General features: G+C 46.4%; 2 protein-coding genes across 2 annotated transcripts in view; one reads left to right on the top strand and one right to left on the bottom strand.

Moving 5' to 3' along the window:
- The first annotated feature begins 794 nt into the window (after positions 1-794).
- Positions 795-45,955, top strand: LOC139056051 (uncharacterized). Its single transcript, XM_070533871.1, has 14 exons — positions 795-925; positions 3,611-3,688; positions 10,251-10,334; positions 15,370-15,382; positions 16,760-16,813; positions 17,780-17,868; positions 19,089-19,544; positions 22,611-22,845; positions 26,660-26,831; positions 35,236-35,375; positions 37,367-37,505; positions 43,304-43,477; positions 44,238-44,369; positions 44,974-45,955. Exons 1-14 carry the CDS (start codon positions 814-816, stop codon positions 45,166-45,168), a joined length of 2,073 nt encoding a protein of 690 aa, XP_070389972.1. The 5' UTR covers positions 795-813; the 3' UTR covers positions 45,169-45,955.
- A 5,948-nt stretch (positions 45,956-51,903) lies between these two features.
- Positions 51,904-60,948, bottom strand: part of LOC139055509 (uncharacterized) — a 12,755-nt gene continuing 3,710 nt past the window's right edge. The window contains exons 5-9 of the mRNA XM_070533016.1: positions 58,966-59,050; positions 54,376-54,613; positions 53,953-54,171; positions 53,600-53,638; positions 51,904-52,294 (exon numbers count right to left, since the gene is read on the bottom strand). Of these exons, the coding sequence (XP_070389117.1) occupies positions 51,926-52,294; positions 53,600-53,638; positions 53,953-54,171; positions 54,376-54,613; positions 58,966-59,050 (950 nt within the window). The 3' untranslated portion in view covers positions 51,904-51,925. The remainder of the gene's footprint in view (positions 52,295-53,599; positions 53,639-53,952; positions 54,172-54,375; positions 54,614-58,965; positions 59,051-60,948) is intronic.

Here is a 60,948-nt window from a genome sequence, read left to right as displayed (position 1 = left end):
GATACTAAAAGAAGTTCATATCCGCCATGACGTCTCACAAGGGATTGAGCTTAACTCTCTGGCACATTTAGGAAAATTTTATTTGATTTGGGCAGCAGTGAGTTTGCAACTGCAATCTTAGGTTGCCATTGCCTATACAGAGCACACACACATATACGCACATGCGCACAGCTTTTAGTTACATAATGGCAAAGAGTCACGACAAAGGACTGGAGCATCTCAGACGAAAAGCTACAGACGCATCGCAAATGTGACCCGTTTTCATTCTACGTGAGCATCTCAGTTCACGTAAACTTGAACCAATTTGACTATAAAAATAACCTTACTTCAACGTGGCCCCATTTTCAAACACCAGATGGCCAATGAGCTGCTACAGTCAACGGTGGTATGGTGCATCTGTGCGTGAAGCCCACTGGTTGTTTTTTTTCCATTGTTTCTTTATTTGTACTCTTATCAGATGTCAAGGAATCTACAGTTGTGCTTTTGATTTTGCTTAGAACTAAACAATCTGTGCTTTGTTTTTTGTTTTGTTTTCTTTCTACCTGTGATCAAAATTTTGTTTGCACACTTGCGGTGTTTGCTTACCATAAACACAATTGAAACACAGACAGAGGGCAAGCTCGTTATAACCCAAAAAATACAACAGCAAGCATGGTCAGCCCACAAGCGAAGGTGTACATTAGTGCACCTTAGAAAAAACAAATAGGGGAAAGAAAAACGAAATGAATTCAGCCAAAGCGGCGCTCATTCTGTCAGTCCTGCTCGAAGCCGTGGAAGACAAGGTAGAAGAAGAATTCTCCTTGAGTCGTGCGGATGTCGCACTGCAGCTTCTTGGATTTCGACCAAGCTTTCTCCTTGCTTTGCCTGATTCTGCCCAGACGGCACCGTGTTCTACGCTCGTCGCCGTCTGTCTGCGTCACAATGGGTAATTATCCACCAAAATTTCGATCGGTAGATTTCATTATCTACACACTAGTTTCACTGCAGCGCGAACAGTTCCTCTGCGCAGGAGTAGCAGCTTGTCTCATGTTTCATTGTATTACAGAAGACCTTATACCGAAAAGACCAACAGTGGTCAAATGGAAAACGTTTTATGCAGTCACGTAGCCAGCGTTTCTTCAAGGGGTGTTTTCTTTGTCAAGACATCCGCTTTTCTTGGCTACGTTTATAAAGCTCGCTCTCCCGTATTTTTCTTTTTGCTAACGGGGAAAGAGGATAAGCGGGTGAGTAGCGTAGGAAGAGGAAAGACCAAATGTGCAAAAAGCGGGTGTCGTTATAGTGAGAGAACGATGGAAGGAAGCGGAGGCCTACGCTGCCGGTTCAAGAAGAAAAGGCACAAACGAGACAGACATTCGCAGGAAGACGGGAGGCTTGAAGCGAATAACCGTGGGGAATGAGAAGTGCTCTCGTCAAAACGTTCACTTCAGCGGCATTCCCCGTTCAGCCACTCATTTCGAGAAATAAGGGTGACCAATACGGAAAGCAAGTTTCACGAGCAAGCAAAGTTATCAAACCTGGCGGACTTAGTATTGAGCCCATAAGACAGAAAGTCTATCTAAATGTCTTCGACAAACTGAAGACGTTTGCATAGAAACTGTACAACGTGCGCACCTTGCGCCTCATTGTCGTACTTCTCTCTATATGAATTTTGTGCTAGTGTATGTTCTGCACACTTGTCAGACAACTAGCCCGACAGAGTTCCTTCAAGAAACCTTCGATATATGTCGTATTCCGCTAAGAAGTGCAATGACTCGGTTTGTTCTAATGAAACTAAACTTTGCTGCTTCGAAGAATGTGACACGGGGAAATGTTTCTTGTGAGGAAAGCTGGGTAGGAGATCGAATCTGTCGGCACGGGACTTCGCTGGCAGGTTTGTTCATCTCGGCGCTAATGAAAACCGCAAGGTAGCTTTGGCGTTGGCCTCATGAAAGCGGCTGTAATAAACCGCTCCGCTGTTGTTTGGTTTTATAGTAAGAGAGATTGGTAGTGATCGGATCACGGAAATGGAGCCAAATATGTAACAAGCGTTTCCAACGCTCAGGTTGTTTTTGGTTTTTTTTTTTTTATCGTGAAGTCAGGTGCTCGCTGTGGAGCTTACACGCAAGCAGGGATGTTGTTGGTACTGTTAACAGCGCGTTTTTTCTTACAGATGACGCAGTAATCTTCAACTCATGACTCGTTTGTTCAGCTTTTGAGAACCCATACAAGCAAACCTAAATAATTTTCGTTAGTAAGAGATTTTTCTCTCTGACTGGCAGCCTCTGCTAATGTCATGTTCGCTACCAGGTTCGTTCTGCTCCTGTTGACTGTCTGGCGTGTTGAGTGCGTCGTGAGTTAGGTTTTTGTACTCCACCACAACGCGAGATCCAAAGTGGAATTGTCTTACCTAACTAAACGTCAATTATACGAAGGGATTCGGATTCTGTTACATTCAGTAACGTCTCAGAACTTTTTCCCACAGAAAGCAAAACTGAGGAAAACCTGAATGACCGAAACTGCAATGAAATTATTGGCGACACACTGTCGTCAAGGCAGCCGCACTTGGGCCGCGAAGTACATAACCGGAGTGCAATGAAGAATGTGCCGAGTTTCTCGTTCGCACCAGTTCTACCCGAGCTTGGTCGACGGCAGTCGGCTAACGGAGATAGCATGGAACGAGAAAAAACAGCAAGCGAAAAAAAAAGAAAAGAGCAGCATATAACAATATCAGCGCACCCTGCGCGGCACACAGCTTCCACGTTTCAAGCACAGAATGCTGCGCAACGAAACACGCCAGCGCCGCGTATTGTCATCGTATTATCGCAACTCAGCAATACCGTGATTTCCCGGCTGTCTATCGGCACACTTGCCGTGAGTCACTATAGGCACGCCTTTCTCGTGCGCGTCATGGGCGCGTCTCATCTTTCAGGCCTTACCTTTCAGTCTTCCGTCGAATGCGAACAGAACACTTGTGTTGCATTCTTGCCCCTACATTTTCCGTCAAATCAATTGCATTAAATGCAACGAATTGGCCAGGTTAGACCATTACTGCTGGTGGCAGCGCCACTACAAACGTTTTGCGATAACGATCGCCACGTCTAATAATTTTATTGCGAAATGGTCTCGACGATTTCAACCCAGTCTTTTGTAACGATTCTCCTTTTTTGCAAGCTGATCTCGAAGGCATTGCATTCTTAAAACCTAAAGTATTCCGCAGTTATGAGCCGCCAGATACGTGCTATTGGGCATGTACTTGTCTTCAATGAATCTCTGTGACGCCAACTTGGGTCACTGGATATACCAAGAACAACAAACAAAACTATGCGCTCAACTACGAATCAGTTTGCAACTTGTTCCAAAAGCTATAACTGTTCGCTGCAAAACATTTGTATAGCATTGCATTCTCTGCCAAACCGTCAATGCTTGTATTTCCGTCGGTGTCAACTGTAGTTCACGCTTCCTGAGCTCTTCCGAGTTTTTTTCTTGGTGTCCCTCTATATGAGACAGCTTTTGTCAGAATAACTTTACGTGGTACTCATATGGGGTGATATTCATGAAGCGCACATTTCTCCTTTATCCCCATGTCACGTTGAACTTATTCAAATTTCTGCACGCATTTCTTTCGTCACAGAAGCGTCATCGGCGACGATGAATTCACTCGGGTCGTCGGCGAGTCTCGTGACGACTACGGAGAACACAGACACGTCACGTGAGTGGAGCACGGAGGCTGTTTCTTTCGCACATTAGATGCTCACAATTCGACGCGTTTTAGACATTGCTTATTCTGCCGCGCACAGCCGCGCACTTTACTTCTGTATACAGCTACAACTAATGCAGCGTCTTCCCATAGAAAGCAACTTTCTTTGCGTGTCCTCCATGACCACGGAAATTACTCGGACGGGGGGTGGAGCTGAAGGTAAGGCCTGTCCGTTCGTATAGTTGTAACCCACATCACACTGCACACAGCATCGCAAATTTTCCCTGCCGCTACCATATTACAGAGCTTTAGCTTTGCTTGATACGATAACGTGATACACGATATGTACAGCCAACTGCGCATGCGTGTCTCATCCCTGCTGACTACTGCAGCAGGTGCCATTGCTGTCTGTCGTGATAGCGACAAACGAATGGCAAAATCGGCCATCGCTTATTCCCATATCTTACACTGTCGGCAATGCATTAGAGAAGTTTCATCATTATTATGGAGATTTAGAGATAAGCTGTTTTTATGACGCTACTGAACCCCGACATACGGCACCGAACCGAGAAAGTTTTTAGATGCACACCTAGAAGATGGTGTCGCAGCATTATCGCTGGTGCTGCGGAACGCTTTAGAAGCGTTTTGAATATCGCAAGTGAGAAGAATACAAGGAAAGGCAGAGCACTCTGTCTTTCCATGCACTATTCTCACGTACTTGGGATATTCAAAATATTTTACCATAGTATAGCGAAAGGCCCGAATTGCTGCGGTTGCGAGCTTTTGAAGCCTTTTTTTTTTTTAGTGCATCAATAATTCGATCCCAAGCAAATGTTAAAGCAAGCATTTTATTAAAGGCGCCGACAGCCAATATTTTTGCCACCTCTTTTTTTTTCTGCAACGAAAAGCTTATTGATCAGGGCTTCCAATGGTGCAGTTGTAACGCGCAAAATGCTATCGAACGTATTTAACAGAATTTTTTTTCAATCAGAAGTTGCAATCGTGTTTACAGACTTATATATAGGGAACATTCTAAGAACAGTTTACACCCTTTGGCGTGCTCCTTCTGCCTCACAACGATAATCGTCATCTGCCTTGATGCGTTTCCTTTCTTTAACGCTGCGAGCCCGGAACTTTCCAGTAACGAACGGCACGCGCGTTATCACCATAGAACAGTTTACACCCTTTGGAGTGCCCCTTCTGATAACGCACGTGCCGTTCGTTACTGGAAAGTTCCGGGCTCGCAGCGTTAAAGAAAAGAAACGCATCAAGGCAGATGACGATGATCGTTGTGTGGCAGAAGCGGCACGCCAAAGGGTGTAAACTGTTCTTAGAGTGAACAAAGAGAGGTGAGCGCGATAGCGATTGTACGCCGGCTATAATGTGACGCAGTCCACAAGTGTGGCGCCATGCGCACGAAAAGGATCTCATGTTTGTCAAGGGGTGGTTCATACAGTTCACGCTTCGGCAACCGCCCAATTATTTCCGCAGTAACTGCTACGTGCTCTGGTGGTTTCTCCTCCAACTTCTTTGGTGGTATACAAGTCAAGTCAAGTTATAGCTTTTTAACCAAGCCGAGCTTTCGAACGCAAAGCGGCACTTCCATTACTGTGAACTGTACCTTTACAAACGATGCCCAGTTGAACGTGTTGTCGCCCGGAAACGCATCATCTCTTCAAAATATCTGAACCAGTTGACGCGAAGAACTTTAATTCCAATGCGCGATCAAAACTTACAGATGTACGAACTAGCATGTGTAGCAGCGTCATGTGCGACCCCATAAATAAGACCCGTCATGGTTCTGGTGAATGGATGCCGCCTAAGTTGCATCGCTTGTAAGCGTGAGTTCTCGTTAAAGCCTGGTACGCATAGAATAAAGAACAAATGCGTGCACTGTACAAAGAGTGCAATTTTAAACAAAACGTATGGGTCACGTCATAACGACTGTCTTATGTGCAGTAATCTCCGGTCGCACGGTAATATTATATAGCGTTAGTACCACCGTTCGACCGCGAAGCATTGCGACGTACCATTTTTCGCTACTTCTTGCGTCACATTCCAGGTGAGGCTCCTACTTAAACCCCAAACAGCATGTTCGATTCCATCGCTTCAAAGCATGACTTCGTGACTCGTGACATTTTCTGGGCAGTTCACGCTTCTTATTATGTTGGCTCGGTACTGACAGGTTTTGTGGGATGCATACGGACTCTGCTAGCAATAATTTAGCTATACACTCGCAGGCAACACATAATTTTGATATCATTTATTTTTCCAGTGAGTATTGTTGCCGATTTGAGCTGCTTCAGGAACTTCACTGAATAATCTTGGTCGAAGCAAGTACTTCACTAGTGTGTAGCATCTGGAGGTTGCCCTGCTCCCTTTAATCCAAGTGCTGGGATAATCCAAGCGTCACGGATATAATACAAGCGCCAGACTACCGTATATACTGGTGTAAGGGCCTCACTTTTCTTTTTCGTGAATCTTGGCTGAGTGCGGCCCTTTCACAAATCTGGCCGATTTGACAAATCTGACAAAACTGTTTCCGCGAATGTGGCAGAGGGTAAGATAGACGCATATGACACAACGCTGCAGTAACCGACCTTAGGTGCCGGCCAATCCTCCTTGACCAGCGCTGACCCAAACAGGGCCGCCCTTATCTAGAGCCGAAGTGGCACCGATCCGGCTGGAAACACTGCCAACACAGTCGAGACGACAAGCCACACAAAGTAATAATGGCACTGTTTAGACTGTGCACGCCTCTGACAGCTTCTATGGAAACTTAATTCGAGCGTTCCAGAGTGCCACACCGCCGTTAACAGCAACGTCAGCGGCATCGATTGAAAAGCAGCTAGCGTCATCTAGCGGGAACGGAACTAACTTCGCTTTTTGGCGGGACGTCTTGAATATTATTTTTTCCCGAAATTTCCAAAGTGGGGGTGTGGCCCTTACTCGAGGGTGGGCCTTACAGGAGTTTACGCGATATTTACTCCAACTGCCCAACATTTATACCCTAGCGCCAACCTATTTAATCTCAGCGCCAGTACAATTAAGCCGTGTGCCAGTGAACCTATTCCAAGTGCTATACCATTTAATCATCAGCATCATCAGCATCATCAGCATCATCATCATCAGCCTAGTTACACCCACTGCAGGGCAAAGGCCTCTCCCGTACTTCTCCAACTACCCCGGTCATGTACTAATTGTGGCCATGTTGTCCCTGCAAACGTCTTAATGTCATCCGCCGACCTTACTTTCTGCCGCCCCCTGCTACGCTTCCCTTCCCTTGGAATCCAGTCCGTAACCCTTAATGACCATCGGTTATCTTCCCTCCTCATTACATGTCCTGCCCATGCCCATTTCTTTTTCTTGATTTCAACTAAGATGTCATTAACTCGCGTTTGTTCCCTCACCCAATCTGCTCTTTTCTTATCCTTTAACGTTACACCTATCATTCTTCTTTCCATAGCTCGTTGCGTCGTCCTCAATTTCAGCAGAACCCTTTTCGTAAGCCTCCACGTTTCTGCCCCGTATGTGAGTACTGGTAACACCCAGCTGTTGTACACTTTCCTCTTGAGGGATAGTGGCAACCTGCTGTTCATGATTTGAGAATGCCTGCCAAACGCACCCCAGCCCATTCTTATTCTTCTGGTTATTTCAGTCTCATGATCCGGATCCGTGGTCACTACCTGCCCTAAGTAGATGTATTCTCTTACCAATTCCAGTGCCTCGCTACCTATCGTAAACTGCTGTTCTCTTCCGAGACTGTTAAACATTAGTTTTCTGCAGATTAATTTTCAGACCCACCCTTCTGCTTTGCCTTTCCAGGTCAGTGAGCATGCATTGCAATTGGTCTCCTGAGTTACTAAGCAAGGCAATATCATCAGCGTATTGCAAGTTGCTAAGGTATTCTCCATCAACTTTTATCCCGAATTCTTCCCACTCCAGGTCTCTGAATACCTCCTGTAAACATGCTGTGAATAGCATTGGAGAGATCGTATCTCCCTGTCTGACACCTTTCTTTATTGGGATTTTGTTGTTTTCTTTGTGGAGGAATACGGTGGCTGTGGAGCCGCTATAGATATCTTCCAGTATCTTTACATATGGCTCATCTACACCCTGGTTCCGTAATGCCTTCATGACTGCTGAGGTTTTGACTGAATCAAACGCTTTTTCGTAATCAATGAAGGCTATATATAAGGGTTGGTTATATTCCGCACATTTCTCTATCACCTGATTGATAATGTGAATATGGTCTATTGTTGAGTAGCCTTTACGGAATCCTGCCTGGTCGTTCGGTTGACAGAAGTCTAAGGTATTCCTGATTCTATTCGCGATTACCTTAGTAAATACTTTGTAGGCAACGGACAGTAAGCTGATCGGTCTATAATTTTTCAAGTCTTTGGCGTCCCCTTTCTTATGGATTAGGATTGTGTTAGCGTTCTTCGAAGATTCCGGTGCGTTCGAGGTCATGAGGCATTCTGTATATAGGGCGGCCAGTTTTTCTAGGAAAGTGTTCCCACCATCCTTCAACAAATCTGCTGTTACCTGATCCTCCCCAGCTGCCTTTCCCCTTTGCATAGCTCCCAAGGCGTTCTTTACCTCTTCCGGCGTTACTTGTGGGATTTCAAGTTCCTCTAGACTATTCTCTCTCACCTTATCGTCGTGGGTGTTACTGGTACTGTATAAATCTCTACAGAACTCCTCAGCCACTTGAACTATCTCATCCATATTAGTAACGATATTGCGGGCTTTGCCTCTTAACGCACACATCTGATTCTTCCCTATTCCTAGTTTCTTCTTCCCTGCTTTTCGGCTTTCTCCGTTCCTGAGAGCCTGTTCAATTCTATACATGCAAGAAAAAAACAGCAAAATTGCGAATCGAAATGGCTCAAACGCATAAAGCAGTTACTGGGAGTTGCTGACATTTGGATTCAACAGACTGGCACGCGCTATATTTGTGCTGGCGCTTTTATTGAAACCGTTGGAGCTATTATTAAATAGACTGGCGCTCAGGTAATTTCCATGGAACTTGGACTATTTCACCTGGTGCTTGGATGAAAGTGAGCAGGAAGACCTATAGCGTGGTTACCAAACGGTCCCACAGGTGTCACAATTACTTCTCCCGGTGCAGCTTTTCTTTTTGTCATCTGGCACTGCCTGATGTTTCAGCACCTTTAGAGCTCTTCGCGAACTCGACCTATTTGTGTAAACCTCGATGCAAGATCCCTCAAATCCTAAAACGAGCTCTACTTCCTGAACATTACGAAACACGTGGGAGAGTTGACAGGTATGCTTTCATTACCCGAGGCGTCTTCGAGGTCGTGCAGCCACAAGCTTTATCACAGGAAACTCGGGAGCGCATACTACCCGGAACAGGCAGAGCGCCCTGGAGTCTGGCGCACTCTCGCAGTCTGTAGGTTTGAATAACGCACTCCCTAATCACGCGAGCGCGTCGTCTGCTGTCGCCACTGCACCTGCAAATGGCGGGACGTGTCTCCTGCGCATGCGTATTGACTTAGGCCGGATACACTCAGCCGTCAAACGCCCTGTCCCGTCACCTTCATGGCACCGGCGTCCGTCATGAAACAGCGCTTACTTCACAATGTCTCCTCAAAAATAGTACACCGGCGACCTTGCTTGATGCTCTTAATGTCGTCGATGTCGTAGTTATTAACAAAAAGCGGCGAGAAAACACTGTTTCCTCACGGAGGCCGGTGCAGTGAAGGTGACGGGATGGGGCGTTTGACCGCTAAGTAAATCCCGCCTAAGCCTGGTCGATATGTGGAGGATGGAAACAAACTATAGGATGGAGCATTTACTTACGCAACCAGCTTTCGCCGGCCAACATTACCTGGAGGCATCCCCTGCGCCTTTTCTCTTTGAAAAAAAATATCCACCCAACACGCAACCCTGAGCTTCGCGGACTCGGTCTAGTGTGCCTTGCATGGTTCGCGGTAGGTTTTATTTATTTTACTCATTTTAATCGACGGGCAACCCGTTCGGGTACCTCACCAAGTGCTCTGCAGACAGCTTCTCCTGAAATGTTTAAGCACGGTCGGTCGTTTATTGAAAAGCGCGCATTTATCGTCTTCTCTGCAGTTTGCGAGTTCGGCAGCCGCACTTTGCGATGATACCCGTTGTCCTTTCGGGAGTACCTGCGCCAAGCGCGGCGCGTGGCGGTGGAAGACACTAAAGCTTTCCGTGACATGATCACGTCTCGGGCCAACGTTTCATGCGTTCAATTGTGTTGCGTAATGCTCCTTCCTGGTTATTTGCTTCGTACGCACAGTAGACTGGTGCTGCACAACGTCCCCGCACGATTAGGGAATGCATACGCTGCACCCGCGGACTTCGAGGGTCACGCGCCACAACAGGCTAACGCCTGCGCGAACAGTGCACGTGGCGATGAGCAGGTAGCCGTAAGATTTTGTCCCATTTGGTGCACGAGCAAAGTAAGTGAATGCTTCAACTTTTATCACTTTACACAGTCGTTCCTGCTCATTCAACATGACTAGGCGTCGACGCGACTAATCCTTAAGCGAAATAATTAAGCTGGCCTTCTCTTCCTCAACAGGGGGACAGGCAGCGCTTCCCAGCGTATACTTCCATCAATCATCCGGGACCTTGGCGACTTCGGGCGTTCGGCCATCAAGCACCGGTACGTACGCGTCTTTTATCCGTCACATGGCCTTTGCATCATACACTTTCTCACAAAAATTACCAGTGAACACAATGGCGCTACTTGTCTATACGTGAGCTTCAAGTATATGCCGTTTCAGCCAGCATGATGGTGATGGGGAAGTGCGCTGACATTTGCCTAAGCTCCGTTCTTCTTGCTTCATACGGCTTTGCGAGTTTGCATGTAAATTGGTCATTTTTCAACAAGGCATTGTTTCCTGAACGCAACAATGCGAAATGATTACGCGCGTTTGCGGAGATTATCACTGGATTGCTGTTGTGCTTACAAGAACTACGAACGTTCGGAGGCTCAGCACAATGTTGCCTAACAGATGACTCCACAGGAACGTTAGAATCCGAGAGTCCGAATATCAGAGAAACCCGGGCGCTAACAACCGCCAGTCCCATGATAGCTGAATAGCTGAACAATCGCGGAGCGAGAGTCTCCCGTGGGAATTTTTTTATAGGAAACTCTACATGATTTGCACCGCCTCACGCGTGCCGCAGGGGGCGGCAGAAAGTTAGGTGGGCGGATGAGATCAAGAAGTTTGCAGGGATGGCATGGCCACAATTAGTACATGACTGGGGTTGTTGGAGAAATATGGGAGAAGCCTTTGCCCTGCAGTGGGCGTAACCAGGCTGATGATGATGATGATAATGATGACGCGTGCCTTCGCATCTTTGCACTCTGGCTGTAGGGATACTATGTGCACGTGGTAAAGCGAAACGACAGCAGGATTAGTTCAGACGCAGTCACAAAGAACGCTGTAATCTCGTTGGTCGATCACGTGCACTGGTTAAACTACACGCGTGTGATTCATCACACGGTGACTTCTCTAGGGAAACGCACTAATGCGTGCACTATATGAAGCCCGATTAGTTTACTGCTCTGAGCTAACGCAAATATTCTGGTTTTCAATTTATTTGTGCAAAATATTTCGTGTAATATATAAGGCTGTTTCCGTCCTGTAGCGCATACAAAGTGAAGGACTTCAATCTTACGAGTATCCCTTCACCTTTCTAATCCACTGACCGCACATCTGCGTCTTGCGACCAATATTCAAGTATCTTCTGCCTCATTCTGCAAACCACATTTACGCCCCGTCATGTCTCTCTGGTGCAGAAGATGGCTACGTCATAATTAGGGCAGCGCTTTAAAATAATAATATCAAAATATACTGTGTACGCTGAAATGTCATCCGCAGAACTCCGGCAGCTTGCCTATTGTGATAGTTGTGTTCTCAAAGCTTTTATACGCTTCCTCAGTGAAAACACGCAATTTCCGAGATCAAACATTGTTGCAGGCAATAGCGTACAGTATAATGATGTTCAAGTCATTTTATGTTAACATGTTGAATATGCTGTTTTTCTTAATATAAATGCTATGCTACTTCTTTCTAGAAGCGCAACACGATGCTCAAAGTATTAAACCCATATTCCCGGATGGTCCTCGACTTCAAACTGTTCGTCCCCTCCATGATGATGGTGATGACGCTTATTTGCATCCTTTTCGAAACAGCGCGGAAACAAATACTCACCTAGCCTGCTTAATTTATTCAAGTTTTACTACGTTTATCGCCATCTAGCGTTTTTCCTATGTGATTTCGATCCGACTTTTCATATTTCAAACCTCCATCACTACATTATGCCATGACCTGCGCTCGCAATGACTCCGGTTCTGTCAATCTGTGCTGTTCTTCCGCCAATATTCTAATCGTCTCTTTTACGTGCGTCAATCCTATCGCTTGTCAAGGACGAACGGCGCTTCCTTTCCGCGTGCCTCCGCCAAACATGCTGACTCACTGCCAAGCCGATGCCTAGAGCCGCGGCCACTCAGTTAGCCACGGGCCGCAAGCGCGGTTTCTTCGCACGAAGCGCAGTTGAGAGCGCTGCAATATGATAGCGCACAAGCGCAGTCACATGGTTTTATTTCATAGTTCGCGGGCTTTCTTCAAACGCCGAAAGAAGATCACGCAGCACGTACGTTGCCACAAAAAATTGGATTGGTCGTTTCTGAATCACCACTACAGCGCAAAGAAACGTACTCGGCCCTGAAGTGAATATTAAAAAAGTTTGCATAAGTAATCTGAGTTAATGAACTAATTAGACGGGATATAAAAAAGTAGTCTAAGGAGCGCCACATTTATTTATTTATTTATTTATTTATTTGAACATACTAACAGCCCTTTGCAGGGCCAAGATAGGAATGAGTACAATAACGTATTACATGCTATACAACAATAAACACTAAACACGCAGCAGTGCATATGATCAGGTATACACATACAATATTAAGAACAATTCATGGCACTTAGCACATCAGCTTGTGGCACTTAGTACAGCACTATAGGGTAACAAAAACGGAAATCACGCGCCACTAAGAAGAGTATTGTTGAAGTTGGGTCCGAAACTGCTTGCAGTCTGTCGCGCTTACCACTCTCTCCGGCAGTTTATTCCATTCTCTCGCAGTTTGCAAAAAGAAAGAATATTTAAAACAAACCTTAGAAAATCTACCCTCTTTCACGTGTTTATTCCTTACTACCCGCGACGTTATCTCGGTTATGTAGCGTTCCTTGTTTACCAGCAACATGTGATTCATAATGCTCTAAATGACATGACGGCAAATCATGTGACGTTGGTTTCATTCAGCTGCGGCTAACCACTTTTTTTTTTCAAATGCTTGGTTCACGTTACATGAAACACCCTGTATATACACATTGTGACAAACTGAGGGATCCAATTTGTTCCAACAGTTGGTTTCGAACCGGTGTTCCCGTCAGCACAGCAGCCCGATGGGCAACACATTCGACAATGAACTACACACTCAACCATGTAAGCGGGGAAACGGCCAGATAAAAACATGCATCGATACAAACACAGATACAAACATACGTACATTTACACTTGGTGCCTGTCAATTGAGTCAAGAATTCTAACGCCGTTAAAGGATCCCTTAAGTATATCGGATGTCCAGCCGGTTCAAACACACGGCACAAAGGGTCATCGAGGAAAGCAACCTGACACATTAGAAGGCAGCGCCGGAAATGCACTCTCTATGTGTGTATTTTTATGAACGTCCGTCAAGCCAACGATCTAGTGTGCTGCGCCATGCATGCACTCGGCACGTGCTACTCTTTTTATGAAACTCGCACCAACTGCTGTCACGATGTGCCACCGAGCGTGTAGCAAGCGAGGGAACAATTTTCAGCGTTTGCAGACACCAGTTCACCGCGCTTCTCGTCTCGGAGGCGAGGTGCGGAACCACTCGGCAGCGCCACTATATATAGATGCCGCACCATGTGCAGGAAGTAGCGTGAGAGAAGCGCCCAGTTGCGGCATGACACGTTTCTCAGCCTTGGCACGCGTCGGCGCGTCACAGATTTTGGAGGCCACGCGCAGGCTTTGAGAGCACGGGGCCAGATGGCGCCTAGTGTTCTTAGGGAAGTGCCAAAGAGGAGTACCGCTGCCGTACGCGCCTCATACGTAAATCGTTTTGACGGTGGCCATGCGTTGCGTCACTACATTTATTGAACGCTAAGCGTAATATACCGTCGGCAGACAACATGACATGGGTACTGCTACACTAAATTTCGATACCTCAGGCTTCTTTGGTTGCTTGTTTTTTTTTTAAGTTCTGCAACAACTTACTTCGAGTTGAGCACAGCGCCGGCCCTCGGCCAAAGAAGAGGCTATGCTTTTCAATAATTGCCGTGCGGTGACAACGAAGCGCATATGACCACTTCTGTCAATTTGTGGCGCTCTCAACTGCTTCCTCGAGCCAAATATGGGAGTAGAATCACGTCTTGCTTCCAGCTGACCTCGATATTGAGCAGTTCCTGCAGCGGCCGCCAATTTTGCGCCGCTTGCGTTTTTCTTGCACAATACTACATTATCGCGAGGGCCACGCCTGCTCGCACCTCTTTTTCGAATGACGAAGAAAAAAATGAGGTATGAAGCCGAACACAAGTGCTCTACCACATATAGGTTCCTGCAGAAGTTACTAGAGGGAGTCTGAACGAGAACGAAAGGAACTGACAGGCCCGATTATTTATTAATTATATAATAACAAGCCAACAAGCAAATACACCAAGGACAGCATAGGGGAAGTTACTTCTACTTACTATTCCAAAACAAAGGATGACTTAACGGAAAAGAAAATCAATGAAAAAAACAACTGTTTGCGGGTGGGGAACGATCCCACATGTTCATATTACGTGTGCGATGCTCTCACTAAAGGAACTACAACGGCACCGTTTTCTCATCCACTTTCTGGGGTATTTATGTTTTACTACTAGAACTAACCCTGGGAGTGTTAGCCAGCGCCACCAGTCACAAACCTTGGCGGCAGATGTGGAACGTCTTTTCTGTCGCAGGCGTCACGAGTGCGGGATTTTTTTGGGTTAAGGCAACTGATCAACAAATCCACAAATGCTACCTGAAGGCATCAATGTTGCCAGATTCGAGGTTCTCGTTATGTAATGAGGGGGAGTGTGGCGCATATGTCTACTAGAAAAACCGGTCTTATGGAGGTTCGGACAGCACTGCATGGAATGATCGGGAGTAAATTAATTTGTCTCTAATTCTCATTTCCCGCTTCAAACGGCTTTGTGACTTTGCGAATCGATCACTTTCGGAAAAATACTGCGTTATATGTAGACGGGTTCGCAATGATTACTCATGTGTGAAGGAAGTGACCGCCTTGATGCGCCTAGGTCGCCTTCAGGCGTGGTCGCACACAAGATCGGCTTTCCGCCATCTGCAGAGACAGCTGAATTTGTACAACTCTGGCCCGTGGAGGCCTTCGTTTTGAAAAAACACGCATTGTAAGGAAAAAATAACTCGAGTGGAATTACAGCTATGCGACATCGCTCATTAAATAAACAGAGGTGTTTTCTTTTTGTTCAAATGAATAGAACGCTCCGGAGTGCATTCACGTGCCCTGTGGCCACATTTTGCTTTTTCAATGCTACTTGCCAGATGGAATCGCTTTTGACCAACAATCTTTCTCATTGCAGTGGACCCGGATTTGTAAGTATTGAGTTTTCGTCATTAATTGACGCTTACATTCAAAGGTGATAGCGTAATTTAAGCACCGGCATTCTTTTGATCTTTAATAAAACGAAGGGATGTTTACGCCTGCCGAAAGTGACAGCAGCGTAGTTGATCGTGTGCTTTGTGTAAATCAGTGCGAGGACAACTTCTCAGCTCCGTCCAGGCCCCTTGCATTTCTGTTAGACAGATATATATATATATATATATATATATAAATGTGTGTGTGTGTGTGTGTGTGTGTGTGTGTGTGTGTGTGTGTGTGTGTGTGTGTGTGTGTGTGTGTGTGTGTGTGTGTGTGTGTGTGTGTGTGTGTGTGTATGACATGCTCATCGTACTACAATTTACCAAGAATGTATCACGTGGAAACTGTCTATACCAACCAATATGTCCTAAAATACACGCGTACTAGTGCGAGGAAGCTTAGTCACCACCGGAGAGGTTAGCCGAACGAAAAGCTTGGAGTGCTGCTGTATGTTCAATATGTGATAAGGAATGAAAGAACACGAGCAAAAAGATAAAATACACAGACACACACATGGATTGGCACACAAACTCGGAAATGTGGCCAAAAGGGGGCACAATGAAATTAACAAAGTCAGGAGTGGAGTTATGGTCATGGGCTTTATCCCGGCCCCGTCAGCCACATTTCGATGGCGGCGAAATTCAAAACACGCTAGTATACTTTAATTTAGGTGGCAGTTACAGAACCGCAGGTGGTAAAATTATCCCGATGTTCCCCGCTACAATGGGCCTGAAAATGAGATCGGGGTTGGACACGTAACACCTCAGAATTCAGTGGAGCAATATTGGAAGCTATGCACATCCTGTTTGACGATGTCGAAAAAAGAAACAGCAACTGATAATTTCCAAACGAAGTTAATTAATTTTTTTCCACGCACGCACACACACGCGCACACACACACACACACACACACACACACACACGCACGCACGCACGCACACGCATGCACACACGCACGCACACACACGCACGTGTGTGTGTGTGTAATGAGTGAAGGAATTTTGTCTTCACAAAGGGCAAAGGGACGGCAGGCGAGAAGTGCATATTAAGTATCTGTGAACTCATAGATAAATATGGCACGACAGCACGCAAACACAAGGATGCCCAGTTTCAACCATGAATTACGCAGCTATACATTCCCATATAATAACACAAACCTGTTTACTTACACTACAACTATTGCAAGCATACTACCTGCTTTATTTGTGCGCCATTTTTAAAGCCCTCACTGTGTCATCGCAGTCCGTGTCCCCATCGTGAACCCCTTCCTCGTCCAACCGTAGCGCAACTGTGCGTTGTGAACACACAGCACCTTCGTTCATGTATTTCAGCCCTCCCCGTTGGTCGCTGCTCTCAGACTGGAATGAACGGCTTTCTGACGACCAGTGAGTGCACTTCTTTCATTTTCATTTTCTGTTTCTTTTTTTTTGAAGGTCATTATCTTGTCGCTCGTAACGCAAACATACTTACAGGCGAATTGGTTGTTGTTGTTTTTTTTGCACCCTCTAAGACAGCTGAACGGCGCTTTCTGAGGGCTGTATGTTCAATCGCTTTCTGGTGGTGCTACTTGAACAAGCTACGATCGCATAACCAGCCTGACCAAATTCCTATAGGCAATGTACTGAAAGATAGTTTCTTTGATGTTGTTTTAAGGCTGCGCAGAAAAAAAAAGTAATAAGTGCTTGTAAACACTATCTGAAGCGTTTACTTGAAGCTACGGGAAGCTGCGTGTGGCTCGTAAAAATCGAAAATTGCGTTGCTCGGGTTACTGCAGGGAAGTGGGCAGCACGGGCAATTGGAGTTGCGCACTTTAGCCATGCAGCAAAATACAGCGGCCGCATCTCGAACTCTGGGGTATTTTCAATAGCCTTGCTGTTTTCATATTTATTTATTTATTTATTTATTTATTTATTTATTTACAGAGTGCCTACATCGCCATAAAGGCATTACGTAGGGGGGAACAAAATATAACCAGTAATACAGAAAAGCTTTTGGACAGATATACTCACAAACAGAAGCACGTCACAGCATAGAAAAGAATAGTTCATTATTTGACACATTTACTATATTATTTAATAAACTGTTCCATTGCCTAATTGATTTGCGGAAAAAGCAGTAGTAAAAAGTGTTTGTTCTGCAGGTATAAGCTGAGATCTTTTTGTTGTTATCACAGCGAGTCGATATGTAATCAGGTTCCAGGAGATAGTTATAGCGATTAATACCGGTCTGACTATTATATTCATCGGCGATTCGTCAGTAACTGTGTTTTCGCAACGTGTGTTCTCTTTTTTCTTGTCTTTCTTCGTTCCTTTCTTTACTCCTTCCTTCCTTCTTTCTTCTTATCCTTACAGGGAAGGCAGAGGCCTCTTCGTGCTTCTGTTCTGCTTCCTGTTCTTCCTGGTTGCTGGGTTATTATACATCGCATTCTTGCTCCTACAAGGCAAGTTCGTCTCCGCCTTCTGAAGATCAGGAGACCTCGATAAGTCCTCAAGCTCTGAGCTCACCGCGAGAAGCAACCGACTCTTGTAGCGAACAGCGCCAGCTTCTCAATAATGCGTTATTTCTTTTTTTTTTACGTTTCGAACACCGTCGTCTTCGTTAGCTACAATAGTGCCTGCCCCAGTTCCTTGAGCCCAACACGCACAGCACAAAGGAGACCGATACTGTCTTCCAGGAAGCGTATGTAGCTTGGCCTGCTCTGATAGGCATGCCGAAGCGTGAAAAGGGCACCGCAAGAAACAACACACGGTACTTACCAGTGAATAGCACAAAATTATATGTTAAGCACCATAGGCACATATCCTGCTGTGGAAGAATCCAAGGTTTTCGTCACAACGTATTTTTTTTTTAAATTTACGTTATGAATTGGAGGCTTTTGTCGTCTGTCGGGTTTTCAAAGCGTCCGCGGCATTGATGTCGCATAACGCATTCACCCATTGGGCTTGCCTAAGTGTCACGTGACTTGTCTACATAATCTCTCTCTCCCATAGGTATAGCCCTTGTTCTCCAAGACTACGTGCGTCTACGGACAAGTCGTAATCAGCAATGAAACTTTATTTGAAAACTTAAGTTTTTTAGTGTTAACACTTCTAGACAGGAAACGAAGGGCGCATATCACATGGCAAAGCGTGACATACCATTTGGGACTTTCAAGCTTGTGTTGCAGGCTGTTGTGCTGTTATGGTTCCTCTGTCAGTGTCTCTCTACATATAGGCATTGACGCGCCGCGGTTGCTTAGTGGCTATGGGATTGGGCTGCTAAGCGCGAGGTCGCGGGATTGAATCCCGGCCACGGCGGCCGTGTTTCGATGGGGGCGAAATGCGAAAACACTCGTGTACTTAGATTAGGCACACGTTAAAGAACCCCAGGTGGTCCGTATTTCCGAAGTCCCCCACTACGGCGTGCCTCATAATGAGATCGTGGTTTTGGCACGCAAAACCCCGTAATTTGATTTTTTTAACGTATATAGGCACTTATGTGAAGCACTCCAATAAAGCGCAGCCGTTAGTCGGCGTTAGCGTGCGTGCCTGTTGTTTACGGCGTCCACCTTTGGCGTTGCTATTTTTGTGTTTTCGAGATAGGACGCTTTCGTAAGGAATCAACGTGCGCGTTTTAATCTCAGGCAGTAATATGGCTGGTAATGTCTGTTTGCATTTACAGGACGCCCAACGCCGCCTACCACCACTACGGAGCGCACTATGACGGTTGTGAGGACTCCCAGGACAACCACCCCAACGACCACCCCAATCACCACTACCACACCCACCACCACTACTACTACAACTACAACCACGACAACTACAACCACAACTACCACCACAACCACCACTACTACCACAACCACCACTACTACTACAACTACCACAACCACGACCACTACAACCACTACTACCACAACCACCACTACTACAACAACGACTACCACCACTACCACAACTACAACCACCACGACTACTACCACTACAACCACTACCACCACTACAACTACTACTACCACGACTACCACCACCACGACAACAACCACGACAACCACCACCACTACCACAACTACAACCACCACCACTACAACTACCACCACCACCACTACGACAACGACGACGACCAGTACCACAACAGGTAACGCGGCACGTGAACCACTAGTTTTTTTTCAGCTTTAAAATATAAGACTCTTAGTTACCCAATCATAGACTAGCTTTACCTGCTGATATGTTGAATAGCATGCCGTTTATCAGCGAGATAAGAGAGCTCTAGCTTGTCCATTGTCCCTGGTATCGTTTGCGGGTTCGCGGGTTAGCAGAGGCCTAAACGTTAGCCGCGGGATTGGTGGCGCCACCTGCTCAGCCAGAAGACAGAGCACATTGTCGCAGCTACCAAGGGTGCTCTAACTGGCTGCTAGTGTAAATTTTCGGCAGCAGCATAATTCTGAGCACGTTGTCTTCTTACATGTCTTTTTATTTTCGCAAGAAAACTCGGGGAACATGAAAACGTGTCTGTAAGGCAGTGTGTTAAGACGAAGTGTCGCAACATTGTCCGCTAACACGGTACCACGCAAGCGCCATTACATACACAGGAATACCGGGCACGCTAACATTTAATATATGGGGTTTTACGTGCCAAAACCACTTTCTGATTATGAGGCACGCCGTAGTGGGGGACTCCGGAAATTTCGACCACCTGGGGTTCTTTAACGTGCACCTAAATCTAAGTACACGGGTGTTTTCGCATTTCGCCCCCATCGAAATGCGGCCGCCGTGGCCGGGATTCGATCCCGCGGCCTCGTGCTCAGCAGCCTAACACCATAGCCACTGAGCAACCACGGCGGGTGCGCTAACATTTTCTACTGTTAGTTTAATGGCTATGACGACTCACATAATAATGCTTAGTTTAATACACAAGGTGCCAAAGAAATTAGCCCGGCTGTCGGTAGTACGTTCATTTTGCGAGGGTTAGTTTTACTTAGTCTTAGTTTGATGATCATCCGCGGGGGCGATGCTATTGCTTTTTTGTTTACCATATATTCACGTGCGTAACACCTGCGTGCTGCCAATGATTGACATCTGTACTTGTTTGCGCTCCAGATGTCATCAAGCTAATTTATTGCAGCTGCTTGCCCGGGATAGATTTCTGAACTTACTGAGACAAATAAAATCATTCATTCATTCACTTTTATTCACGCTGCATCAACTCATGGGCAAGTAGAGCAATATTGTAAACCTAGACTGGCCATTAGCGAAACTGTTCAAGTAGATGAAGTAGACGAAGTAGCGGAAGTCCCAAGTTGGCAAACGCTACCACGTCACTCAAACAGCGCGAACGAAATCGCACTTCGGCAACGTGAAAGGGATCACTGAATGCAGAAAACTGGGCTAGTTGTAGCTTACTCAGCAGAAATATATCTAGTGCTTAAAAAAAAAACATTCCACAAAACACTGAAAGACGACCGGAAGGGCACCGGTCAATGCCTGAATTGGTATAAATGTCCTAGTCAAACAGGTAGATTCGAACAAACAAATTTAATTAAATTGGGGCGTTTTACGCGCCAAAACCAATATCTGATTATGAGGCATGCCGTAGTAACGGACTCCGGATTAATTTTAACCACTTGGGGTTCTTTAACGCGCATATAATGCACGGTACACGGACGTTCTTGCATTTCGCCCCCATCGAAGTGCGGCCGCAGTGTCCAGGATTTCATCCCGGGAGCTCTTCCTTAGCAGCGCAGCACCATACCACTAAGCAATCACGGCGAGTGAAGTAGATGTTGAGTCCATCATCATTCTCCCATTATGTTCGGCGTTTGGCTCATTCGCGGAGCTGTCGGTTCGTAGTCTGAACTGAAGACTTGATGCTGGATAATAAGGTAAACGGCATGACGACGCGTTGTGCAGGCATAGAGAAAAGACGACTAAGATATATATATATATCGTATATATATATATATATATATATATATATATACGAGAAGGAAGGTGGTTAACCGAGGGGTTCGATTTTTAATAGTCTCATAATAAGAAGCCAACAAACACTGACACCATGCAAGGACAACATAGGGGAAATTACTTCTGCTTAATAAATGAAATGAAGAAACGATAAATTAATGGAGATTAAAGTGGATGTAAAAAACAACTTGCCGCAGGTGGGAACCGAACCCGCATTCACGTTCTCGTGATCATGTTCTCGTGACGCCTGCGGCAACAAGGACGTTCCACGTCCGCCGCCAAGGTCTGTGAGTGGTGGCGCTGGCTAGCACTACCAGGGTTGGACTAGGACACATAAATATCCAAGAAAGTGGATGGGGAAATGGTGCCGCGGTAGCTCAACTGGTAGAGCATCCACGCGAAATGCGAAGGTTGTGGGTTCGGTTCCCACCTGCGGCAAGTTGTTTCTTCATCCACTTTAATTTATCGTTTCTTTATTTCTTTTCTTAAGCACAAGTAATTTCCCCTATGTTGTCGTTGGTGTCAGTGTTTGTTGGCTTCTTACAATATGACTATATATATATATATATATATATATATATATATATATATATAGAGAGAGAGAGAGAGAGAGAGATAATATTTGTTTCACGATAGGGGTAATAGGGGGTATTATTTGCTACCCTTATGGGAGAACGGCTCTGCGCCTTTGGAGGAAGGCGAGCAAAGAGCGAATGATTAGTAGAGTGACACCTCCTTTCTGGACTGTTCGCGACTTTGAGCACTATCACCCTTGCCAAGAAACTCACGAGTACTTCGCCGCTCGATTCCTTTAATATTGCCTTTCGAGAAGAGGTGCCTGCTGGCAGAAAAAAAAATGAACATTGCGTGAGTTGGTACTACTTCATAACGTGGGGAACGCGAGGAACACAGGGCATGAACCTGCTAGTGTAGCAATTCCTTCGTTGTTTATCTTGCCTGCACTCATTGCCAAGGTGGTGTCATCCCGTCTGTAAGACTTCAAGGTCCTGTATGTCACTGCTTCAATTATGGTGGAAATTTCTTATTTCAAAAAGCGTGGGTGACAGAGGACTCGCGTTACTCGATCATAGTCCCGAGTTGCGCGAGCATGTACGTGTTGCACCCAGCTGAAGCGAACTGTATATTGTCGCAGCGAAGTGTGCTGTCCCGGTAAATGTGGCTCACACATATATAGTGACGCGCTCAGAGCGAACAGTCCATGAACGGTGCCTGCGCCGTCCAGGCATACCGACGTCACAACCCATGGGCAAGTTCCCGGTGTACTGCGTGCTGACCACCATCCAGGCCAACTACGACCGAATCACGCTGGACAGCATCTGCGACTACGTGCTCATGCCGTTCTACACGAGGGTCAACGACACTTTCGTCGACGACAGCAACCCAGTGTTCCAGAAGCTGCTCGCCAAGGCGCTCAACAGCACGGGCCGGGCCTCCTACTGCATCTACGTGCCGTGGACGTGAGTCACGTGACTGTCGCAACTGCCATCAATGTCCTCGTCATCACCGAGAGCGATTTTTTTTTTTTGTCCACTGCAGAACGTAGCCCGTTATTTTGTCGCGGCTACATAGGTCTCTCGGGACGCGACATAACCAGACCAGTTGCTATTGCGAGATGTTCCACTTGAAAGAACATTTGTAGTAGCATATGCACGTAAAACCAAACATTAGTTTCAGCACAAATATTACAGTAACTGGGTTCCAGGGTATCTAAGACGCCGCCTTTACCGATACCACTTTCATAAGCGACAAAATGAAGGCAATGTCGGACAGGATTAGGTTCATTTCTGCGAGTGACGGCTAGAAACAAACCTAACCCTCTAAAGAAGCGTCGTTTTATAGATTCAAGCACAAAAGTAAATGGAACGCTAACGCATTTTTCCAGTTCGAGAGTTCACGTGTCGTGAGAATTCGTTCCAAGTGGATCCGCCTTGCGAACTCAACGGCTAGAATTTGTAAATTGCAGTATGGTCATAATGTGTTAGTTAGAACTTAATTAGTGATTATTGTTAGTTCGTAAATTATAAATTTATATTTTTTGAGCAGGTACTTTCCTCAGCTTTGACTAGACCACCTCATGAACGAGAATCGTCCTATCTGCCAAAGGCAACCTTTCAGAATATTTGTAAGTGTTCGCTGAAACACCCTTTATAAGCACAGCATCAAAGCTTATATGTAGGTCTGTTGGTGTGTCATTAGCACATATTACGAAACACATTACGGATTACGTCGAGAAAAACAAAATACACAATTTGCGGCAACTCACGACACAAGTAATATTGAAATATTGCGACCTTTAGTACATAGCGAAGCAAGCTCTGCGCATGTTGCAAGGTAGTTAAATTCGTAGCGCATCCTCTTTCCAGAGGATGCCGCTGTGATAATTGTTTTGTATAGCACATGCCTCCAGGCCCTTGTGTCTCAAGGGCTCTTACGAGGCAGTGTTGCTCTAGTCAATTTTAGCATCTTACATTTTTTGTATATCGTATCGTTATTTCGCAATGCACCTTAATGCTCATAGTACACGTCACTTGTCATCACCATAACCTTATTACATATAGACTTTATGCACTTTAGAGCGAGAATTTTTAAGGCCCCTTTACAGCCACGTCACATCAACTTCATAGCAGTTGCAAACTCATCAACACTGACTTCGCGCTCTTTGGCCATACCTGGCCCTTGCGCCACTAAACACTACACATTCATTCATGTTGCAAGGTAGGAAACCAATATCACACCGTATGAATAATCTACTTCACACAAGGTATTTTCCCACGAACGCAACTTATTTGACTAACAAGAGTAACTGATGCCGAAATAAATCATCCGTTCTTTAGCATCCGAGCCCATCTTTCCCAGCAGCGCTACTGGTTGGCTTGACGACCGGGAATACCTTTTATTCATAGCTCCAACGAAAGTAAATGATCGTCCTATAGCGGCTTCGCTAGAGCAATTTCTTTATATTCTGAACCGATTCCTGGAATTTCCTATGGTCGCCCAGAAATCCCCGTTTCATTGCGACATCAACTACACGGACACTCCAGGCGCATTTCTGCCGTTCGCGTTGGCGTCGCCGTGAGGTTCCGTGTAAAATCCAAGAGTGAGTGAGTGAGTGAGTGAGTGAGTGAGTGAGTGAGTGAGTGAGTGAGTGAGTGAGTGAGTGAGTGAGTGAGTGAGTGAGTGAGTGAGTGAGTGAGTGAGTGAGTGAGTGAGTGAGTGAGTGAGTGAGTGAGTGAGTGAGTGAGTGAGTGAGTGAGTGAGTGAGTGAGTGAGTGAGTGAGTGAGTGAGTGAGTGAGTGAGTGAGTGAGTGAGTGAGTGAGTGAGTGAGTGAGTGAGTGAGTGAGTGAGTGAGTGAGTGAGTGAGTGAGTGAGTGAGTGAGTGAGTGAGTGAGTGAGTGAGTGAGTGAGTGAGACAACTTTATTTTGTCCACTATAGACGTAAGCAAACGCCACGCCACCTGGCTAGGCCCACTCGGGGACCATCAGGTGGAACCTGACGGCCCTGTCGCGAGCCCTCTGGACTGCCAGGGTTTGAGAGGTCTGATCGTGGGCCCTAATCAGCTTCTTCATTTCCAAGGGTGATAAAATTGTCGCCTCGGGCCGTGTGCTGTGTATGCGTGCGAAAGCGTGCGAATGGGAGCCGGCGCACGTGGCTCACGTTCCACGCCCGCGTGCGAGCGAGCAAGGGAGGCCGGAAGCCCGCCCCCTCCTGTCACGCACGAGTCAAGCGGGTGAGGCGAGGGAGTCGGGGGTTTCGTTCTTCGCTAGCGGCTCGTGCTTACGGTGTGGCCTTGCGGGCCTCATCTACGAAGCGATCTGCGAAGTTTGCAGAGTACGCAGTAGTGCCGGTAGCTTCGCATGGGGCTGTGCTTTCGGGGTTTCGTTCGCGTTGAAGCGAGAGGGATACACGAAGTTCAATTCGATCGCTGCTGCTGCCGCCATTGCTCACTCCAGCATTTTTACAGCCAAGTTCGGCGCTCATCGAGCGATGTGTGTTCATGTGTACCTGTGCGCACGTGACCCCGTTCCTGTTAGTTTAGTTAAAGATGTTGGTGGGCTAGTTGGTTTGAATTTGTGATAAAATGTGTAAACGTGACTGAACAGGGACGTATAAGTAGAGACACAGAGGCGACACTGTTTCCGTGTGTCTGATTCTTTCCACGTCCTCGTTAAGTCGCGCTTACGCATTATATCATTGTTAATTTAGTTACCAAACCAATGTTTACAAGTTCATACGGCCGATAAAACTAATATCCCTTCTTCACATAGATATACGTATACTAATTTGCTATCGCAATCGGTGCTTCGCCTTTCGGGCGAAACTGCGACTTTCTTGCCAGTATTCACGCAAACATCTGCAGAAACACGGCAAATTTTCTGCGTGTGATATCGCTGACCTCGAAAGCACCTGAAAGCCTTGTATGCAGAACTGGGGATACACATTCACGCGACAAAGCCACCGATGCTCGAAACACTAGAACACATAGCGCGCACGGCAACGAATTCACTTCGATTAAGTATAACTTCCAAGTGGCCAGTTTGACGAATTTTATAGGGTTAACATCATTGAAATCAAGCATCGCGAAATGAACGCAGCGCAAGAGACTCGGGCAACAAGGGCACTTACTCGCAGATAAATAATTACACACACAGCGAGAGGCACATGGAACGTGAAATATTTGCATCGCGCGAAATTTTGTGTGCACCAGCTGTCTTTGTACGCGTGTATGTGTCTCGTCAGTGTCACAAAAGACGTATAGTTGTGAGTGAGCGCCAGCGTTGTCCGAGTCTATTGTCTTCAATTCGTTTCAGGCTATTCGATTGCTGCGAATCATAAATAGCTTGGATGTAGTGTCGCAGACGCAGCTTGCTGCCGTATCGAACGACTGCAAGTTGGGAAAATCGGAACGAATTAATTATAAAAAATGCCGAAAAGAACGTGAGGACAAGTCTTCCCCGCCATGCTTCTCAACGTGCGACCTTCTGATCTTGCCAGTACACATACGTCGCGGCCACGATCATGTCATTGCACCATATTATCACCCGTCATCGTTTTTCTTTTTGACGGTGACGATTTTTTCACAGGATTAACATTGTTTTCGATTTGTCGCTCTGCGCGCGCCTGTCGGAGCTGTCCCCTTCCTTGATTTCGGAGCTTCTCGACGCGCCAATAGCCTCCGATAGCGACCACAACGACGTCCACGCGAACCACCGCGGTGTAGTTCAATTCCGAGACAGATATGGCTAACTTTTGACACTGTACGACGCTGCAGGAAGTGGTTGGATATTCAGCATCACCTGGCCACCCCGAAGGGCATGCAGCAAATGCAGAAGTACTGGACCATGTACAGAGTGTTCCACTACGCCATTCTCAACGTCGAAGTGTCGCCGGACGTCCAAGGCCTAAGAGGGTACATATTGCCAAAGACCTACGACACCCTCAAGGTGGGCGTATACCTCTGCTCTGCCAATCACTTGTCTCCGCTTTCTCGCAGGTTGCTGATACCATATACCGATCGATTCTTACAAAGATTATTACAGCGGGAACTGTGGTACTAGTTTATATGGGAGCTGAACGCATGGCAGTTTCACTCGGCATGGGAATGATGGTTAGCCCCCCTGGATTTACCTACTTTAACCATTCTGGCTTCACCCGGATTTGTAATTTTGCAGATGGGTCATTTTCAACAAAGTATTCCTTTATAGATGTCATATTTCGCAGTGCTTGCACACGCGCGCAGGTTCTCAATGACTTCTAGTATCGTAAAAGTGGGATCGCTTCGAAATTTCGTGGCGCGGTAAATAATATACAGCGAAGTAAATAATGTCGGAAGGATGTCTCAAGCCACATCCACGAAGACCAGGCAAATCCATGTACCAGCCATCATTATCATGGCAGCTGAGCTTCCTCTCGTAACTTTAGTACAAAACTCTTTGATTGATGCAGATCTCGGAGACCGATCTCGGAGGCTATGAATAATACAGAATGTTGTAAATATTGCGCGCATGGACGTTGTGCAGTGTGTACAAGTGTTTAGGAAACCTCCGCACCCACACTAACTCAAATGCTGCTCGTATAAGAGTTTCTTAACATGCGTTTCCTTCCATGGTCCATGTCTCTAGAGTTGGCGCTACAATATCCATAGCAGCATGGTTTGCCGACTGGCCTAAACTGCCACCTTTATGGCCTATGGAATAGACAGGGTGTTTCAGAGAACACTTCCGAAAATTCTTAAAGGTTGCTTGTGGCAGATGGCATGATTCTAGTTATGGAGGTGGTCTATTTGAAGCGGCGGACACTTCTTACCCGAAAGATTGAAGCGCATAATCAACTTATTAACAAGAATTCTGTAAGTAACTTTTAAACTAATTGCGTTAATTATGGCCGATATTGCAATTTACAAATTCTAGCCGTGGAGTTCGCAAGGCGTATCCACTTGGAACGAATTCTCAGGGTGACACCAGTGCTTATATATTGTTGCGGGAAGAAAGCAGGCACAAAGAAGGATGTTTATCCCTTGCCTCGCATTGATGACGCTCTTGACTGCCTTCACGGATCCCAATACTTTTCATCAATTGACCTCCGCTCCGGCTATTGGCAGATTAGCGTCGATGAGATGGACCGCGAGAAAACCGCCTTTGTCACACCGGACGGTCTGTACCAATTTAAAGTCATGCCCTTTGGATTATGCAATGCGCCAGCTACATTCGAGCGCATGATGGACTCTCTCTTGCGCGGCTTGAAGTGGTCTACATGCCTGTGTTACCTCGACGATGTGATTGTGTTTTCGCCGAACTTTGAGAGCCACCTGCGGCGCCTCACAACCATACTCTCCGTGTTTCGCAGGGCTGGCCTTCAGCTAAACTCCTCCAAGTGCCATTTCGGTCGCCGTGAAATTAACATGCTTGGTCATCTCGTCAACGCCGCCGGAATCCAACCTGATCCACAGAAAGTTCACGCCGTGCGAAATTTTCCTGTACCTTGTTCAACGAACGATGTCCGTAGTTTTCTGGGCTTATGCTCTTATTTTCGGCGATTTGTGAAAAATTTTGCGGACATCGCTCACCCTCTCACTGACCTTCTTAAGAAAGACGCCTCTTTCTCTTGGGGACCGCTACAGGAGAAAGCCTTCTCTACCCTGATTGAGCGGCTTACCACTTCCCCGATTCTCTCCCACTTTGACCCTTCTGCGCCCACTGAAGTACGAACTGACGCGAGTGGTCATGGCATCGGCGCTGTCCTCGCTCAGCGTCAACAGGGCCAAGACCGTGTCATCGCTTACGCTAGCCGCCGCCTTTCCACGCCCGAGCGAAATTACTCCATTACTGAGAGAGAATGTCTCGCGCTCGTATGGGCGGTCGCGAAATTTCGCCCGTACCTTTTCGGTCGGAGCTTCTGCGTTGTCACCGACCATCACGCCCTCTGCTGGCTCTCCTCTTTGAAGGACCCAACTGGACGACTTGCACGTTGGGCATTGCGCCTACAAGAATATACATTTTCTATTATATATAAGTCAGGACGCCTGCATAAAGACGCTGACTGCCTGTCCCGCAATCCCGTGGATCAACCGGACGATACCGATGCAGACTCGGACATCAGTATTCTGTCCCTCTCCGGCTTCCTCCACATTGGCGACGAGCAGCGCAAGGATCCTGTTCTTCGAACACTTATGGACCGCCTAAGCTCCTCGCCCAATGACCCGTCCCTTCGGATGTTCACCTTGCGCGATGGAACTTTATACCGTCGTAGCGTTCGTCCTGACGGCCCGGAGCTCCTCCTAGTCGTCCCCAAGCACCTTCGACTCACCGTGCTCCAGCAACTTCATGACGCTCCTACTGCTGGACATCTGGGCGTCACTCGTACTTACGACCACCTGCGGCGCCGCTTCTTCTGGCCTGGCATTTATCGCTCTGTGCGCCGTTATGTCGCTTCTTGCGACCTGTGTCAGCGCCGGAAGACGCCTGCTATGCCTCCCGCTGGTTTGCTTCAACCCATTGATATACCTACAGAGCCCTTCTTCCGTGTGGGCCTCGACCTCCTTGGTCCGTTTCCAATTTCCATCAAAGGAAACAAATGGATTGCTGTAGCAACCGATTATGCCACTAGATATGCCATCGCACGAGCCCTGCCAACCAGCTGCGCTACAGATGTCGCCGACTTCTTACTAAAAGACGTCATCCTGCACCACGGCGCCCCTCGCCAGTTGCTGACGGATCGCGGCCGCTACTTTCTATCGAAGGTCGTTGATGATCTGCTCCGCTCCTGTTCTACAGAACATCGGATTGCTACCGCGTACCACCCTCAAACGAACGGCCTCACCGAGCGACTCAACCGCACACTCACTGAAAGGCTCGCCATGTACGTCTCCAACGATCACCGCGACTGGGACGTCGCTTTACCATACGTCACTTTCGCATACAACTCGTCCCGTCACGACACTGCCGGATTTTCACCATTTTTCCTTTTGTACGGCCGCGACCCCACCTTGCCTTTTGACACGTTGCTACCTTCCGCAGTACAGTCACCCAGCACTGCTTACGCTCGCGATGCTATTGACTTAGCCGCCCAGGCCCGAGATGTCGCCCGTCATCGCCTCACAGTCTCGCAAGCTTCTCAAAAGCGACGCTACGACCTTCGGCACCGAGACCACCATTTTTCACCTGGTTCCCTTGTCCTTCTCTGGACGCCTTCACGTCGTGTCGGCTTGTCGGAAAAATTACTGTCCCGTTTTTCTGGTCCGTACCAGATCTTACGCCAACTGTCCGACGTGACCTACGAGATCGCCCCACTCGGTCAGCCTTCCGTGCCTCCCAACTTAACCAGTGATGTTGTTCACGTCACCAGGCTCAAGCCCTATGTCCCCCCAATAAGTGAGGCTGTTTAACTTGCACCGGGACGGAGCTCCCCCACCGGGAGGGTGATGTTACGGTGAAGTGAAGGAAGACGTTGAATTGGACTAGAGAAAGACGAAGTCTGGCGGTTGCCTGAACGCCATATCCATCATTTGTAAATATAAGTTATTTTACACTCGTGGGCCTGCTTTCTTCCCGCAACAATATTATTTCCCGAAGTTGGCGAGAAATGCATTGGCATTTCAGTTACCATTACGTTTTGGTAAGAAAGTAACTGGAACGCCACCGTATTTCTCCGCCAGGTTCGAAAATTAATATCTTGAAACTGGTGTCATACTGAGAATTCGTCCCAAGTGGATCCGACTTTCTAACTCCACGGCTAGAATTTTTAAATTGTAATATCACCTATGAGCTCTTAGTTAAAATCTTCAATTAGTCAATTTTTGTTAATGAGTCGTTTATGCATTTCAATTTTTGTAAAGTAATGTCTGCCTCTTCGATTAGACCAGCACATGAACTAGAAATGTGCTGTCTGCCTGGAAGTGTTCGCGGAAGCACGCGGTATGTGACTGCTATACTGCAAAGGCCACATGTCGACTCGTTGGGAATGGCACAAATCGTGGATTGGTTGTGTAAATGAGTCTGTCAGATAAAACTCCTCAGATAAAACTTCGTTGTCATTCGGCTGTCCCAAGCTAACCCGTCGCGGCACTCTGGTGACTATATGTAGAGTGACGCTGATGAGCTCGAAGTCGTTGGTTTAATCCCGTGTCGCGGCGGCCGAATTCCAATGGGGGGCCGGATGCAAAGCTTCTCGTGTACCGTGCATTTGGTGAACGTTAAAGATAACCAGGTGGCCAAAATATTCCAGAGTGCGCCCATCACGGGGTGCCTCACAATCAGATCATGGTCATGGCTCGTAAACGCCCAAGATTTTATTAACTATTCTGACCTAGTGCGCCCTCAAAAATTAATAACACTAACAGACCGTGAGGAGCAAAATAAAAAAAAAAAGTCGCGTTCTCGCCCGAAAGGCGAAGCGCCGATTACGATAGCTAATTAGTAGAATAACTGTAGGAAGTAAGGATAGTAGTTTTATCGGCCGTATAAACTTGTAAGCATTCACTTACTAATTATATTAACAAAGATAGAATATATAAGCGCGACTGAGCGACAGAGAGACAGCGCTGTCTCTCTGTGTCTCTTTCTTTCTACCTCCTCGTTCAGTCGCGCTTACACATTCCATCATAGATCAAAACCAACTAGCCCGGAAACATTGTTAGCTAGATTAACAAGAACGGTGTCACGCGCGCACAGGTAAACATAAACACATCTTGCTCGATGACCGCGGAAACTCACTGTGAGTTTCCGCGGTCAGTACTTTACCATGTTAAAGTACTGGAGAGAGGAATCGCTGCAGCAGCAGCGATCGTATTCGCGTATATCTCGCTTCAGCTCGATTGAAACACCGAAAGCACAGCGCATACGAAGCTACCGGCACTACGCGCACTCTGTAAACATCTCTGAGAGTTGAATTCCAATGGCGGAGTCGGAGCAGCCGATGGACTCCGCGAGCGAGCACTCGACTCTGGCGCAGAGCAACGCCTCCAGATCCGCGAGTGGAACACAACCTGCGCCGCCGGAGCAAGGCGGAAGCGGAACTTCTATCGCCGAATTACCCAGGATACCTTGCGTGTTGTCATTTCCTTCCGCATTTGCTCCCAGCACCGCCGCACCGGTCACTTGTCTCTTCAGCGCCGTTCACCTGTTGTTTATTTAAAAGTGCGGAATGGATATCTCGCCAAGCGTGCAGCAGCTTTTGCTTCCTCGCGAGTCGTGAGCGGTGGCGCCTCCCAGCAGACAAACGTGGTAAAGGAAATACGTCACGCAGAATTCCGGTCCACTCCGCCGATTTTGGCGGAGCATCTTTTTCTGCTCCACGGACCGACTCCTGCTCTGAATCCCCTCCGACTCTCTCATTGGAACACCTTACTCCTGCCCTCACTCTGCCATTGGAACAAACTTGATCCGAAACGAGCAGAAAAACGTGCTCCGACTCCGCCATTGGAATTCAAAATCAGATCGTTTTGAAGATGAGGTCTGCGCGAACGCGCACTTTGGCCACGTCGCAGATCGCTTTCAAGATACGGTGCCGCCGCGCGGCCGCGCCGTAAGCATCAGCCGCCCAGAGAAGAACGCTACCCGCCCCCACCCCTCGGGCTCCCTCGACTCATCCCTGTGCCTTGCGCGCGACAGGAGAGGGCGCGCTTCCGGCCTGCCTTCCTCGTTCGCACACGCGAGGATGAGCCACGTTCGCCAGCTCACCTTGGCACGCTTTCGCTCGCACATGGAGCATACGGCGCGCGGCGACGATGTCATCGCCCTAGGACTTTACGCGGGACCTCACGGCGGTGCCGACGCCGCCGACGGTACAAATGCGCGTGGAGTGTCCATATAATTGCTATCGCAACAAAACTGTGCAAAAACCATTGTCAATTATTGTGAATGCAAGTGAATTGCCGAACGCTTCAAGAAACTCTATTAGATAATGAAATGAAATTAAATTAAAGGATAATTAAAGGGGTGTTGTGCTTGACTACGTATATCTGTTGCAGCTGGGATGTATAGTTCATCGGGGGAACGCACAACGCGTGGCCGTCCCATCCGTTTTCCGAAAGCGGAAACGAAGCCAGCGTAGCACCCGCGAGACCCTTTCCTGCCCTCTCCCTCTCCGGCGGAAGTGAAACGGCTCTGATTATTTGCGCGTCTGGCTTGAGCGCGCGCCTATGCACTGGTAATCCGTGCTGATGACTCACTAAGCACGTGCTGGTGGGCGAGTTGGCAGTGCATGATTACAAGCGCCTACGTGGTTGTCTCGCGTCTCCTTCCTTCGTCCGTTGTTTTATTTGGTGCCTTCGTTGTAATAATGACTCACGTTCTGGCGCCGGCGCAGCTGTAGAATAATCAAACCGCCCTTTCCTGCAGCTGCTATGCTCTGGGAGCAACTGCGTTGTTGCGTGACCAGACCGCCACCAAAACTCGTGAGCATATACAAGCTTCGCTTAAAAAAGAAAATGTGATGCATGCATACGAAGTCGTTCATAGGCAAGCACAAAGCAAAACATTACTTAGGCCAACGTGGTAGCAGAAGGAAGCACAGATGTCAAACGAGTAATGCTTCAGACGGAGGTACACAATGACAAAGAGGAAAGGGCCCATTGTTTTTGTTTTCCTCCGTTAATTGCCCGTTTACGCGCTGTGTAACGTGCGTAATTATGTCAAGACAATTATTCTATCAGCTTATTCTTATAAAATGCTAAAGTACCCCACGTTAAAGCACCGTGCGCCGGACGTACAGTCGCAATCAAAAGATTGGTAGGCACATGTGGCGCGATTTTCTTATTTATTTATTTATTTATTTATTTATTTATTTATTTATTTATTTATTTATTTATTGCCTCAGCCTGAGCATTCTGATTGAAATCAAGAGGGCACGCGTAGGCGCGCGTGTGTGACATATACCATGTATTAAACCAATTACAGGCCACGGAGCTGCGCTTCAATATATTTAAATTTATTTGCAGGTGCCATGGTCCCCAAACTTTTGATTGTGGGATCGGATTGTTCGCACCCCGCTCCTAATGTTTCGCGCAAATGATTATGAGCGAGATACAAGAAGATTTACTATGCCAGCATGCGCAGATTTCGCTTAATATGTTGAAAAAAGAAGATTTCGCGCTCACCGCTGTGCTGTTCGTGCTCAAATTTTGCTCAAAAGGTCGAATTTCGGAGTATACGTCGTTCAGTGTAACACACTTGCCACAGTTACGTGCCTGGTTTTAAAGAAAAGCATCATAAACTGCGTTCTCGTGTCGTAAAAATGACTCCTGCGATGGCGGAGCTGGCGTAAACTTGTGTCGCCGCCCGCCGGCATCTGTGGAAAGTAGCCGTTCAACAGGGATGCTTGGTTGCTGTGTAATGTGTCCTCTCCTCTAAAACAAGCGGCAACCCTTCTTGAACGGCTGCTTACTGCAGCTGCCGGCAGGGGGCGACGCAGGTTCGCCGTCTCGGCAGCAGCTTTCAGTCTCGCAAATGAAGTTTGGCTTTTTTTTTTCTTAAAGATCAGGTGATCAACAGTGACAAGTACAACGCTGCAAGACGTAGACTCCAAAATGGAACTTTTCTGCTTAAATTGAGCAACAGTGACGCGGTAAGGGAAAAATGATTTTTCGAACATTTTAAGCAAAATTTGTACGTTCTTGTATTAGACTCGTAATACTGCGCTGCTGTCGTTTTGAGTTCTTTTCAGTTTGTCTAGACATGCACGTTTTCTTACTTTCTTACTTCCTTTCTTTCTTTTTTTCTTGCTTTCGTCATTTAACCCATGGTGTCGCGGTGCTCACATTGGAGTTCCAGAACCGTTTTTACTATACAGTACAATGGTCCCAAGAAAGAAACAACACGCATATTCAGCTCCAGGTACAATGAACCACCTGCATACTCAACGTCACTTCTTTTGCACTTCGATGTGTTGTGTACACCTATGCAGGACCACATTTTTGAAGGCACTACCATGTCTGACGGCATGTACGACGTAGGGCGTTTGGTCAACAATGATGAAAAAAATATTTCTTCTTTTCTAATAATATTTGCTGTGAATAAATACCTTGTGCATCGGCTCCGAGCCCTTCATTCAATTCTTTTTGTGATAGGATGCAATGCAACGGACTTTACAATGAATTTGTATTAGATTACTACCTTAATTACAACACTCCCCAGAACATGCACAAATCATGATCACTGGAATAAAATTACGCAACTTTGACAATTCTATCGACAATGCATCAAAATTCGTCACTGAAGGCGCTAAAGCAAGAAAAAGTGCGTACGATAACACTTCTACGTTTGATTGTCTGGTTGCTGTTGCGCTTGCTGCCGTCGTAGTGTGGTCCTCCTTGTCGTTGTTATTACTAGTGCACTCGATTTTGCGCTGCAGATAATTCGAAGACACCAGCAGAGCCTGAAGCAAAGCTTTCCGGACCCCCCTTCTCCATACCGTGGCTTCCTGGTACTGGGCTTCCGCGTTTGGCCAGACACGAACGTTGACTTTGTCTACGAGCTTGGAAGGCAGCACAGGTACGGGCCTCTTTCTCCTTTGCTTAACATCACAAACGTGACGCTGTCAGGGACGTGAAATTAATACTCTATTACATACATATTAAATGTACCAAAGTGCTTAAGTGGGCCTAATTGGTCAGTCATCTCCGAGAGGAATAACAAAGCGCGGATATGGTCTAGAAAAAACGAGAAATTCAAGCGCTCACCAAGAAGGGGGGGGGGGGGGGGGGGGGCTGTAGCATTATTGTAATAAGTACGAAGGGAACAAAGATAACAGAAAGGTTTACAAGACTTTTAGACAGTCTACTGGAGTGTAAAGGATTTCCCATAAGTCTGGAGCTGCCGTTGTTTTGCGAGAGGCAGAATAAAACATCAGCTTAGAGTGAAGGAAAAGAAGTGCTTTCCCCGCACTTCCCGCATGTATGGGGTAGCTAATGTCGTTTGCTGTGCAGATACTTGTTCACGTGTATCTTTGTGATACTGGTTTTAGAACGAAGCCAGGAACGTCCTTGCAAAATTTCTGGAGGTAACGTCGTCAATGCTAGGCTCAAGATGATACTTTTGCCGGGACCAATAAATTTTTTGTTTTTGTTTCTAAGAAGCATAAAGTTTCCATTGACAGGTTAACAGAGTCAAAGCACTGCGTCTGTAAGCGCCCAGTGTATACCTGGCAAAGTTCTATTTCAGAGGTGAAGTAGCGGGCAAGCGCTGGCTTCACTTCTCCATGCTAAGAAGCCGCGGGTGCTTAGACTCCAGCATATTTTTGTCTAAACCTGCTTGACATAGTTACAGTAGCGTTAGCTCGTTTAACCACTCGGTGTTCTACGAGACATGCTTCAACGCCTACCACGCGCGCGAATCGTAGCTGCCGTTGCCCTGGCCTTCGCTTCTTTTGTCCTTGAACAGAAACGAGTCGCTGCTAATGTTACTGGATCAGTCAGCGTCGCGAAACAGTTAGTTCGGTGCGCGGAGCTCTGTGACCAGGTGATGACAGCGAAGCGGAGCCTCTTCTCAAGCTCCCGTTCAGGATATTGCGCTTTCTGACACGTCATTTCGTCAACTCATTTTGAATTTGTCACAGCGGTTCTGAATGGGTGTAATTATGTCGCTGTCCATGTAACCACTGGGAATATTCTCCTCCCACTTTATAATATGATTAATAACTCGTTGCTCTGCTAAGTGGGGCTTGCGCTAATGGGATAATTGTCTTCCTGGGGAGCGGCATACTCTTCGAATATATCTGAAACTTATCGGGACGGCATATGTTACAGATTTTCTTAATTGTTAGCGCTCACGTTGGTCCATTCCTCGCGGCCCGTCGGCTACATAAATCCCCGTTGTGCACCAAAGGCCGTCATTGCCTTTAATGAGCGCCAAGGCTGCCACTGTGGAGTGAGGAGGAGCCACGTTTCGTGGTTGCAGAAGCCATTCTGGGCACGACACCCACAATGTAAGGGTTCTACTAGCTACTTTGTTCGCGGCATTCAAACATGCTTGAACATAAAGTGAATTGATCTGAGCAACCACCGCTGTTTGAAATTTTTGCCAATCATGGAACTCCGTTTTATTTATTTTTTTGCACCATGTTTCCTCGAGCATAATTTTTCAATGTCAGAGTTTCGTGGGGTCATGCGCCGAAACTTGTGCCTGTTAGCAAAGCTGTGAAGGAACAGAGAAACTAATAAAACAGGAACACTTATTCTCGTAATTTCACTCCGACCGAAAAGTGACGACAAGCCTTTCTGGACGGCAATTATTTGGCCGGTCGCATACCATCAGGGTGTCAAACTGAGACGAAACACAAGGTGGTCACGTGTCCATCGCCTCGATTTCACAGCCCTTCGGAGCTTCTTAACGCTAGTCGTATACTACAAGCGTCCCACAACAAAGCCCGAAAGCGTGTTTCTTACTAGCAAAGTGATTTTGAAGCTGTTGACAAACAGCATTTGGGCAACCATATAAGGCAGCGCAGGTAGGGAGTATGCAGTCGGTGTTTCGCGGCCTCGCAGACGCTTCGCGGTCGATGGCCTGATCGTGCAAACTCACATTACTGTGGACGAGTTCACGGCCAACGTTCGGAAGTGCGTCATCACGGGGCCATCACCGTACAGAGTCAATGACGTCATCAACAAATACGTCAGGGGCATGGTAAGTGAGGCTCACGCCATGAGGGAGACGAGCCCCAGGCGCAGGTCGGAATATCGCAGACGCTAGTAATCGGCGCCGGTGGCAACACCTTCCGGATGCGCGCTTGAACAAGTAGTGCAGAACGTTTGATCCGATCACGTTTCATTTCACTAACATAGCAGCGCCCAAATGTCGATGGCGTCGCAATAAAGCCAAAAAGCATTTCTAGACCCTTTTGTTGTTTTAAAGAGATGAGCCTGGCGCTTCAATCGCGCTAAAGGTTTTCGCCACGCCGCACGATGCTGCCACCAGCACTATTCTCTTAGTGCACCTCGATACAAAGTACGGCTTTGCTGTTGCCTAGGCCTCGCTATGTTGTCATCTGGTGCCTTTACACGTCCGCCCAACGCTGAACTCCTACCGCCGCGGAAGCACAGGCGTTGTTTTGCTTAGCCTCAGGCTGTGGGTTCGTTCCCGAACGCGGCGGCCGCATTCCGATCGGGGACAAGTGCGAAAAAAAAAACGCGTGTGTATCATGCATTGGATGCGCGTTAAGCAACCCCAGGTGGTCAAAATTAATCCGGAGTTCCCCACTACTGCGTTCATAATCAGATCGTGGTTTCGGCACGTAAGATACCCCAGCATATAATTAATTTGACGCTTAAACTTTGTACTAATTTTCATCTCTGGAACAACCTTCTTCGTCAAACAATGAAATCCGCCGTAAATAAGGTGCTTTCTTTTTAGACATAGAGTATTTTCAAGATCGCCGTGTCAGATAACGTAATTGTGGTGCTCGAGACAGAGTACTTATAGCGGTGGACATTACTCGCACGAGAAATAATAAACAAATTATTCGGCTAATTAAAAATATTGCCACTAGGTGTCGCGAGCCAGCACTAATTGCCTCCTATTTAATTGATTTATGGTACATATTGCAATTTAAGAGTTTTAGCAGGTGAGCTTGCGAGGCATATTTACTTGGAGCGAACACTGAGAATGGCACCGGTATCGAGATATGTGCCGTCAAACTTTTGGTAAAAATGCGCAGTTAGACTTAATTTTTTTAGCACAATGTCGTTTTACGCATTGAAACGCAAAAGTAACTGGGACGCCTATGTATTCTGTCGCCAAGTTTGTCAACTATTATCTCGGAACTGGCCTCACCATGCGAATTGGTCCGCAGTGAATATGCATTGTGAGCTCGCCGGCTACAATTCATAAATTGCAATATATTCCATAAAGACATGAAGTAAAATATTAATTAGTTAATTCTTGTAAATATTCGACTGCGCTTCGATTTCCACTCCAAGTGATTTCCGCACTTAATAAATACTTACCCAATACTATCATCATCATCAGCCTAGTTACGCCCACTGCAGGGCAAAGGCCTCTCCCATACTTCTCCAACTACCCCGGTCATGTACTAATTGTGGCCATGTTGTCCCTGCAAACGTCTTAATGTCATCCGCCCACCTTACTTTCTGCCACCCCCTGCTACGCTTCCCTTCCCTTGGAATCCACCGTAACCCTTAGTGACCATCGGTTATCTTCCCTCCTCATTACATGTCCGGCCCATGCCCATTTCTTTTTCTTGATTTCAACTAAGATGTCGTTTACCCGCGTTTGTTGCCTCACCCAATCTGCTCTTTTCTTATCCCTTAACGTTACACCCATCATTCTTCTTTCCATAGCTCGTTGCGTCGTCCTCAATTTCAACAGAACCCTTTTCGTAAGCCTCCAGGTTTCAGCCCCATATGTGAGTACTGGTAAAACACAGCTGTTATACACTTTCCTTTTGAGGGATAGTGGCAACCTGCTGTTCATGATTTGAGAATGCCTGCCATCGCACCCCAGCCCATTCTTATTCTTCTGGTTATTTCAGTCTCACGATCCGGATCCGTGGTCACTACCTGCCCTAAGTAGATGTATTCCCTTACCACTTCCAGTGCTTCGCTGCCTATCGTAAACTGCTGTTCTCTTCCGAGACTGTTAAACATTACTTTAGTTTTCTGCAGATTAATTTTCAAACCCACCCTTCTGCTTTGCCTCTCCAGGTCAATGAGCATGCATTGCAATTGGTCTCCTGAGTTACTAAGCAAGGCAATATCATCAGCGATACTCAATACTATACTATACTCAATAAATCGAATTATGCTGTCTATCACATGCGATCTTCAAACATTCTATATTATCTGAAAAAAAAAAACACCTCGTTATAGCCAAGCTGTGGGGACGAATTAAATTTAGCTAGATTCGCAGATTACTCTTTTGCAGGTTTTTATGTTTTTAAGGAAATTTGGAGCTAATGGAGTCGTTCGTCACCCCTTTGAAGTTGTATGCAAGCCGCCATGGTCGTTTTTTTTAATTAATAATCCTTTATTTACTATTGCGCGGTGTTTATTTTCAACTGTTAGGATCAATGGTACAGACTGACCAACTGTGAAATGTCAAAAGTATTCTATTGCCCTGAAGAAAGCAATCTTCAATTCAGTTTGTGCTTCTCCTACCCATATCTTCCAGCTATTATTTAACAGCCTCCACAGCGGATTCATTCACGTTTCTCCTGTATGTTTAAAACAGAAACGCGTCCAGCGGGTTACATACGTTGTTATTTACCTATGGTCAGACGTACCGCGACGTTTTCTAAAATACTGCCATGATACCTCTGAAGTTGTATTGGTTGGCGATCGCTCTCGGAAATACTTTCGCGAGATTATGCGTCTCTAGAGCCTTACTCGTCGCCATCTTAATGCGACAGCAGTCTTGACAAAGTGCCAAGCCCGCTATCCTTTCTATGCGCGCAGAAACGCTCTCCTTCGTGAACGCCGACGCATTCAATGCTTGTCACGCAAAATCTCGAAGTGAGAGTATCCCCGAGAGCGATCGTCCGAGAATGCCACTCCTGGAATTCGATCTTTAACGACTACTGCGTTTATCGAGGTAGTGCTGTGAAGTCGAGGTTCCGTGCGGCCAACGAAGTTTCCATGGATGGTGGCGTGCCAGGTGCCGGGAGAAAAGGTTACGAGCGACGTTTAACAAAATGAAAAAACGAATATGTTAAAAAAAGTACATGGTTGAGTTTTACAATGTGGCTACAACTATCGGAGCGCACTATGGTGGCGCATTTGCATGTCCGTGTGTCTCACCGCCTCCGAGAGTCCCCCGCCTCCCTCGCAACCGTCTGGATCAACTTTTTATGCCCTGCGTCGTCATGGTTCAGTCGCTTCCACCAATCCGACGTCAGGAGATCGATGGCCTCAGGTCCCACCAATCCAGAGATTTGTTTGTTGCCCTTTCCCTCCGAGGGAGTTTTGTCGAAACACAAGCACATCATAGGGCACAAACAGGGGAACTGGAATGGTACGCTGACTTTCCGTGGTCGGGCCAATTGGCGCAGCTGACAGGTATGAAGAATCGTAGCCTTGCACGGACCTCAACTCCGGCGTGGATGTTCAACATCCCATTTGACGAGGCGTCGGCTCGTTTCCCATAATTGCTTCCTCCATGAGCGGAGTTTTGTCGCTGAGTGAACGGCCGACCACAATGGCTTCAGAAGAACTTCAGTTTGGCCTAGTTGGTATTTACTGCAAATCATATTGACCGCAAAAAAGACGGGGACAGAGGAAGAAAACACATAAACAGCATGGGCGGTTTATGTGTTTTCTTCCTTTGTCCCTGTCTTTTTTGCGGTCAATATGATTTGCAGACCACAATGGCGTTGATGGCCTCTTCGTGACGATTAGGAGAGACGATGTTGCTATTTTCAAGCGAGCTGCCTTGAAGTAAAGATGAGGCGTGACAACTGCATGTCGCCGGAGTGGCATCGCCCGGTCTGAAGGACCGCCGGGCACAACCGTAGCGAGCGCGCGACAGACAGCATGACGCTTTCTTTGATGAATTTTAATCACAGAAGCCAATGAACTTCAACTGCCGTGTAAAAAAAAATACGTTCCATGTGGCCAAGCCGCATATTGTGTACCTACTCGACCCCCCCCCCCCCCCCTCCGCCCACCGACAACCATAAAGAATGATGAATGAAGTTACTGAGACGCCTCGCCATCTTACTACCCTGTCGCGATCATTGTTTCGCACAACCGAGAAAATTACGAATATTCATCTCTATGCCGTCCCATGGGCATCGACATATTTGTTATTCCTGCCAAAGTACAAGGAAATTCATAACTCCGTTGCCGAAATGGGCCGACACAAGCAAAGCGGGTATGTTATAAAACAATCTCCTACAGGGGGAACCCGCTTATAATGCACCATATTTGCAATATTTAGTATACCACATTTCATTTGTGTTCTATATTTGACTACAAAGGCTCTTGAAAGCTTATGTGCTAATATTTTTTTTTATTTCATGTGACCAATAAACCTACCATTTCTCGTGTTGTTGCGGGCAATCTTTTTTTCTTGTCTTTTTCGGTGCCCTAAAACTGCCGCTCATAATCAAGTGCGCGCTCATCGCGTTGGGCGGAAAAGACAATAGTACGGCGCGTGTTACGATTTGTCCTTACGTCACAACAATTTGGGCGCGTGACTCATGCTTCTTGTGTCTGAATATGACGTGATGCTCGCTGACATCAACTGCCCCACCAATATTGGGGCTTCCAAATGGCTTCCGCTCACACGGCAGAAAGGACTTTAGACCACTGGCGAGGGTAGACCCTCTAGCTTCTGAGGGAAGAGGTTGTGACTGTTCGGAGAGGAGATAAGGCCCTATCGATCACAGAGCCAAACAATGGACCTGGCTTACTTCCGGAAGAACATTGGGACTTCCACATCTAGGGAACTAGGCACTTTTTTAAACTTTGAAGCATACATAAGTGGCGCTGCCTTATTCTTTTACCCCTCACACACGCTCTCCCATTTCTATCCCTCAGCTCGTAAACAAATTGTTAAGTTCTTGACAAAGCTGCGTCTTGTCCCTGCCCAGCCACCTGGTCAGCCGTCTCCCATGACAAGTAACCCTCGGTCACTTATGCCACATCGTTGCGTTGGATCGCAAGCACAAGGCTCAAGGATGCGACGTCCTAACAAACACCGTCTATTCTGCGTGCGATTTTTCTGAAATAATGCTATGCCGACTGTTCAGACATGATGGAAACCTACTAAATGGTGTTGCTGGCACTGCAGGTCTTCCGCCAGTTCTACAAGTAATCGTGCCATTTCTCATCTACTCATTGCTTTTATTCTGGTGTCCTTTCATGAGAGAACGGGAGTGGTGACCTAGTTCTTGAGGACCGGTGCGGCGTTGAGATGAGGCCCAATATTTGGGGGAAATAAAGAAAATTAAGAGAGCATGTCAGAGCGAAATTAGGAGTGTGTCAGACTTTCGCTTCTGTGGTGTGCCCACACTTTTCCCCTGACCTCGCAGCACTTGTCGCTCGAACTCAGTGGTTAGGCAGATCCCACACATTTTGGAAATTTACTCTTATGCGAAGCGTTGTCGCAGACCACAGATCGTATAATCCACTGCTTGAACGTTGGAATTTATTTGTCCTTAAGCACATCTGGTTGCTCATGTCCACGTGTGTTTCTGCTGTACCAATGACAGTTTGAAACACCACGACGCAGCTTCGTACGCGCTATCTTTATGTAACTTTCGAACGTAGGCTACCCCGACGAGGACGAGGCAAGCCCGGGGAAAGAGCCAAAGAATGCTCCGCATTATTTAGCTCTCTCCGGTGGACGCGAGTTCTCAGACTGGAACCATAAATTGCAAGGCCGAGTTGTAGCATTTCGCAAATCGTCTGTTTTGATGCGAGCTCTAGCTTCCCGCTAAACTTCTCGATGGTTCTTTTGTGCTCAAGCGGAGGAGCGTAGATGACATGGAGAACCTCACGAGGATCGATGACTACCCTTCCCGGGCCATCTCCTTCTCTTTCTGCACCCGCCAGTACCAGGCGCAGACGCCGCCGGCGCGGCTGGACACGGTTTGTGACCCTCCCGTCGGCGTCCCGCCACCGCCAAGAACGTCAGCAGACGTGAGTGTACTGGCGTGTATGCCCCCCATATGTACTATGTGTACTACAACAACAAGAGCAACTTAAGGGGAAAAAAACATAAGGCGCTACCGTTTGATCATCGCGCTCTCTCTGTATATAATTTAATTTGACGTTCAATTCCTGGGTGCACTGGCCTGTTCGAGCGCCAAGCTGTACAAACACGAGCAATCTTGTTTGCAACTGTGCATGCGGCTTTCCAAGTACGCCGATAAACTCGCTTCTGCCCTGCTGTTGCTGCTGTTACTATACTACTACTACTACTACTACTACTACTACTACTACTACTACTACTACTACTACTACTACTACTACTACTACTACTAACCTACTATTATTAGTAGTAGTAATTAGTAATTATTATAATTATTACGTTATTTCTCTTCTTGTTCTCCTTTCATTCAACTATTCCTTATTACACTTTGGTTTTTCTTCTCCCCTCTCTTTTCCCTTATTCTTCCCTCTTAACCTCTTACCCTCTAACGCGCACATTTTATTTTGAACTATATTACGACAGAACATGTCATTTGCGGTTGTGTTTGGGACGGCGTGTACTGCTTTAATAGAGTTTTTGTGCAACCTGTTCAACTTGAGATGTATAAAAAGATGCACAACATCTCATTTACCAACAGATGTTACCTTTTGGCGAAATTAGGGCGCATGTCTGAAGACGGAGGAGACAGTTGCGTCGGACTTCCTTATTGGCGCACGTTCAATGTAGAGTAAATCTATTTTTTCGCAGACCTGTAACGACCCACAAGACTGGTACAACGGATCAGTCTCTGACGGTCAGCAGTTTGTGATGATGGGCCAGCTGACATCGGAGGACCAGATCTTGACGACCTACGAAAGCTTGCATACCATTGAGTATAAGGTAGGATATCGTAGTTGTCTTTTATTTCTTTTTCATTAATTTGGAAGGTCCTAGTCTGCGACATATCACGCGCTCATCGTTTACAGACAAGCAAAGTTTCAATCTGATATCCGCAATTTTGACCCTGGCCGTCTGTGTCATGCGTGAATGCCGCATACGTACAGACCCGATCTACTGCCCAGAAAAGCAGCCTCTAACATGGTTTGTGAGCTAGCGCTGATAAGTGATAAATATGTGCACCACTTGAGGCCGGCGTGACCTGAAAATTTGCGGTTAAACTTACGCAACTGGAATTAACTGTAGCTGCTAGCATTTCAGCATAATAATTTCACTATGTTTATTGCTTCCGGTAAACTAAAGACCAAACATGCTCGTACATGCATTAGTTTCTTCGCTATAGTACAGCATCATCCTTCGCTCTATGCCATACGATCTCGATCGTCGCTTCGAAAAAGTGTATACACATGAAGAATTTTCGAGACACAATGAAATTGTTAGTTCTAAACATTTTTCGATATATAATTTAGCAAGGCAAGTGTTGTCTCCGTGATTGCGAAAAAGCTGTTAAGCTTATGATCACGGTGATTCTCAACCTCCATTTCAGTACTGCAGCATCAGGCGCGTCCACAATGACATCGGCATGGCACTGTTCGATATAGAATGCGAAGACTGGGAGAGCCAGTGCAACAAGCGACCGTCGCAGGTCAACCTCACGGGCACCGCCAGAATCGTGGGATCGGCCAACTACACGCGCTGGCTGGCGACCGTCGACATTTTAAACAAGAACGACTGCCCGTGACGTCCGCCATGACCCGGCATCAACACTGACCCAAGAACAAGACATCTAGCGTACTTTGTGAAGAACTCTGCGTTCCGTTTTCCTTTTTTCTTTCCTATCCCTTTCCTACCACAAAGCAAGCCTCGCGAATCTGTTGGTGTGTATGTCATGAAGTAGGAGGCACGCCGTCAAAACACATCTCGGTTTGTATTCGCGGCCCGCCTGTAAAGTGTTCTCAAAGCACACAAAAAAAAGAACTTGTATGTGCAAGTCTAGATCGCGCAAAAAGTAATTTTCTTCGTAAAGTGGACGGTTATTGTGTGTTTTCACCCTTTCCTTCCCTACACATAAGTGTTTAAGTACGCATTTAATGACACAAGCTCGTGCTTCTTGTGTTCACGTCGGACAAAACTTTGCAGCCAGGGTCAAACGTGCCTGAGAATTTCCTCTCTTCAATGGATGTTTATTGATTTGTTGATTACGATAGTGTCAACTATATTTCGAGCCACTAACACACACGCCATCACGTTATTCTGTTATGCGCATACTGAAGTACTAGAGGACGCTCAGGAACATTGCAGCAGGGTGCTCGGCTTTCTGTACGGCGCTGCTTGTGCTGGACTGTTAGCTGTGCGCCAACTGACTGCAACCTTTGTGCTTCGTTATCTCAAGTATTAGTTGTTATACGGTGGCGGATTGAATTGTGCCATAATATGTTTAGCCGACTCTATGGCGGTGGTGGACTTTTGTAGCTGCTTGTATCTGTATATAAGCTTACTCATAACCATAGTATACATAACAAATTTTATCCGCTTGTACGTTTTACGTTTGTATGCATGTGGTGACGTCATTCAGCTCAGCTGTCTTCTGCCGCTTGACGGGCGAATAATGAAAACGTATGCGTTTCTCTGGAAGCATTAGTATTTAGTTGTCCGGCAAGGCTGTAGTAATGATGTTTTCGCTTCGATGTTTTTAATATTTTTGCTACTTTTTAACCTTCACCCTTTGTAGATTTCGAACGTGAAAGAATAACCATAGCTGAGTAGCCTTTTTAAGCAAGCGTTAAAGTTGTTACGTTCGTAGTGTGTGACAAATAAGTGAAAGTGTTGTACGCAATGTTCAGCCCTTCTGTCTCAGGATCCGGTGAAGGAAGAAAACAATTTTAGAAAGTTTAGGTCGTTCCACTACATTGACTTCAAAGTATGGTATAGTGCCAACTTAGGACAGTAGCAAAGAATCAGGACTCCGACTCACGTTTTCTGCTTTCTGCAGTCTCAACAAGCTCCGTCATAATAATACAATAATAGCTTTGTCCGAAGATGAAGTAACGTATGCATGCGTCACTGGAGGTGTTCTAAATGCCACCTCGTGTGTTGGCTAACAAATCAGGGGGTACAACACACATCATGCCATGTCATTTGTGTACGGCGTCTTATCCAGTAAGCGCGTTTGGCTTTATTGACCGCACTGCATAAATTCCAACTGAACACACATCAGTATCAACAGCCAAATTAATTTTTTTAACAACACCCGGTTAAACGCTCTCAATTTGCTTTTCCTGTATCCGTCCATCCGTTCCAGTGTACCATTTTCATAGTTGTCGCATAGAGAAAGAAATTTCAACAAGAGCGGACACTCCCATAGAGCCCAGCGGCCGAATTGACTGTAGCACACCAAGCGGATGTTGTTGACTCCTTCCGGTTTCGGTTTTGGGCGCGCGTTTTGAACATCAGTTGTTACACGCCGCGCCGGCTCTGCTGCTCGGCGCGGTATTAATTGTTTTTTTTTTCGCTTCTGCTGAACCTCGCGTGGCCTTGGCGTGGAATCCTTTCATTATTAAGTAGAAATGATTGCGATTGACCTTTACAAGACTGCACCGAATATGTCAGGTGTAATTTCATGAAGAAAACGAAAGACGTGTTCTGAAATGATGAAATGTTTATTTTGCTCTATATAAATCCTCGTTCCGGGCTTCTTCTGCATTCATCCAAAGTTGCGGCACCAGGTAAGCAGCTGTCGTTGCCGTACGATGCTCCACCGGATGCCATCAGCTGAAAGGAAGTAAATTACAAGCATGTATCATTTTGGTATACTGACCTAACAGGAGTATTTCGTGTTGAGGCGAAACGTGCGTAAGTGGTGAATGAGCGGCATTACAGATAAATTCACTTTTACGTACATTTCGCAGCAAAGACTTCTCCCAAACAATGCCATAAAATCTGAACATACGATTTTCAAGCACCCCTCCTTTCCCGGGCATTATTTCCTGCACTTTAAGTGCACAAATACACGGGTGACTGTGCGTTTCCAAAACAACTTGGCCTCAGTCGACACGATGGTACGTCAAGTACACAAAGGTGGCTACAACACAGGCTCAGCCAGACCATGTTACACGCTCGCAGAATGCCTTCTAATCGCACTCAAGTCATACTCGTGGGTGCAAAGCCTGTTTTCAGTCGCTCAGAATACGTAAATGTCATGTTCTTGAGCTCCTCCGTGTTATCTCTTACGCGTCCTGCCAGCGCATGCAACACTCCCGTGTTATCACTCTCGGCAATCGCTCGTCGCGTTTTCGAGAAGCGTGAGTACCGAAATAAGCTATATGTTGTTGCAGGGCTATAAAGTGCGTCACAAACTTGTCCCACTAAAATTCAGTACACGCAAAACTAACTCACTATGGCCGGCTTGCTTTTTTGCTAACACCTTCACAACCCCAGGCGCGGTGAGCAAGCCTCAAGATAACCCAAAAAGTTACCAAATAAATTACAATACTTTTTCGGGTCAGAGAATGCGTCCCGAACTTCTACCAGTAAGATTGAGCACACGCGAAACTAACTGCGGCACACAGCCGAGCTGCTTTTCGCTAACTGCGTCAATAAGCCGGGCGCGGCAACCGTGCTTCTAAACTACCCCAAATATAACGACGCTAGTTACAATAATGTTGGGGGCCACAGAATGCGCGAAAACTTGTCTGTCTTATGCGCTACGACGTAGTACACGCGTGTATACACGCGCAAATGTGTCACACGACAGAGCCGGTTTTCGCTTATTGCGTCAATAAGCCGGGCGCGGCAAGCGTGCTCAAAAACTACCGAAATAAGTTACAGTAATGTTGGGGCTCATAGAAAGCGTCGCAAACGTCTCCCAGGACGAGGCATTAACTCAAATTAACTGCGCCAGGACGGCGGAGCTGTTTTTCGCTAACTGCGCCACTCGAACTAAGCCTAAATGCTTAAAATGCGCCGCACACTGTCAAACACAATTTCTCACCTTGCCGTAGTCCAGTAGTGCAGTGGTGCCGTGTCGAAATGCAGACGATTCGCACGAGAAGCATAGAGAAGGCCGGGAGCCCAAAAAAATGGGCTATATCCAAAACAGACGGGTCGCCGAGCATGCGAGCTTCGCACGTACGACCAACCTCGCTCACTCCTGCGGCTTTGTCTGGCGCATGACGTATGCACGCGCGTCTGGTGTGCCGCTAGCTTGTTGCTAGGCAACGCAACAAAAAGTTCCAAAGTATAAGTTCATTTACACGCAAAACTTTTTCACTTTTAGTGGGAAGGAATAAAAAAAATAAAACGTTGTCTGGAAGTTTATGTCACATTCTTTTTTTTCTGATGCTCGCGTCAACGGATGTTGTTGAAACTAGGCGTGACGTGTTTCCTGTTGCCAGTTTTTGAAGAGTGTCCCCTCTTGTTGAATTTCTTTCTCTATGGTTGTCGTTTGTTTGTTTGTACTGTTCTATTGCTAGGGTGATCGCCGCCGTCATTGACGATTTTGTTGTTGCTGTTGTTTCCCCTGCACAAGTGGCTCATACCCACTGCGGATGATTGCCCGAGAATTTGGCGGTTTGCACAAAATGGTAACACAAGTTTATAAATTGAACGCTGCTGTCGTGATGTCGTCATCCGGCCACCGTCTCGTCCAGAGCCTTAGTTTCTCACTACTAAGGTAGCTGGAAAGGGGAGGTGTGAAAAGCTAGGCGCGTTTCGCTTGCCAGACAGGGTCTCTCGGCGCACCGCTGCAGCTGTACAGCTAGGACAAGGGCAATTTCTATGGCTGATGTATGAATGAGAAAACTGTCATTCACTAGGCTGCACAACACAGCCACAGAGAAAACTCATACGGATTTCATAGGCAAAGCAAACATTTATTCAGTAAAATACGCATAGGTTTCTTTTCCGGCTTCAACTTACACTCGGTAGCCAGATAACAAAGTTTCCATTTCATGATTCTCTCTCCACATTTCGTGTTTCAGCAGAACAGATTGTCCATGTAACTGGTGTATGAAAAAAAAATACTTTTCGCACAATGTGCCGAAGAAATTTCCTTCCAGCGTGAGGCTGTTACTAGGCAAGGCCACATTGCATCACAGACATTTCTTCTCCACTCCGAAAAAAAAAAGTTTAGAATTATGGGTTAGAGCAATAATTCTTGTCACATATAAATCTCGCAATAAGAAGTTGTCACAGTAAGATAAAGTTAATCAGTGGGCGAACAAACGAAGTCGTGACTTTTCTATAATGAAAGAAAAAAAAACGTCTTTAAAATTGACTTTGGTAAACTTGGCTTGGAGCAGATAATTTTCGTCATTTTATTGCAACAGCAATTATATGGGCACTCCAGGGGCATTTCTGCCGTCAGCGTCGCCTTGAGGTTTCGTAGGAAGTCCAAGGGTGGTAAAATCGTCCCCGCGCGGCGTATGCTGTATGGGCGAGCGAAAGTGTGCGAGGGTGAGTTGGCGATCGCGGCTAAATCTCGCGCACGCCCGGGAAGAAATCGGGGGAAAAGCGCGCCGTCTTCTGTCGCTCGCAAGGCTCAGGGGGAAATGTAGGAAGGGGAGCGCGTTATACACTGGGCGGCCGCGCGCACCTTCCTGGGCCACTGCGTCTTAAAAGCAATCTGCGACGGGGGACAGAGTACGCCGTGCGCTGGTGTTCTCGCGGTTTTGTTCGCGCTGATGCGAGACGCCTGCAAGGAGGTCAACTAGCTCACTTCTGCTGCCGCCCTTCCTCACTCCAGTGTTTTGACAGCGAGTCTCCGTGGTCATCGAGCGACTTGTGTTCATGTTTACCTGTCCGCGAATAACACCGTGCTTGTTAATTTAGTTATTATGCCTATGTTTACAAATCTACACGGCCCAGAAAGCTACCATCCTTACTTCATATAGCTGTACACTAATTTGCACGGTTTAAGGCAACGTTGGGATGCGGTCCTACACAGCCCCAACCTCGAAGAACAGTTATGGGCTGTCCAACGGGCCCGCGACGCGGCGGAGAGACTCGGCCTCTCTGTCCCGACGTGGGAGCGGCCCGCTGCGCGCTAGTACGCGCCCTAAAGGACCCGAATAAAGTTTTTCATCCATCCATCCATCGATGCATCGCCGTTCGGGCGAAACTGGGACTTTTTTTTATTTGGAACTGCTATTCACGGTTACAGTTGTCGTGGACGTTGGCGCAAACGTCCCGGCAATACTTTTGATTTCAGCCATAACTAAGTCAAATGTTTATTTTTTCAATAGATATAAATTCAGGCTACTACATTTATTTGCTCCCAACTGTGTAATTGAATTTCACCTTTTTCGCAAATTAGGAAATTAAATTCAATTTCTATAACCATTAGCTTCATCAAACTAAGTTTTGGCCAATGTCTTACAGTAGGTGCAATTCATTATGCAAGAAGAAAAAAAGCCTGAACCTGGAGTCAACTCTTCGTGTGTATGAGCCGTGATTCGAGGTCACAACAGCAGCAGCAGCTTTGACAAAAATGCTCCTCTTCGTCAGGGCCACGAAAGAGTCCAGACTATGAGAAGAACTCACACTCCTTGTCGAAATGTCATGCTGAGGCTTTAATTATTCGCCCACCGGTGATTGTCCCGGAAACTTGCAAAATAGCGTTCTTTGTTTTATCGTACTTCAAATGCCTCTTAACATGATGACTGAGGTGAATCGCCCCTCTTCGTGTGTCACGATGGTGGGTACGAAGAAGCCGTTCATCAATAATTCTGAGGACTCTGGCTACTCGGGGTTTTAAATTACATCTCAGTAAAGAACAAAAGCTCAAGGAATATCGAGACAATGTGCTGCATATTCCTTTAATTATTAAGCTTTTAGATGAGCTTAGTAAATAAAACACCAGAGAATCGTACATCTGGCAGCTGTACCCGTATGTGGGGCGGTATTCGGCAGCATCTGTGGATTCTGAAACATTCGGGGGTACGATCACTTTTGTACGATTTCGCGTGACTTGGCACCATGCGCGCCGACGTTCACAGCCGACAGCATCGTTCGTACTGTGAGAAGTCCCAGCTAAATCAAGTTATAGTGCCTTATCACTGAAAATGATGGCTCAACAATAACGCCCCTGGTAAACGCTAGAGCGAAGGCCCCTGCCATTACACCTTCCATGGGTATAAGTGCAGCCAAAGATTACGAGCATCTCTGAAGGAGACACCTATGATATAGGTTACAAGACATTATATTGAGCAGCGAACTTGGCTACAGCAATAATTTCTTACAGCACCTTATGGCGTGCAGCTCTCACCAGGCGATGGAAGAGCCTTCGATGCCTTTAAATTTCCAAACGTATCTATATGCGCGATTGATTCAGAGCCCTGACGGTAAGACACACAGAATGTGAAACGTGGCGCAGATCGGTGGGAAGTGTTCACGCAAGAGCAGGCTCTAAAGCATATTCGATATCCATGTCGCACAGGAGAAATCGCAGTAAAACTCTAGTGTATTTTATCCCTCGTCATTCCGCTAGGCCTTGAAGTGATTTAGAGCCGAAATTTGTCCACCGGAAAGGGAAGCTCATTTGCCCCCTTAAACGATGCCTCCGCCCTGCTCGAGGAACACTCGTACACCCTGGCGACGACAGGCACGGACAGGAGGGCGTCCAATGAACTGCCCATGCTGCTCCACGGTAAGCTGAAGCCGAAATGCTGCTGCCTGCTGGCGCAACTGTCATCGCAAGGCCAGCCCTCCTCACACGGCGCAGCATCGGCAGCTTGGGGCCCCTTACTGTCGCCTTTCTTGGGAGAAATCATCATTTGCCTGACCGTGCCCGAACCACTACATTTTCGGGCTCGGAACTTGCTGCTGGGTTCAGCTCCAGAGGACACAAAGCTCCCGTAATTCTTGGTCCACTGCGCGGAAAGAAGACCAGGACATACTACAAGCATCGTTAACTTCTTCCTATAACAAACTCCACGGATTTAAGGCATGCGTCCTAGATATCTGTATTAGGCATCTGCTAAAAAGTGACAAAGACTTCAAGTAACCATCGATAAGCTATCGTGCCATTTACCCTTGTTCTAATTTACATCGTTTCGTTTGTAAAGAGGATAAACAGGATAAAGGGAGATAAAGAGCAGGATAGAGCCCTTGCGGCGGAGAGGGTCGGTGTCCCCTTTGAACCATTCCCACACAACGGTTGATTTGCGTGTATCTTGGCTGTTACTTAAACTGGTATAAAACTCTTGCGGGTCGGCGTTCGCTAAAGCGGCGATCAACAAGTCCCAGTATATAGGGATAACCTCCGAGTGCAGCCAGCGACGGAACTATTAAAGGTGCCTCACAGCACATATAAAAGTCGTCATTTTTACTCTAGACCTTTTCTTGATGTGTCCAAGAACTAAAAGCAAAATAAATTATGGAAATTAACGCACGCAAGCCCAACTTATCGGTCTCAACAGCTTCAAAATACAGATCAGGTGAGACTAACCTAAGGCTCGATTTTCGCGCCTCTGCCACATTTCCCTGGTTCATGACATGCCAAGTACCTATAGAGCATCGATGTTCCGTAATGGATTTTTGCTCACCATGGTCGCCGAGCCTGCACAGCTTGTTGATGGCGTCACCTAGGCCTTCGCAATCGGGTGGCGTGCTGTCAAATCTCCGAGTCATTGGCATCGCTTATGTGGTTACAACAGCTTCAGTGAGCCGGCCGTTGGCATGCCATGCACTCGTGGCTTAAATTTCTCAGCACCGTTTCTGCTGTTTGTTTTTTGTTTTCTTTTTACACTCGGGGCCTTTCAGCATTACAGAAGGGCGCAGGGCGTTCCATGGGCCAGGACTTCAAATTTTCAAGCTTAATTTATGCATTGGATGTTAAACCGTACGCGTCCGCCAGCAAGCTGGCAAAATTTGAGCTCATTCGGTGCGCTAGAAAATTTGTATTTAAATTTGCTTCTGTCGCCATTGAACAGTACAGCAGCCAGGCAATACCGAGTGGTGAAGATGTCATTTGAAACCCCTGAAAACGGCTCCCTTTGGTGACAAATACCTATATCAAAGATCATGCTTCAGAATATTTCAAACACAGGAAATGATTCAGTTCTTTAGCGGACAATCACAATGAAGCTTGTTCACAGTGAAGGTGGTCAGCATGCCGAGAGGATGCGCTCGCTTTCTTTGATTAATCTTACAGCTTCACATATACTTCTGCTTACATGGGCGGTATCTTCTAGAAGGTCTTTTAGCATGTGCACCTGTAAAATAAAAGAAATATTGCAGAAAATAACTTCATTATTTGCGAATGTCTTGATAGTTCGCTGCATATGCAGCACACTACCTGGGTTTCTGATATTGTCGGCTTTAATATTCCCTCAAATCCCCGTGCTCGTGTTCTTGCGTAAGTACAGGTACAACCAATCTCGAAATATAATTACACTGTTGAATGTTAGCGCATTTTTGTCTGCTTCGCTTCTTCCTATGTCTTTGTCCTTGCTGCGCTGCGATTCGTGCCTTTTAAGTCAATTCCGTTTCCTTCTCCGAAGAAGCTCATTCGTAAACTGTTCCGCACCTCGTCCGAGGCGCCCTCGGGGACAGGGGTCTCGCTATGGCCGGCGACCTGCACTGATCGCTGGGATGTGGGCGTGGACAATCCGGCAAGGTGCGGATACTTGGCGTACACCTGCTCCTTGCTGAGCACGGGACGCTCGAATGGTTCGATCGGCGTGCCGCCCAGGCCCCGTAGTTCGCTCACGCTTGGGGCTTGGGTGCTGATCTCCATCATGGAAGCCTGCGTCACGCAACAGGTCATGGCGCATGACACCTCGCGTTGAACCACACAACGCCATAGGCACTGAGCTGTCGAGGAGGGTTTGTTTCGTCTCCTTCTTGCGTCTTCGTTTGGTTTTCGCTAAGGTTTGCTTCAAATACGCATCAGCGAGCTGCTCCATTCATTATGCCGATCTTTTAAGGGTGCATGTGCGTAAACACGTACCTGCCAGGATTCGCGTCCTTCGTAGGGTTGCGCGGCGAGTGGAGTGCCGGGGACGCCCGTGCTGAGCCGGTCGCTATCGGCGACGACGCCAGCCGACTCGATGGTCAGAGCGGGCACGGCCAAGGTGCTAGCCGTGGGGTCACCGCCGAACAAGCTCGCCTGGGCGGACACCACGAGGGTGGAGGCCGACGCTGCAGGACGGGCGGGCCTCCAGAAGGTCCTCTCCGAGTGCCGACCACTGCAAGGAAACGGTGTCGAAGTACCAGGGGTTACTATGAACGCTTTACCGTTATCGAATAGCCACCGCAATCAGCAACATGAAATAAAATTTCTTTGAAAGCGAACTTTTTTTTTTTCACGCGAACTCTTCTCGATTTTGCGGGCCGTGACTACCGATGTCACTGCTGCTGTCTTGCAGAACAGTTCACATAGGTTTCACACAAGACAGCATTCGTATTAACGCATCACGTTATACGCAGCCCCACATGTACTACTACCCTGAATGTCTGCCGGTTGACGGCACCGTTCCTTTAGAATTGCGCAGTGGAGCGGCAAGCAGTACCTATTCGTATTGATCACAGTCCACTGTGATCAATGCGCCCATCAAGCCCATAATTCATTCAATGAAGCTAAGATTTTTATGCTTCCTCCCCGGACCGGACATGACTGCTCAGTCGGTTTTTAGCCTAGTAAAGTGGGCCGAGTGTACGCGTCCTACCAGACAGCATTTTAACAATTTATAGTATGTGCAGAGGGACGTCGCACTTCCGGAGATGCACGCCGTTTCTGCGCAGGCGCGAGAAGAGCTGGTGCGAAAGAGACAACCTGGGGGCTTTTGCGCCTTGAAAATTTGGAGGACGCTTAAGCTTCACATTTAAGAGTCTTGAAAGCATTATTTTCATACGTCAGATATATCGTGTACAGGCAGATCCGCCTGACTAGTTGGGTATTCTTGATGAATTAGTGAATTTCAAGAAATTTTAGCTTGTCACGTTGGTCCAAGTAGGCCAACGTGTTTCTATGTATGTATGTCATTTTGTGAATAAAGAAAAAAAAAGAGTGGAACACGATAGCATTCAAAGATCCCCGACTGCTTCTCACGCTTCCCGGCAACTAAAGCGTACCCAACCATCACGTTTTTGAGAACCGCTGGACGCGAACGCTATGCACGAAGGCTGGCTTTCTGGTAGAAAGGCGGCCTCTTGCGTGGGCCAGAATTCTTTATAGACGCAACGTCTTTCGGCAGTTCACTCCAAAGTTTAATAGCTAACAGCAAAGGAGACAATTTGAACAATTTAGTCCTGCAATGGGGTGGGTACACTTTGAATTCATGATCTGTGCGTTGGGAGATGTATGAAGCGGGGCGAATTTGTTCGAGTCGAAAAGTACGAGTGGTGTGGTAGAGTTTCAAGAAGTATTGAAGTAAATAAATGTGTTTTCGTTGCTGAGGTGTTTGAAGATTCCAGGTGTTTCGAAGGTGTGTAATAATGTCGTGTGTGTAGTTGCTTCTTATAAAACGAATCGCACGCTTATGTAATGATTCCAGTGACTGTGTTAAGTAAGGCTGATGCGGATTCCAAATAATAAAGGCATATTCCAGCGACGGTCTGACTAGATTGTTGTACACCAGAAGCTTTGTGTCAGGCGTAGCCATGTAGAGTGCTTTACGTATTAGTCTTAGTGTTTTACTCACCTTGCTGGTAATGTATTCTATGGGCTCATTCCATGTTAAGTTAGTTCACATGATGACACCGAGGTATTTAAACTGATTTACAAGCTCAGTGGTAGCATTGTTGATATTATAAGGAAATGATAATTTTGAGCGATGTGTAGTGAATGCCATTGCCTTGGTTTTATTAACAGTAATCTGAATTAGCCACATGTCACACCATGATGGTAATGTAGTCAAATCAGCCTGCAGAAGAAGAGAATCGTTGCGTTCATTAATCTGACGATACGAGATACAGTCACCTGAATAACGACGAATTTTCGACGAGATATTATTGGGCAGATCGTTAATGAGCAAAAGGAATAATAGTGGGCCTAAGACGGACCTCTGAGGAACTCCAGATTTCACTGCAGTAGGTGAAGAGACGTTATCAAGTAGGACAGCGTGCGATCTATGGCTTAAAAATTATGAATCCAACTTAAAATGTTTTCATTAAGATTAAAAGTTTCAAGTTTTACATGTAGGCGGGGATGAGGAACCTGGTCGAGTGCTTTAGAAAAATCTATGAACACAGCATCAATTTGACCTAATAAGTGAATAACGGAGGGAATATCTGTGATGAGTTCGAAAAGCTGCATTTCACAGGATTTCCCTCGCTGAAAGTCATGCTGATTCGGAAAAACCAGATTGTTGTTCACTAAGTGTTGCATAATATTACTGTGGAAAATGTGCTCAAGGATTTTACGTGTTATTGACGTATATGGAATCGGTTAATGATACCGGTTACTGCAGTCGTCGCGATTGCCGGTTTTGTAGGTGGGAATGTCGTGCGCGAGTTTCTAGTCATTTGGCAGTGTGTTGTCCTCTATAGATTTTCTATGGAGGACAATACACTATTCTATACACTATACACTTTTCTCTATTGTCCTCTGTAGATTTTTTATAGATTTTCTCTCTATAGAAAAGCATACACTGAAAAGCGGATGAGTGTGCAGCATTATATTTTAGTAATTTAGTGTGTATACGGTAAGGACCAGGACTACATTATTAGGAAGAAGTATATGTATGGTGTAAGAAGTGTATGGTATGGTGTATGAGTCACAACAACATCCGGTGTACTAACACACTGATAATGACGCAAGATACATGATGGAGGCATATTCCTTTCAGTAGTAAACACGCTGGCAAATGACTAATTGAGTTAGTTAGCGGTCTTGACGGGGAAGGGTTGCGGGCCTGCGTCCTGTAAGTTAGGCTGAGTTCTAGACTTTCCAGGGTTAATTATATTTCAGAACTGCTTGGGGAATTCCTGGTAGTGTGGTATTGAAGAATGAATCCTTAGACGTTTTTATTTTCGTTTTACAAAGGCGTGAATTATCTCTGTACTTTGCCGAGGCATCAGCCTTGTTGGTTTGCACAACAGTGCGGTAAGCGCGTTTTCTTCTTCTTCCTGTTAAGCGTTTCAAATGCCGGGTAAACTAAGGGCTTTTCAGGCTGGGACAAATACAAATTTTCGGGATAGACATATCCCTTACACGCAGAGTTATGTGCCTGAATAGTCATCAGTTTTCTTAAACAGAACTGCTCCTAAATTCATGCTCTAAAGGTCACAAGGAATCGTTAAGAAACCTACTAATTGCAGATATATTTGCTTTAGAATAGTCATAAATATATTTTCGCTGGATTACTTTCTTGGGGAAATTTGCGCTAAATTGATAACTAAACTGCATTAACTTGTGATCACAGATTTCTTCTAGAATGTTAACAGAAATAGCGTCAGGATAGTGGTACATACAAGATCAAGAATGTCGGTGCCGCGTGTGTGTTCTTTCATGATTTTATGTAATGAAAAGAAGTTCAGAGTGTGAAGAAAATTGTGACATTCCTGTTTCTACGCTAGCTGTTTCTAGCTGAAAACGGAATTATTGTTCCAATTGATTCCAGGGTAGTTGAAGTCTCCTGTTAAAATTATAGGGACGCGTGGAACCCTCTTTCGAATGTATCCTAATTCAGAGGTCAAGCTTGGAATAAAATTTGAATCGAGGACTGGAGGACGATTGCACTAACCGATAGGAACGGAAGAATGTGATGAATTGGAGCGTTCAATGACACAGCAGGTTTCAATGGGAGATAAGGGCACAGGCACACTTTCAGAATGAATTGATTTTCAAACAGCCACAAGAGCACAACAACCACGCACTGTACTTGTGTCTTTTCTGTATATTTTGAAATCAGAATGAATAGTGAATACACAGTCTGGTACGTCACTACTGAGCCATGTCACAGTGCCTATTGAAACGTCAGTTGCACACGCGGTCATAGAGCAGACAAGATCATCTTACTTAGATAAAATACTGCGGGAGTTGGAAAACAGAATTCGCACTCATATTTGTTGTATTATGTAGTCTGCCTTCTTAGGGTTAGTTAAGACTGCAGAAGAATGGTTGACTTCAGTTAGTAAGGCAAGACACATCCTACGCGGGTTCCTGAAAGTGAAGCAGACGGCAGAACGCGTTCGCTCAACATTCCCATAATGCCTTACCGGCAGCCGGGTGTGTGCTACTTTTTAAAGTCATCGATTACTGTGCTGCAAAACGTCCTGCAGAAGACGAACAGCTGTGTGGCATTTGTTTAATTGGTTAACGATAACCTCGCTCCACGTAAAACTCAAAACATATGCGCGGTGTATGCTTCTTCTTTTGAGCTCTGTATTGTGCTGAAACCCCACTCGCTTTTCGTTAGACGAAAACGGCGCATATATAACGCATACAAATAAAAACAATCTTCAAGTGCTCTACAGAGTTATATCCTCACAGTGAAATTGAGAACATTTTGTCAATGTCCCCACCCGCGTCACTGTTAAGCACACAAACAGCAAGTTCCTATGACAAATCATGAAGGAAAGAAACAATATTTCCTACCGATATCCCACGCACACGTAGAGAAGAAGCATGAGGATGATGCTTGATGCCAAAATCATGGGAGCGAACCAGGATGTCATGAATTCTGAAAGCCAAAGAAAAAAAAACAAGGATGACGATCCGCTTTACATGCGCTACTTCAAACCTACATACCAATCTTGCTTCCATTGCGAGTCTAACGCTCCCTTGGTGTCTCAACACTTGGTGATTTTTGATAAAGCTCCAATATCGCTACCTACATGCGGCGTTATCCTGCGAATCAAGCGGCATGTTCTTTCTTGAACATTGAAGAAAATCAAAAAGGGTCCGCACGCATTTTGGTTCATGTGATGGGGCAGATGAGCTTGTCTAACACCATAAAAATTACGCATTGTTGGCATGTCACTAATGCGCGAGTGACTGCTTTTCGACACTGCTCGTCGCCCTCAACAGAATATTTTACATCTATACCGTTTGTTTCACGTAACTTGAACCAAGCTTTACAAAACAGATTGTACACCTTAGCCGTTCGATAACTGCCTCTTTATCGTTCGAAGTATAATTCACCCACCGTTGCATCTTGCGCACATGGCGTTGCGCTGCTACAAGCACGAGGGCGCGGGATCGAATCCCAACCGCGGCGGCCGCATTTCGATGGGAGCAACATGCAGAAATATAATAATGTACTATGCTGTATATGAGCGTCACGCAGCTCCACGTGGTCTCAAGAATACTCCGCAGTACCCTACTACATATAAGACAGAAAGCTGGGTTGCTTGTTTTTTCATGTTCCTGTCCGTGTCCTTTTTCACGCGCTAGTGCTATGTCCCCTTATACGAGTACCCTACTGCGGCGTGCCTCGTAATCAGATCTAGTTTCTGCCACACAAAACGCCAAAACTTATTTGAAATATTTTTTCACGATATAATACAGCTACTGAGGTACTTTTCGGGATCACTTAGTTTATAATTAGTTAAGTAATATACGGATATTAGCATATCTAACCTATCTACGACGGCAACTAGAATTTGCTTCATCCATGTGGTCACCATAAGAGGAGCACATTATCAGCATGCTGAAAGCTGTTCAGAATACAGCAGCAAAACTTCCCCTCGCGTCGCGCAAGTATGACTATCTTTATAGCATTACCACGACAAAAAAAAGACATTTCACTTCAGGCCATTCGAAACTCGCCGCATGATAGCTTTCCTTCGATTTGTGACTTTGTTTATGCTATATTTTTCTTCTCCGTTCATACTGTTCATCAACTTAATCACTTCCATTCAGTGGGACTGTGAGGTATTACGAATAAATAAATTACCAATGACATCCCCGTAACGAAAATATCCCCATAACAATATTAATAAACAACTTCAATTACGCAAAATTTATATATTTGAGTTTGGGGACAGTTTTGATTGCAGAAGTCGCAGGGCATACTCAGAAACGCCAACAATTTTTTTTTCCTTGATGTTATCCTTTACGTGGCTCTTTCTTCCCCAGACTCTCAAGGAAGCGCCCAAAATATTTTTAAAATAATATGACGTGTCTGATATAATAGGCCCTCACTGTGTTCCCAAAGAACGAAGGCCACATGTCTGCTATAAATATAAGCGATCAGCCAACGTAGCGAGGCAAACACGTCTGCAGTGTCGATGTGAAGATGCAAATCCGCCGCGTTGGAAACAATAAGCGATATGCCCGCCCTGAAACTGCATCGAAGCACACACTCGTCCGCTCCTCCTGCAATTGGCCTGCTGGCTTCGCTTTTTCAGAGCCCCGCAGAAGGCGCTGCGAACCAACGTGCAAGAATGCAATGATATCATTTTCAAACTTCGCGGGCTCTCTTTTGAGCCCGCAAGAACCGTGCAAAATTTTTTTTTTAAATCTATGGCGTTTTACGTGCCAAAACCACTTTCTAATTATGAGGCACGACGTAGTGGAGGACTCTGGAAATTTTGACCACCTGGGATTCTTTAACGTGAACCTAAATCTAAGTACACG

The sequence above is a fragment of the Dermacentor albipictus genome, chromosome 2 (assembly GCF_038994185.2).
Source record: "Dermacentor albipictus isolate Rhodes 1998 colony chromosome 2, USDA_Dalb.pri_finalv2, whole genome shotgun sequence".
In the NCBI taxonomy this organism is placed as follows: Eukaryota; Metazoa; Arthropoda; class Arachnida; order Ixodida; family Ixodidae; genus Dermacentor; species Dermacentor albipictus.
The sequence above is the reverse complement of the archived record's forward strand: the minus strand, read 5'-3'. Positions and strand labels throughout refer to the sequence as shown.

Excerpts from the sequence above, each read along its gene's own strand:
- LOC139056051 (XM_070533871.1), top strand. The coding sequence starts at position 814 with ATGTCGCACTGCAGCTTCTTGGATTTCGACCAAGCTTTCTCCTTGCTT. Across the intron at positions 43,478-44,237 it reads CGCCAAGAACGTCAGCAGAC|ACCTGTAACGACCCACAAGA; the intron begins GTGAGTGTACTG and ends ATTTTTTCGCAG. Across the intron at positions 44,370-44,973 it reads TGCATACCATTGAGTATAAG|TACTGCAGCATCAGGCGCGT; the intron begins GTAGGATATCGT and ends CCTCCATTTCAG.